The sequence below is a fragment of the Eupeodes corollae genome, chromosome 3 (genome assembly GCF_945859685.1).
Source record: "Eupeodes corollae chromosome 3, idEupCoro1.1, whole genome shotgun sequence".
Classification (NCBI taxonomy): domain Eukaryota; kingdom Metazoa; phylum Arthropoda; class Insecta; order Diptera; family Syrphidae; genus Eupeodes; species Eupeodes corollae.
The window spans coordinates 78,502,378-78,563,325 of NC_079149.1; the positions used below are offsets into that span (position 1 = coordinate 78,502,378).

The window sequence follows — 60,948 nt, forward strand, 5'->3', positions numbered from 1 at the left end:
TTACTGGAAAAAACATAAAATCTGTATTTAAAATCTTACAAATTCTTAAACTTGATTCATGTACATAATATTAATACCTTATTTCTCACCTACCGGGGGAGCAACCAAGGGTGGAATGTACGGGGACTTTATCATCCCCCCACCTGCCACCTTCGGCCGCTCCCCTTGGATCTTTACATCAACTTATTTTGTACATCGATTTATTTAAGATACCAGCCGAAAGCCTTGTTACTGTGCTAGTGTTGTTTAGTTTTAAGTATTAGTTTGTATCATGTATGTGGAAATTAATAAATAATAATAATAATAATTCGCAGCTTTCTACGAAGAATTGAGTGGTTAACAGAATCAAAAGCCTTTGAATAATCTAAGGCCCGGTGCACACATGCGTTTTTTGACGCCGCCGCGATGACGCAGCGGCACCGCTTTTGCGTCATACTGTAAATGGAGTAGTGCACACACACGTGCGATGACGCTGCGTCTCTGCGCGTCATTCTTGCGGGAAAAAATACTCGCAGGTTTTCGCGAGGCCGCTGCGTCACCGCAGACGCTTTTGCGTCTTTCAGTCTATTGTTTGTTATTGATCGGTGCACACATGCGTCATTTTGCCGAAAATTAAATTTGTTAGAAAGATTTAAAAGATGGAAGAATTTGATATCGAATTATTTATTGATGAGATAAAAAAGTGTCCAGGAATATGGAAAATTGTTTCCGAGGAATACCATGACCGGCAAAAGAAAAGAGCGGCGTGGGTAAATGTTTGCCTAATATTTTGCGAAGATTTCGAGGAAAAATTCGATAAATCCAAAAACGAAATATGTAAGTACCTGTTTTTATTTTATTTTTAATCAAAATTTATACAAATAGTATGTAACATACGTGTTTAAATTCAAGTTAAGTGAAAAAAGTGTTTCCTAATATTCAAATAAAGTTGTTTTGCCATGGTACACTACCAACATCAGATATAAAATAATCTGCCAACTGATTTCTTGCTCCAATTGATTGATTAGATGCTCTTGAGGGCCCTTAAGAGTTATGTTGTTGTTCAGTAAATCCTTCTATCGTCAATACATCTTCTATATTAAACCCATTAATAGCTCTTACATAATTATGGAGTGCACAGCAGGTTTAAACCAAAAGTATTGATAAATCCAAATTTGCATTAATGGGTTTATGAAATATTTTCCATATATTTAAAAAAAAAAAGTATTTCAAATGTGCACTATACATATCTCCTGGCACGACACAACCTGTAATTAAATATACGTTTCTTGTCCGACAAAACTTTACCGCTGAAAGGCCTCATTATGTTTTTTGAAAGTGCAAAAGCTTCATCACCAATGAACATGTAGGGCATACTTGGATTTACAGTACCTGGAAGAGTCTGCTCCGTGGGAATGTATAATTCATTTTTTATAAGCTTTTCATGAAAATCAGTCCTTTCGAATACAGTGCTATCTGATTCCTTTCCAAACGCTCCAACGTCAATGTAAACAAAGTTATATTTTGAATCTACAACCGCAAGCAATACTATGGAGAAAAAATTCTTATAGTTGTAAAACAGCGACGCCCTCATCTTTGGTTTCCGTATTCGCACGTGCTTTCCGTCAATAGCACCTAGGCAATTAGGAAACTGGCTATATTTATGAAAATTTTCCGCAATTTCTTTCCAACGTTGTTCTGTCAACTCTGGAAAAGATTCTTCCAATAAACATTCCCAAATAGTTTTGCAAACTATTCTTATTTATATGTATCAAGTGCAGATGTCGCTATTCAACCAAGGTGGAGCCGAAACGAGAAGGGTTTTAATAAGAACATGCCTCTCCAAAAGCTGATTGACGTTTTGCCATAAAAACCTGACTTGATCGTTCAAATTTTGCATAACGTACGGTGAGTTCCAATCTACGCAGTCAAAGTCACGCACTAAGTCAGATGTGTTTAAGTTTTTGAAGTCTCGGCATTGAAAAAATTGTTGATCAACCTGAAAAACTAAATCCAAACATACAAAAAGTAAATCGTGCTTGAAAAAACCAGGTTCTTAAAGCTGGCTGTAAAGCATAACCTTACCAAACATCGCTTGCAAAATACAGATCTAGTAGCGAACTAGACTCTTTGGTGAAGTGGGTAGCAGTGGAGCAGTTAACGGCCTCAGATTCAGCGCCTTGAATACATTAAGGAAATTTGCAGCTAACCGCTTATTCCACAGATTACATTGAAAATCACCACACAGTTATAAGTAAAGCAAGAAGAAATTGTCTCTAACGTCGTAACCAATGGTGTTAGGCTATGGTCTGTAAACTGATCCAACTAAAACATTTTCAGTGTTGCAGACGATACTGACAAAGACATATTCAAAAGGACAGTCGTCATCAGATTTGCATATTAATTTATTTGCAATGACTATCAATAAGTCTCAAGGCCACAATGGCGGATCCAGGGGGGGATCGTAGGGGTCATGACCCCCCCCCCCCTGGGAGATAATTTGTTTGCTTTTTCGTAGGAATTCTCTTCAATTCAAAACTAATCGTATTGCGTTAATGGATATGACCCCCATTATATTTTAAATTATTTATTTTTTGTATATGAAAACAACATTTGTATTTTACTTCCTTAAACTTTGTTGCTAAAAGTTCTACTTTTGACTGAAGATTGGACAAGGAACATAATATGCATCGGATATTCAGCCCTATTCCAAAAACACAGCACAAATTCATCAACTTTTGACCAATTGGCGATCCAAGGGGGGGTCATATGAGCCAAAAAGCTTATACAGTTAAGTTGTAAACGGTGATTTTTTAAGAGCTTGAGAACTTAAAAAAAAAAAAAACGCATAAAATTTGCAAAATCTCATCGATTCTTTATTTGAAACGTTAGATTGGTTCATGACATTTACTCTTTGAAGATAATTTCATTTAAATGTTGACCGCGGATGCGTCTTAGGTGGTCCATTCGGAAAGTCCAATTTTTGGTAACTTTTTCGAGCATTTCGGCCGGAATAGCCCGAATTTCTTCGGAAATGTTGTCTTCCAAAGCTGGAATAGTTGCTGGCTTATTTGTGTAGACTTTAGACTTGACGTAGCCCCACAAAAAATAGTATAAAGGCGTCAAATCGCATGATCTTGGTGGCCAACTTACCGGTCCATTCCTTGAGATGAATTGTTCTCCGAAGTTTTCCCTCAAAATGGCCATAGAATCGCGAGCTGTATGGCATGTAGCGCCATCTTGTTGAAACCACATGTCAACCAAGTTCAGTTCTTCAATTTTTGGCAACAAAAAGTTTGTTAGCATTGAACGATAGCGATCGCCATTCACCGTAACGTTGCGTCCAACAGCATCTTTGAAAAAATACGGTCCAATGATTTCACCAGCGTACAAACCACACCAAACAGTTCATTTTTCGGGATGCATGGGCAGTTCTTGAACGGTTTCTGGTTGCTCTTCACTCCAAATGCGGCAATTTTGCTTATTTACGTAGCCATTCAACCAGAAATGAGCCTCATCGCTGAACAAAATTTGTCGATAAAAAAGCGGATTATCTGCCAACTTTTCTAGGGCCCATTCACTGAAAATTCGACGTTGTGGCAGATCGTTCGGCTTCTGTTCTTGCACGAGCTGTATTTTATACGGTTTTACACCAAGATCTTTGCGTAAAATCTTCCATGTGGTCGAATAACACAAACCCAATTGCTGCGAACGGCGACGAATCGACATTTCACGGTCTTCAGCAACACTCTCAGAAACAGACGCAATATTCTCTTCTGTACGCACTGTACGCATTCGTGTGGTTGGTTTAATGTCCAATAAAGTATACTGAGTGCGAAACTTGGTCACAATCGCATTAATTGTTTGCTCACTTGGTCGATTATGTAGACCATAAATCGGACGTAAAGCGCGAAACACATTTCGAACCGAACACTGATTTTGGTAATAAAATTCAATGATTTGCAAGCGTTGCTCGTTAATAAGTCTATTCATGATAAAATATCAAAGCATACTGAGCATCTTTCTCTTTGACACCATGTCTGAAATCCCGCGTGATCTGTCAAATACTAATGCATGAAAATCCTAACCTCAAAAAAATCACCCTTTATAAGTAAAGATTTCATTTAAAGATTTATTAGTAATTTAACGACATTCACCAAAAAGTGGTTATCTGTCAAAAACAACTCAAATTTTGATTTTCGCTCAATTTAGAACTTGAAAAAACTTCAGTCATGCTTTAAATTATTTTCAAAGAAAAAGAGCATATATTTAGGTTCTTCAGAAGAAACTTTGAATAAGAGATCATCAATTTTATATCAAGTTGCCTTTGAATTCCTTAAACTGGCCTTCAATTTTATTATAAAATATTTTTGACACAAAGAAATAATGATTATTGAAGTGATTTTTACTGCGACATATAGGAACAGCAAGTTTTGCATTAGTAAACAATTTCAAACTAGAGTTTTTAATCAAATATTATATTACGACGGTAGCGAAGTCGAAAAATGTGGGTACCTCGATTCATTCCGTCTGTCTGTCTTTCCTTGCCCCTACAGTCCAAACAATTGTTCTGATTGAAATTAAGATTTTCAGCTGATTAGTTTAGGGAGTTTTTATCATTCTTCGTTCGTTCTTCGCATTAATGGAAATGAAAACAAGAAAAGTGTGTTTTGTTTTTGGAAAAAAGCAATCGTTTCAAAACAATTTCGTACATTTCTGCGCGAAATGCCCCGAAAACCCTCTAAGCTATTGTAGTTTAGCTCTTAAATATGGCATATTTAGACCAAAACTTGCTGGACAAGAGGGTTCTAAATAATTTGATAACTAAGGTTGCCATTTTAGCAATTATTAAATTTTGTTAGCATCCTTTACAAAACATTAGAGAGAATTTTTAAGCGGTGAGTAAAAACCCATCTAAGTGTGTGACCCCCCCCCCCCCCTCTAATGAAAATTCTGGATCCGCCCTTGCAAGGCTAAACAATGTCTGTGTGTTTGGTGATTTGTTATTTTAATATTTTGTCACCGTTTACAGTGCTCTATACCTCTCCCACTTATATACTAATCTTTACACACTTACAATAAATTATTTATTTCTAGCAAAAGATTCTCTAGAAATTATTTATATGACAAAACAACGTTCGCCGGGTCAGCTAGTTTTCAAATATAAAATGTATAGTAATTTGAAGTTGTGTGTTTTTGTAATAATTGCTATTATTTAAAGAATCTTTTGCTGACATAGGCAAGTAAATAATGAATTGTTATAAACATTTTTGCGCATGTACTTACACATTAGTATCCAGTATCCATTGGAAACTATTATTTGTTGTGGTTTCTGAATACAAATTTTCTATATGGGTTTCCATTTGAGTTATCTTTTTATGTATATAAAGTTTTAAAAAAGGTAGTGATTTCATTTAATTAAATTTATATCAAAATCTTAAGTAAACAGAACAAAATTTTAAAAAATTGGTGTTTCATTCAGACCGACAGTCTATAACTCAAGTTTTAACAAAGAAAAACAGTAGTATGACTCTATTTTCATCAGCTCGGCAGCATCGTAGTCCAAGACTTGTGCCCCCATTTTCGATACAATCCCTGCAAAAGAATACCATTGTTCTTGATAAAGGCAAATTAAATACAAGGACCAAGCAGAGTAGGTATTCTTTAGTAAAGCTTTAAAAAAGGAAGTGGAAAAAATGCATGCCAAATAATGACAGAACTTTGCAATTGTTTGGTTAACTTTGGGAAACGCGTTTAATATGCATTCTGTACCACAGTTACCAATACAGGAGAAAACCATAGGTTCCTTAGGTCAGGTAAAGTCATTTTTGTCCTCCTTTGCTGTAAATGCCAAACTTCAAAGACGAATCTTGCAGTTTTAAGTTTGTTTTCTTTTAAAAGAATCTTTTCTGTAAAAGAATCAGTAATAGGAGAAACACATTGACACAGCAACTTTAACAGCACCGAACACTTCGACTTCAAAAGTCACGTGAAGTAAATTACAACGCCAATAGCTCTTTCGACAGCATACAAAAAATAAACAAAATAGTTGACAAATTTGGAAATGCGAAATAGTGACATTTTTATCGAACTGCAATGTTCTCTATGTGATAGCGGAAAAGCAAAAGAAGAAACTTACGGACTTTTTAAAATGTTCTTCAATTGTAATAACCAAAATGAAACTTAAAGACGGTTGTCAAATTTGTCACCTTAAAAGTTGTCAGCAATTGCATATCGAATTCGAATTTGTGATTAAGGTCTAACGTCGATGTCACTGTTGGTGTGTTAATGTATTCAAAGCAATTTAAAACCAGTGGCTCTACAAAGAGCGAAGTAGATGTGTCAATCCATTTCAGGACCAAAAATTATGTAGACAATTTGAGTCAAAAAAAGAAATTAAAAGCTACCTTCTAAAATGTTTACGTAAAATGACATACAAAACTAGTGGTTTTCTTTATTGAAAGTAAATGTGGAAACCCTATAATAGACACTTAATATCGGATATGTTTTATAGACATCATTAAATGGCATACATCTTTTTTCGCTTTAATGAGAAAGAATGAATACTCATATTGTATCTCATGCTCCTAGCATCACGGACCAGAACAACATCAACCTCTTTTCGAATGTATTATAACCGTGGAGACCTGCCCATTAAAATGGAGTACCTTACCGGAGGAGATAAAATTGCTTGGACGGTAAAATTTTAATGTCATATTTTTGATTTTTCCTTGAGTTACGCACAATTTTATTCTAAGAAATACAAGAGACTAATTCAAAGAAGTTCATTTCAATCATATAGAAATATTTATGACATTAATTTATTGTATTCTAAATCTACAAACTATTATTGTTAAATTATGATTCGAATGGTCTTGACTTATTTTTTTTATTTATTTACTCCTTCCAAAGTTAGTAAAAAGTAATGTTATATATTTTTTTGCTAATTCAACACTATTATAACAACTCAAAAACTTTCTTAGTCTGAATAAATAGCGGTTAGCAAGAGAAATTAATTTTGCCTTAATTAACCACTGTGCTCTTACAAAATGCCTTGAACAGACTAATACTTTGGGCGGATCGGTGTTGACTGGGTGTTAACCCACACAAAACTGATCTGGTCTTATTTTCGAGGATATACAAAATTCCATTTGTCAACCCTCCCTATATTAAAGGAATCCAATTAAAATTCTCAGACGAGGCTAAATACCTGGGTCTTGTCTTAGACAAAAAACTAAATTGGAAACGCAACGTACAGAGAAGAGTCAAAAAGCTACTGTAGCTCTCTTTTCTTGGAAAAAAGGGATTGGTAATAAATGGGGTTTTCAACCCAGAATCACGCATTGGCTATACACATCGGTAATCAGACCGATTTTAACGTACGGTGGGGCAGTATGGTGGACTGCTTTAGAGAAAGCTATAAACAGGGATAAGTTAAATAAAGTCCAACGTTCAGCCTGCCTATGTATAAGCGGATCGCTTCGCACGACCCCGTCTGCGGCACTGGACACCTTGCTCTACCTTACACCTCTTGACATATTTAGCAAACAAATAGCTGCCAGCTCTGCTATTCGCCTCAATGCCTCGTCGCAGTGGACTAACAACAACATTGGCCACTCCTTAATTCTAAGGTACTTAGAATCAATTCCAAAGCACACAGACTACACCATCCCCCAATTACAATTCGAAAGAAATTTCCAGATTTATATACCTAAAAAATCTTTTTGGGAGGATAGGACATTCTTGGAGGATGAGTCAATCCATTTTTACACAGATGGGTCAAAAACCAAAGAAGGGGTTGGTGGAGCTCTGAACGACTGAAATTAAGTCTCTCATTCCGCCTTCCCAATCATTGCAGCGTGTTCCAGGCGGAACTTTTGACGATTAAAGAAGTCTTGTCGTGGCTCAAAGAAAACATCAACATCTGATATCCGTATTTTCTCTGACAGCCAGGCCGCTATCAAATGTCTGGACTCTGTCTCTACAAACTCTATAACAGTCCATAACTGTCGATCATCTCTAATGGAGATGGCGCAACAGTTTAATATTCACCTTTGCTGGGTGCCGGGCCATAGAGACATTCCAGGTAACTGTAAGGCAGATGAACTCGCCAGGAACGGTACAGTACAGCCCATCCTACCACGTTTGGCAAGTACTGGCATACCAATCGCTACTTGTAAACTGCTGCTAATGCAAGACGCTGTCAGGAGGGCAGGCACCAGGTGGAACAACATCACCACGTGTTAAGCCACAAAAAACATCTGGCCAACACTGGATTTAAAACGGTCAAGGTGCTTGCTCTCCCTAAGCAGATCGTATATAAGTTCGATAATAGGTGTCATAACCGGACACTGTCTAATAGGAAAGCACGCCACGAGACTAGGCGTATTCTCAAATGACTTTTGCAGAAGCTGTATGGACGAGGAAGAGGAAGAAACGGTTCTTCATCTTCTCTGCACATGCCCTGCTCTAGCTCGAAAACGCAAGAATTACCTAGGAGAATTCTTCTTTAACGATCTAAACGATCTAAATCATATCGGTATAATCAGCCTATCACGTTTCGTTAGGGACTCAAGCTGGTTCCATTGAGCTTAGGAGGAAGCCTCAAGATTCATGTGGTATCACAATGGGCCATTAAACTGGCCTAAGTGTGTCCGTTTCCATCTTGGACAGCCACTGTAACCTAACCTAACCTAACCAATGTGCTTATTTTTTCAATATCGGATAATGAGATTCTATTCATCGCCCATGCTTTCTTTTGACCAAATTTTAAAGGTAAGCAGATTCATACTTTTAACAAAATCATTTGGAATCCGAGTAGTACCCGTGGCATGATGGTTAGTGTTTTGTACTGTCATGCGAAAGGGTTCGATCCCTGCCTGTGCCACCTAAAGTTTTATTCACGGGTACTGCCTCTTCCGAGGAATTGGAAAATTCTGTGTCGTTCGGATTCGGCATATAAACGGTAGGTCCCCGAGTAATTGTAGGTGTGCGAGTAATTGCAGTAGCACACAGAAATGGTTGAGAGTTGTAAGTCACTATGCCCTGGTTTAATACGGACCACCTAATTTAATTTAATTTATTTTTAAAAATTAACTTTCGAACCTCATTTCTGCTTTTGAACTTATCCACATCTCCGATCGCTAACTTCCTTTTTTCTTTCTGAGAAGGAGGGCTGAAATGTCCTTAAAAATTACGTTATGTGCGGTATTATCATATTCTGTTCTACATTTACAGTAAGATAGTTGGTCGGGTCACATAATCCTTTCCTTCTACCAAGTTATAGTTATTCATATTTTGAGATAAGGTACCTGAAAAGTGAATGTTTAGCAATTGTGTTGGCCTTTGCTCCTTCTATTGTTTTCTATATCTGTTAAACTTTCGGCGTTTTTTTAACTTCCCATAGGAAGTTATTGTAATGGGTCCGATTTGTCAAATTGAAAATTTTGACATTTCTCGACGTTTCAAGGTCAATATAGTCGTACGTTCATACGTTCCAGACGTTTTTTCGTTGTCCATAGCTCAAGAACCAGTTGATATTCGACTTCAAATAAATTTTGTTATACAATTTAAAAAAAGGTAAACATTTTGAGGCTTGAATTAAATTGTATATAATGTAACGTGATACCAGACCAATATACATACATTTTTTGAAAAAAAATCCAATTAATGTTTTTTTTGATAAATTAAAAAAAAAAACTAAAAAAAAAAAAGTGTCACATCGAAAATTTTTGAGATTCAAAACGATTTTATCTCCAAAACAATTTTGTACAACGAAAAATAACGTTTTTAACTTCTGGTAATATTTTGAGAAAAATCGAATCAAACAGTTTAAAAAAAGGTAAACATTTTGAGGCTTGAATTAAATTGTATATAATGTAACGTGATACCAGACCAATATACATACATTTTTTGAAAAAAAATCCAATTAATGTTTTTTTTGATAAATTAAAAAAAAACTAAAAAAAAAAAGTGTCACATCGAAAATTTTTGAGATTCAAAACGATTTTATCTCCAAAACAATTTTGTACAACGAAAAATAACGTTTTTAACTTCTGGTAATATTTTGAGAAAAATCGAATCGACAGTTTTTTTTATAAAAAATAAAAATTAATTTTGACTCAAATATCTTTTTAAAACTTTGAGTTATCAGCTTTAAACTTCTATTGTCTCCAACATTCAGTAAAAATTTGAGAAAAATCGAATTGACAGTTTTTTTACAAAAAATAAAAACTTAAAAAAAAATTTAACTTTTAAAAAATATTGTGTTCAACATTTGGAAACATTTTGAGAGAACTTGACTTACAAAAAAATAAAACACTTAACACAGAAATTATTAAAAGTTGGTAAAAATTGATTTTAGACTCACAAAACTTTGAGATATTTACTTTTATCTTTTAAAAAATATTGCTGTTGAACTGAAACTGATTCATCCAATTTGTAAAAATTTAAGAAATGCTACTAAAATTGGTAAAAAATTGTTTTCGACTAATAATCTATTTAACAAAACTTCATTTTCAAACTAAACTGTTTCTTGATATAAAAAATATTGTTGGTAATTTAAAAATTTTTAAAAATAATTCAACTGACAACTTTAACCCAACACGAAAACCTACAAACTTTTAGGCCAGACAAATCGACAGACGGGATGGGATATTTTTAAGTGCGGGTCGCATCCCAGCCTCGTTTTCTTTTTTTGCTCTGAGTATAGAGCACGAAGCTGGCTTAGCCTCAGAACTTGAACAATTTACTAACCGAAGCCATTTCCCTTATTACTTATGGCAAGTTTGCATCAAAAAAAATCAAACTCTAGATTTTAATCGAACATGACATTGGATCCCAATCCCAACGAAAATGAAAAGTCGGTGCTCAATTGTGTTACATAACTATATCAGAGGACTCTGTATAATCTGCTCAGAGCCTTGCTCTGATTGCTCAGAGTTTTCCTCAGAGGCAAAAAAGAAAAGCTACTTGTTGCTGGGTTGAGTGGTGGTAAGGAAATCAAGGTCGGGAGGTCGTTTTTTTTTATTTTTCCAGCTCATAAATACTTCTTGAAGCATTTGTTTTACTAAGGCTAGTGATATTCACTTTTAGCTGACTTGGGATCAATGCTTACGCTGAGCGCTAACAGTTCCCTTTTGCCTTCCGCTCTAACACTCAAAACACAGTATGTGCTGGCCGATGCTTCTTGAAAAGTACGGTGTGTATCACATGTTCTCTTTCAATAAATTCATTCAAAAAGTTTTCTATGGTGTGAAGCTGAGATCACACGATTGGTGAAATGTGTCGATTTCGGCCGAAATTTGTCTGTACACATTTGGTGACAGAAATATTGTGTACCGAAAATATTTTTAGGTGTTCAAACGATTTGTGTATTTTAGCCAAATATTTTCTGCGCTTATTTGTGCACTGCAAGAATATGACCGATATCTGTACAACCCTGTTACACGATCTTGCATTTTTTCAACAGCTGATTAATTGTATATATGTTTTATAATATATAATAATTGAATTTAATTAAAAACAAAATACAATAAAATTAAAATGATGCCCATACGGAAAAAAAAGAAAATAGCTGCCATAATGTGCATTTGTGTATGTTTCATTGAAAAAAAAGAAAGGCACGGAAGCCGGGAAGTCCGGATTGGATCCTGAGAAGGAGTACTGACGGCGCTTGTGTAAAAACTTTGGCTGAGTTCTGAGAAATCGAAAATAAGAAATTTGTATTTAAAAATTTCTTGCGAATGAATGAAGCCACTTTTAATGATCTGCTTAAATTAGTTTCTCCACAAATCAAAAAAAAAAAGAGGCTGGGATGCGACCCACACTGCTAACTTCCCATCCCGTCTGTCGATTTGTCTTGCTTAAAAGTTTGTATGTAATCGTATCAATTTTTACAAATTTGCGTACTATTTTTTGTAGATTTTATTTTTTATGAAAAAACGGACTGTTGGATTTTTATATAAAAATTACTGAATATTGAAAACAATATTTTCTGTGAAATAAAATAAGTTTGAAGCCAATATTTAAAATTTTTGAAAAGATATTTGAGTCGAAAATCAATTTTTACCAACTTTTATACATTTTGTTTAGGTTTTTATTTTTTGTAAAAAAAAACTGTCAATTCGATTTTTCTCAAAATTTGTCCTAACGTTGAAAACAATATTTCTTATAAAAACAAATTAGTAAAAAGCTATTATCTCAAAGTGTTTAAAAGATATTTGAGTCGAAAATCATTTTTACCAACTTTTGTTAATTTTTTTTTTCGGTTTTTATTTTTTTTACAAAAACTGTCAATTCGTTTTTTTTCAAAATTTTACTGAATGTTGACAACAATAGTTTTTAAAAGATAAAAGTAAATTAAAGCCAATATCTCAGAGTTTTGAAAAGATATTTGAGTCGAAAATCAATTTTTACCAACTTTTATACATTTTTTTTAGGTTTTTATTTTTTGTAAAAAAAAACTGTCAATTCGATTTTTCTCAAAATTTTATCAGATGTCAAAAACATTGTTCGTCGTTGCACAAAATTGTTTTAGAGATGAAATCATATTTCAGTCGTAAAATTTTGGAGGTTACAAATTTTTTTTTTTAGTTTTTTTGATTTATAAAAAAAACCGTTATATAGATTTTTTTCAAAAAATATACGTGTTTTGTATCACGTTACAATATATTATATAAAATTTAATTCAAGTCTCTAGCGTTTTTGGTTCGTAAGATATTTAGGGTTAACCAAAATTTTCACCTTTTTTTTTAAACTGCTATGGTAAAAAAACCACCCACGCAATTTTCTTGAGAGCCCTTTCTGCATCTTTCTGCCTTATTATCTGTATAACAAAATGTATTTGAAGTCGATATCTCTTCTGTTTCTTGAGCTATGGACGACGAAAAAAACGTCGCGAACGTACGGACGTACGAACGTACGTACACACGCACGCACAGACATCTTTCTAAAAATCTTTTATTTCGACTCTAGGGACCTTGAAACGTCGAGAAATGTCAAAATTTTCAATTTGGCAAATCGGACCCATTACAATAACTTCCTATGGGAAGTTAATAACACCAAAACATGCGCCAAGCTATCTCAAAATTGGGAGCTCATCAAAACAAGCAACATTTCGTTAAAAAGTAATTAGTTAGTTTTAGCGGCCGACATTGTTTCCAAAAAAATCCAGCACTTTCAGCAAAAAATGTGTCAGCGCTCCTAAATTTTTGCAGAGAACACAAAAATTGGACCGTAGATGACTGGAAAAGGGTTATTTGGTCTTATGAAACCAAAATTAGCCGTTTCCAGTTATCTGCGGTCCAAGTTTTGTGTTGTGTTCAAAACTTTAGGCGATTTTGTCATTAATTTTTGTTTGTGTTGTTGAAGGCTGTTTTCACATTTGCTCATTGGGCTTTACATTTATCTACGTCATGGCCAGGACATTTAGTAGTAACATCTCGCCATGCATTTTCTCTCTTTTGGTCCTTGTAATCTGCAGAAGAGTGTTCCCAAATGCATGAATTGCTTTCAATTATTGTTATTAAATTAATGACGTCTTCACAAAAGGTCGCTTTTGTTTATATTTTTCTGACGCTGGTGTTGTTTCCTTTGTCTGGTCGCCTAAATTTGTGTAAACGGAATTGGCCAAATTCATCAACTCTTCTTCATCTTTTCCCATGATCTTTAAAATTAAAGCAATATGTATCAAGTATTTATATATAAAATAAATGCAAATATAATTACCAAAAATTGAATGAATAATCCAGATGCAAGAAGCAGTGGTGTAGGTATATTTTTTTTGATCAAATCAGTGCTGCCAAATTTCAAAATTAAAAAACTTCTTTCACTCATCGCAATTTCATGTTTTGACTTGATTTTTGATTTTGAATTAACTAAAATATGTCTTCTAAAGCATCTTGCACATGAGCTACGAACTGCGAACTGTGGATGTTCGCATATTTTGACTTTTATTTCACATGATCTTTATTTCTATTCGCAGACAGCAACGAATTGTCAATTTATAATTACCCTTTCAACAAACAAAACAAGAGTGGTATAATTTTGAGGTTAAGTTGAGCGCGAACAATTTATTCGTTGCAGTGTGGATGGTATGTGGAATGCGAATAGAGTTTGACAGTTCGTAGCAACCGAATTGTTTTTACAAAATTGTCTTATTATAGAGAACAAATTGCAAATTTTATTATCATAACATAAGTGTGAATTGGTTTCTTATAATTTAAATGTGTTTTTGTTTGAAATTGACTTTTTGAAATATGTAAAATCACGTTTGTTCGTCCATTCGTTCATTCATTGTTCGCTCTCATGTGCCATGATGATTAAGCAGTATTCACATGATCGCGACCAATGAACGACGAATGAATTACAAAATGTGAGCTTATATACGTTTGAAGACATATTTCCACACAAATTCTTAACAAAACGATAGCAATATAGTTTCTATTTGGTTTATAATGCATACTTTTACTTTTTAATATCATGTATTAATAAATTTAAGAAAACAAATTTATTCGTTGCGAAAAAATTGTAGTTGATACGAACTGTCAAACTTTATACGCGTTCCACATTATCCACACTCGCAACGAATAAAATAACCGAACCTTTTTGGTTTCGGTGGTGAATGGTGTTAGTCTGTGGCTCCTTGAAAAAATATGGATAAAAAGGTAAAGGCTTAAATGAATGCACATGAAATCTTTTTCTTGTTTTGTTTATTAACAAGGACACCTATAACTTTTTTTTAAACAAATATAGCTTCAACCGCATTTTCTCAATCGTTTGTTTTCAAAACAAAACACAATAACGATAAACGCAAAAAAAAACAATTTTCACAGTCAAACTTCATTCGCGATGAATTACAAAACTCTCATGTGAAAGAAATGTCAAATTTTACGAATATTCGTTCATTCGTTGGTCGTGCTCATGTGAATAGTGCTTTTAGGTGATCTTATCATTTATAAATACAAAACGATAAACAAAAAAATGGGTCACTTCGGTCTGTCTATTGAACAAATCTTCACTTAATGGTTTTTTGTTGTTTAGGTACGAGCAGAGCTAGTTCTGTACCTCCTCAATGCAACGATTCTAATAATTTAACAACCATGGCTAGAAAAATGATTCATTTCAGGATTTGAAATTATTTTAATTTAATTTAATTTTATATTATTTGCTTTTGTATTTTGAATTTTTAAGTTAAGTCATAGGCTCTCACAAATTTATAAGATATCTAGCTTTACAAATAAATAAACTGAAAGTATCTCACATTAATTCGTAAAATATTTTAACCAATTCTCTATCAACCATTAAAACACCCGATTGTGTCTTTCAAAAGTGACGTAAGAAAATGATCAGTCAATCGTCGTCAAATTTTCAATTGTCTGACTTTTTGCAATCGTTTGTACTCGTCTAAACGTCTAAGTTTTTGTATTTTCAAATAATTTTTAACTGGCAGAAAGTTTTTGAGCAGGAAACAACAACAAAAGTTTACAAGACTTAAAAAAAAATTGAAAACTATAAACAAATTTTACACTATATACATACATACATATACTAAGTTTTATAAATGATTTTGCACTTCTAAAATCAATTTTCATATTCTCTGTCATCTAAATCTAATTTTAGTTTGGAGCATTTTTAACTTCGATTTTCGGAGGGAATCAAATGTCAATTTTGTCATTTCTTCTACCCATAATATAAATGTCAATAAATCACTTTGAATCCATCTCTAATTCTTTAATTGTGTTATGCAATCGGCATAAATATTGATTTAATTTGTCTCTGTTTAAATATCCAACTAATATCAAAGATTTAATTTTGGTTTGTATTCTATTCTAAGGTTGATATCGAAAAGTTGGACTACAGCCTTTATTTGCCTCTATTCTTCGACGGGCTCTCCGAAACGAAGCATCCCTACAAAACATATGCCCGTCAAGGAGTATTGGACCTTTTAGCCCATGGTGGGGATAAAATTCACCCAGTTATTCCACAACTTATTTTACCGATAAAAAGTAAGTATCTTGAAAATGTTCGTTATTTTAAAGATAATACATTGCAAATCTCCATAGATGCATTTAACGCTAACAACTTAGAGGTAATGTGTACAACATTAAAAGTCCTTCAACAACTTGTCGTTTCATCAGATTTGGTTGGACCTGCACTAGTACCTTTTTATCGCCAATTACTGGCGACTTTCAACTCCTTTAAAGTGAAAAATCGTATGGTTGTATTGAATGCTTGTTAAAATTTATTAATCCAAACCTCTTTATTTAGTTAACTGTGGGGATGAAATTGACTACAGCCAAAAGAACAACATGAATCTCGGAGATTTGATCGATGAAACTCTTCAGGTTCTGGAAATGCATGGTGGGGAAGACGCTTTTATAAATATTAAGTATATGGTTCCAACTTATGAGTCCTGTTTCTTAAACTAGGCTACTTTGATTTTTCTTTGAATGTGAGCTAGCTCACAAATAATTATTGTTGTTTGTGATTATACCTAATTTCTTTATTTCACTTGTTAGAATTGTTAAAAGTATTATCCAAAAAATATAATGTTCTTCGTTCACATAAAAATTTCAAGTTTTTGTTAAAATCATTTTAGAATAGTTAAGAAAGAACCTGTAAACGGCTGTAAATAAACCACTTTTACATTTAAAACTTGCAAGCAACAATTGTTTTAAGTCCCTCTTACACTGATTATTTTAAATTGAAATCTCAATATGTTCCACTCTCATTCAATTTTTTACAGAAAAAATGAAATTGAAATTGAAGCTAGTATTAACTCGTGTGTATGACGCTAAATCCTGATTCAATTCTACGTGTAAACTGACAAGAACCAAATGTCATTGCTCGATCCACTGACGACGTATACCAGGATCAAAATCTTAATTTAATTTCGATTCACTTCCTCTTGTAACCAGGGGCCCTACTCTGTAAAGCGTTTCGAAAGCAAATATTTTCGAAAACGAATATCTAGTACCTACGGAATGAAAAATCCGTATTCGGATTTTTTTACTTGGCAATGCGTTTCCGAATGTCATTAGCGTTCGAAAACGAAAATTTTGTTTCTACATCAAGAGAGGTAATGAATTCCAATTCGAAGATCGTTTTAAAAGGACCCAAAAGGAAAATTGGGTTAAGTTGTGTGAAATAGATAAAACATAAGTAAGGAACTAATAATTTTATTCAGAATTTAAGCAAATAAATTCCATTACAGGGAATAATTTGAAATTATGGTGGAATTCGTATGACTTGAAGGAAAAAAGTACGAGTATACCTTGGCAAAAGACAGATTTCAATACAAAAAACGAAATGACTATGAAAAATCAGCTTAAACTTTCTAAGCTTAAATTAAAAAGAGAGATGTGGCAATTGCAAAGCAGTGAAGTGTAAAAAAAGTCATTACGATAATCCTCATTGACTGAATTTTAATTTTTTCCTCGTCTTCTGTGTAATTTGTTTTATTTTTGCTTTGACAGGTTAGGTTAGGTTATAGTGGCTGTCCAAGATGGAAACGGACACACTTAGGCCAGTTTAATGGCCCATTGTGATACCACATGAATCTTGAGGCTTCCTCCTAAGCTCAGTGGAACCAGCTTGAGTCCCTTATGAAACGTGAGAGGCTGATTATACCGATATAATTTAGATCGTTAAAGAAGAATTCTCCTAGGTAATTCTTACGTTTTCGAGCTAGAGAAGGGCATGTGCAGAGAAGATGAAGAACCGTTTCTTCCTCATCCTCGTCTATACAGCTTCTGCAAAAGTCATTTGAGAATATGCCTAGTCTCGTGGCGTGCTTTCCTATAAGACAGCGTTCGGTTATGAAACATATTATGGAGCTTATATGCGATCTGCTTAGGGAGAGCAAGCACCTTGAACGTTTTAAATCAAGTATTGGCCAGATGTTTTTGTGACTTGACACGTGGTGATGTTGTTCCATCTGGTGCCTGCCCTCCTCACAGCGCCAGCGCCTTGTATTAGCAACAATTTACAAGTAGCGATCGGTATGCCAGTATGTGCCAAACGTGGTAGGATGGGCTGTACTGTACCGTTCCAGGCGAGTTCATCTGCCTTACAGTTACCTGTTATAAAGTTTGCAGAGACAGAGTCCAGAGATTTGGTAGCGGCCTGGCTATCAGAGAAAATACGGATATCAGATGTTAATATCAAGTTTTCTTTGAGCCAAGGCAAGACTTCTTTTATCGCCAAAAGTTCCGCCTGGAACACGCTACAATGATTAGGAAGGCGGAATGAGAGACTTAATTTCAGTCGTTCAGAGCTCCACCAACCCCTTCTTTGGTTTTTGACCCATCTGTGTAAAAGAGGATTGACTCATCCTCCAAGAATGTCCTACCCTCCCAAAAAGATCTGGTAGGTATAGAAATCTGGAAATTCCTGTCGAATTGTAGTTGGGAGATGGTGTAGTCTGTGTGCTTTGGAATTGATTCTAAGTACCTTAGAATTACGGAGTAGCCAATGTTGTTGTTAGTCCACTGCGACGAAGCATTGAGGCGAATAGCAGAGCTTGCAGCTATTTGTTTGCTAAATATGTCAAGAGGTGTAAGGTAGAGCAAGGTGTCCAGTGCTGCAGACGGGGTCGTGCGAAGCGATCCGCTTATACATAGGCAGGCTGAACGTTGGACTTTATTTAACTTATCCCTGTTTATACCTTTCTCTAAAGCAGTCCACCATACTGCCACATCGTACGTTAAAATCGGTCTGATTACCGATGTATATAGCCAATGGGTGATTCTGGGTTGTAAACCCCATTTATTTTGCAAGAAAAGAGAGCTACAGTAGCTTTTTTGACTCTTTCCTGTACGTTGCGTTTCCAATTTAGTTTTTTGTCTAAGACAAGACCTAGGTATTTAGCCTCGTCTGAGAATTTTAATTGGATTCCTTTAATATAAGGAGGGTTGACAAATGGAATTATGTATCTCCTCGAAAATAAGACCAAATCGGTTTTGTGTGGGTTAACACCCAGTCCACACCGATCCGCCCAAAGTATTAGTCTGCCCAAGGAATTTTGTAAGAGTTCTTTTAGGATGTTAAGATTCTTTGAAACTGCTATATCAACGTCGTCCGCATAGGCTATCACTCTGAAACCCTCAACATCCAGACTAGTTAGGATTTCATTCACCACTAGGTTCCAGAGAAGAGGGGATAGAACACCACCTTGCGGTGTCCCTCTACTAACGAATTGTCTGCTAGAAGAGTTGCCCAGTTTTGAGTTAATTATTCTGCTAGTAAGCATTAAATGAATTAACTCCCGAAGCGAACTCTCTACATTTAGAGATGCCAGTGCAGATGTGATTGCAGATGTGTCCACGTTGTTAAAGGCATCTTCGATGTCAAGGAAAGCAACCATAATGAACTCTTTATGATGGAGGGAATATTCGATGGTGCGTACTAAAGTGTGTAACGCTGTTTCCACCGATTTACCTTTAAAGTAGGCATGTTGAGACGAAGATAGAAGTCTTGTATCGATACGCGCCCTTAAATGGATATCAATCAATCTTTCCAGGGTCTTAAGAAGGAATTATGATAGACTTATGGGTCGTAGATCTTTAGGATTGACTTGGGAGCATTTACCTGCTTTAGGTATAAAAACAACTTTAACGTCTCTCCATGCCGAGGGAACATGGACCAGGTAAAGACAGCTGGTAAAAATTGCCTCAAGGATTGGTGCAATTATATCAGAAGCCTTTTGTAATTTGGCTGGTATTATTCCATCTGGTCCTGCAGCTATAAATGGTTTGAAGCTGTTGAGAGCCCATTGTAGCTTATCCTTTGTGATCAGACCTTGTGGATATGTTGTATTTGAACTTAAACGTATAACACTGTTAGAGGCTTCAGAAGTTTCTTCTATCATGCCACAGAAGGATCGCCAAGAAGATCGTTTAGATTTCCTTAGTGCCTTCTTGTAGATTTTTTGGAATTCTTTGTAGGAGTCCCAATGAGAGGCTAGTCTTGCAGCTTTGGCCTGGTTGAAAAGCTTCCTGCATTCCTTCCTGAGCGAGTCAAGATCTGAGGCCCACCATTGTGGTTTCCTCTTTCCTCTTATGTGTATAAGTGGACAAGCAATTTATAGCGATCTGTTCATACCTGAGGTAAGGTCATTGACTTTGTTGTCAAGTTCGTTAGCGTTAGAGGAAGGACTAGATAGTCCAGGTTCTAGTAAACTCTGTAATGAGTTCCTGTATGAAGCCCAGTCAGTTTTCCGATAGTTTCAAAAAGTCAATGGACTCGGGTTATCATCCACATTTATATTGAACTGGATATATCTATGATCAGAGAACGAGTGTTCTTTGGATACTTTCCAGTCCAAGATCATATGGTGTATAGTATCTGAGACAAGCGTTATATCTAAGACTTCTTGTCGAGTTTTAAATATGAAGGTTGGTTCATTTTCAACATTACTTACTAAGACGTTAGTACCAAGAATATAATCAAAAAGAGACTCACCCCTGTCGTTGATATTCATACTGCCCCATACAGTATGATGAGCGTTAGCATCGCTTCCATTAGGCGGATCCTTTGCCTTTCCGCTTCCAGGAAGAGGTGGTCATGCCCAAGATAGGCCGATACCAGCCAGAAACTTCCTTTGGTTGTTTCCAGCCTAGCTACGGTAGTATCTCTGTCACTGAAATGATGGAGTAAAAATACATTAATGCTACGTTTCACTAGTATGCAAGATCTAGGTTCACCTTTATCTGTCACACAAAGTGTGTAGTATCCAGGAGTCCTGAGTCCTAGAACAACGGATCCTACAATCCATGGCTCTTGGATCAGGACAATGTCTTCCCCGTTACTCGCCAGACGGAGAAGAAGTGAGGCCGAGGCCTTTATGGAGTGTTGGAGATTAATCTGTACTAACTGCAGCATTTTGGCTACATTTAGGCAGATCAACCTCCACCACGGTTTTGTTCTGATCCTCTGAGTCTGACGATGAACCCAAGAGTTCGTCCTCGCTCAGAAGGATCATGTTAAGGTCGTCCTCAGTCTCCATTAAGAATGGACTGTCTACGACTTTTGTAGAGGGTGCAGTCACGATTGGAGAGGACAAGGGTGCATCGTCACCCTCTGTTAGGAGAGAAGACGACGTCCCAGGTTCACCAACCTCTAGTTCACCTTCGATAGTTTTTGAAGGCCCGCTTTCCGCGTTAACCTCATCTTTTTTATAAATTCGAATTTTAATGGATTCGAAGCCATAGTTTATGGAGCCCTCGTTTAGGGCTAGATGGGACAAGGATTCTTTATTGAGTACCACAATGGCGCTCCTATAAAGACCCTTCACTTCCTCTAGCTTGGCTATTTTCCAGTTATGCGTCGGATAGGTTTATTAAAATAAAAGAAAGCATTTCCTTACATCCTTGATAACTTACTATTGTAGATATATTATAATAAATACGATGAGAACTTAAGTAAAACTGTCTCCCAATTTGTCCTTGAAACACTTTTTTGACCGGTGCTTTATATACTCAACTATTTATATTAATTTTTAAAACAAAATATTTTAAAAGTTCCTCACCCCATTTAAAAAAAAATCACTACCATTAAAAAACGTCCAAGCTATAATTTCCTTAAATTATGCGATAATAGGTAGGTATGTTAACTATCTTTTTATATGTGTACAAATTTAACGTGCATCAAAATATTTTATTTCACTATACATAAGTTGTCAATAATTGCGTTGCCAGCTTTTCAATATCAATCAACAAATTTATTTATTAAAAAAAAACATCGTTCTAAGACTTTGAAGATTTAAACTTCCTTATGCTCGATTTAAAAACAAACTGTAACTGAAAGGTTTAGGCGATCTAATTTAAAAAAAAATATTTATTATTAGTTATTTTATAACAACACAATATTTACATCTTTACTTGCCTATAATAGTTCAAGTTATAATTCCCTAATAAATTGCAAAAATACAACCAAACCACAAACACAAGGAAACAAATGTGTATTCCTCTCGCACTAAGACTTTCGTTAATTCACTATAGTCTTTCTCTATTGCAAATTATAACATTTATAATTCTCCCGACTACAATCGATTTCTCCATTAATGTCTTCGCTAGACATTCCACAAAAAATTTAGATGCCGCCCTATTCGACTTCCACCATGAGAGTACTATGGTTTTCATATACAAAGATTCTACGTGTAAACTGGGTTAAAACGAGGTGTATCGAATATGAAATTGTTTTGTAAGCCAGAATCGGGGAATCGAGTTATTGCTGTGTGGGGTTTTGCTTGTGTGCGGGTATCTTGTTTATTTTGGTGCGCGTTTTAGTGTTTTAAGCATTATTTTATTTGAATTTTTAAACTACTGATTTGTTTATTTTTGTATGTATAAAGATAGAAGTTACTCACAACACAGTACGCATACAAATAAGAACCAATTGTAATTGCTCGATCCACTGACGATTTATACCAGGATCAAAATCTTAATTTCATTTCAATTCGATTCCTCGTCCTCCTCTAGTAACAAGGGGCCCTACTCTGTAATGCGTTTCGAAAGCAAATATTTTCGATAACGAATATTTTGTACTCTCTTTTTCAATTTTTTTTTTGTTTTTTCTATCCGATGGAAATCTTTAAAAGACACTCGGTAAGAATCGGTACCGAGTAGTGTGGGACTCTTACCGCACTAAAACCACCGGTGAATCAGGACCAATCTATGAAAGATCGACAAATGATTTTTATTTCTTAATTTTTAAATCGCATTGGGGGAAGTTTAAGGTTATAACACTTTCCCGTAGCTTTTAGCCCATCAGCTCATGAGGCTTGGTTCTTCTTAATCTCCGAACGTTGTCTCGTACATTTAATACGGTCCCCATTTCAGAGTTAGTAAGACTTTGCAGTCGCTGATTGTGTGATACAGCGTGTTTCTTAACCACTTCTGTAACCATTTCAATTTGAAGGTCACGATGTAGATCGCTATTTCTTATATTCCAAGGGGCATTTATTATTCCACGAAGGGCCTTGCTTTGGAATTTTTGGATGGGTTCAGCATTTGTTTTCTTTGTCAAGCCCCATATTTGGATGCCATATGTCCAAACGGGTTTCAATACTTGCTTATATAACATTAGTTTGTTCTGGATAGATAGGTCAGAGTTCTTTCCTATTAACCAGTACATTTTTCTGTACTTCAAGTTTAGTTCTTCTCTTTTCTTTTTGATGTGTTCTTTCCATTTAAGCTTTGCATCCAAATTCATTCCAAGGTATTTGGCGGTATTGGAGTAAGGTACTTCTGTACTGTTTATAAAAATTGGAACATTGTTTATGTTTTTGTTGTAAAGTTTATATGCGTCGATTTTGTTTCGTTTAATTTGATACGCCATTTGTGCGTCCAATCACTAACTTTATCTACTGCATTTTGCAATTTTTGTGTAGCCTTCGTAAAGGATTTATCTGGCACCAATATTGCAGTATCATCAGCAAAGGTGGCCATGATAGCGTTGATGTCCACTGGAATATCCCTTGTATATAACAGATACAGGGTTGGTCCTAGGACACTTCCTTGTGGTACACCGGCTTCAATTTTCTTAAGTTCCAAATAATTTTGGTCGTACCGTACTCTTAAGAGTCGGTTCGTAACGTAGGATTTCAGTATTTCGTAGTACTGCCTGGGGAAGTCCCTATGCAGTTTGTACTCAAGTCCCAAGTGTCAAACCTTGTCAAAAGCTTGAGCAACATCTAAGAATACAGACGAGCATACTTGTTTTTCTTCAAGTGCCTTTTCCACAACATCCGTGATTCGATGCACTTGGTCTATCGTGGAATGTTTATTTCTAAATCCAAACTGATGGCTCGGAATTAGTCTTCTTTCTTCAATTATTTTGCTAAGCCTTTTCAGTAGCAGTTTTTCAAAAACTTTTGCCATGATTGGTATAAGCGATATTGGTCTGTAAGATGTAACTTCTGTTGGTGGCCTACTTGTTTAGGTATAACAATGACTTCTGCAATTGTCCAATGAAGGCATGCGTTTATTAAAAATTGGAGTTTCTTAAATGCAATAAGAGGCATTTCTTTCAGAACCTGAGCAGTTATAAGATCGTACCCTGGTGATTTTTTGTTTGACAACTTATGTTGACACATGCTTCTTACTTATTTGAGCGTGACAAAAGGTATTTCACATTCGTCGTTTCTGTCCACAAACTGTAAGGGATCTGTAGCTGTGCTTGCTGGGAATGGCTTGAAAACATTCGCGAGATGTTCAGCGAAGAGATCAGCCTTTTGTTTCGGGTTTCCGATCCATTTACCATCTTGAGATTTTATCGGCGGGTTTTGTGTCTGAGGTCTTTTTAGGCGCTTAGCTGCTTTCCATAAGGAGTATTCTGTAGAAGCATCCGTCGTCAGACTTTTCAGGAATCTACTTAGTGAATCATTTTTAAACTCACAGATTCTTTTTTTTAATTCGTACTACTACTACTACCTTAGGTTTATAAAATTTTCAAGTTTGTCTCTGAATTCGTTCCAGTTTGTTCTGTTATTCACTAGCTTGGGATTACTTTTTTCTATTATTTCTGTTTCACTCAGTGATAAAATTACTGGAGTATGATCTGATGATAAATTGTAATTACCTTCGACTATTATATGATTTCGTTTAATACCTTTAACTACGAAAAAGTCTATAAGGTCTGGTATTTTGTTAGTATCAGATGGCCAATATGTTGGCAAACCAGAAGAATAAAATTCGCAGTTGTATTTTCGGCCTGCTTGGTATAGCCGTTTACCTTTTGTTGTTATGAGCCTAGATCCCCATTGGGTGTGTTTAGCATTGAAGTCGCCACCAACAAGGAAGTTATGTCCTAACAAATGTAGTAGTTCTGCATAGTCTTCTTCAGTTGGAGAGCGCCTCGGAGGGCAGTATATAGCTGCTATTTTGAATTCTTTCTTTTTTATACCAATACTAATTGTTGTTACTTGCATGTTTTCTTTAGTAAACTTTGGCTCTTCATAGTGTGTTAAGCACTTTTTTATAAGTATTACTGATTCTCCCCTATATTATAGTTTGGTAATTTATTATCAAGACTTTGTTCAATAGCGAGGTGGGTTTCGGACACCAAACAAATGTCTATATGCTCTATGTCTAAAAAGATGTTTAGTTCTGATACATGCTGTAAAAGACCGTTTGCATTCCATGTTGCGATTTTGAGTGTTCTGTCCATCATTGTTTTTTAAGAGCAACTTCTTCGCTTAGCTGTTTTATGTTTAAATCTTGTTGGTCAATCCTTTTCAAGATGAGTTCAGCATTTCTTTTATAGTAGTTTCCTCATTCTTCCGCACATTTTTTACAATCTGGGAATAGGATTTATTTTCATCGCTTTTGTGCAATTGCTTTTCCCGGTTGATTTTTAGTAATGTTATCGACCGTTACTTTTTTGCTTTCAACTACTGGTTTTGTGTTGGTTGAGTTTCTAAACTTGTTCCCAGTTTTGTTTTTTCTTTTTGTGTCTTGGAACTTTTTTGCTACTGGACATCCTCTGTAACTTGCAGGATGATTGCCTTTACAATTAACAAGGCAATTGTTAATGTTCTCTGCCCATGGGACAGTTTTTAGTTGCATGTCTGCCTTCGCATTTAACACAAGCGAACTCGCGATTGCAGTATTTTTGTGTATGCCCAAAGGCTTGACAGCGCTTACATTGTGGAACAGTTTTCGACTTTCGCAGTGGTTCAATTTTGACAACTTTGCCCATAACTGATTTAATACTGTAAATCTTATCGAGACTTTCTTTATTTTCAAACGTGAGCATAGATAAAGGTAGAGATCTCTTTTTTGTCGTTGATACCCCAGTGGAGTCTTTTACTATCTCATTTTTAATAAGATTATTGGCATCGAGAGCTTGAAAGCCTTATTGTATAAGGTCTTCGACAATTTCTTTGGCAACACATGAAGAGTGAAGGCCTCTTGCTACTACTTTTATCGATCTTGTAGCTTTATTTTCGTACGAGTGCCACTAAATTTTCTTTTTGTTCAATTCTTCAGTGACAGATCTATACGCATCGGCGTTTTCAACAATGACTTTCCAATTGTCTTTATTGTATGATGTATATTTACATGCCTTATTCGTGCATTTTTCTACTATGCTCTTTAGCTCGCCAAGCATTGCCAATCTGGAGATCATAATTGGAGGGGGGGCAGTTTGCTTGGTACCTTTAACGTGAGACTTATTTTGGGGTAAATCTCTTATTTCTTTATTGGATGCTCTCATTATTGTAGCAGTATCTGATTTTGAACATGTTTGCTGACATTTTATAACAGCCTCTGGGCTACTCTCTGCTTTTCGTTTCTTTGACTTACGTTTATTTCGGTTTCCTTCAGTTTCAAGGAGGAGCTCTTCCTCATCAGATAAGAAAAAGAGAGTCCGTTGAATTCGAAAATTGAAAAAAATCGATCTAAAAAGAAATAAATTCTCTTAAATGTTTTAAAAAAAAAATAATTGAATGTTTTGTTTTAGAAATTAAAATTGTGGAACTGTCATTTTTGACAAAAAATTAATCTGACATTTTGCCTTTCGAACATTTTGCCATTCGAGCAACTTTTTATTTTGTGTTTTGACACAAAATAAACGATCACCTCGAATTAATTCCTTAGTTTGTGTCACAAGGAATTATAGGTAACTGCGCGGACATTCCACTAAATCGTTGAATAATTTTCTGTAGAGAACAAAATTTAGTCAAGGTTTATTTCGTTGATTACTTTCGGAGTTGCTTATGTGCACGATGTTTGGGCAACTAGGCATCGAACTATTTGGTTTTGAAAAAGATGCATGAGCGCCTTACCGTTGTGAATTCGACCCTAAATCGCAAGTAAAAACGACTGGAAAATTGAAGCAGCTACTAACTTCATAAAGAATTTAATGAAAACTAAAGAAATATATAATGAAACATTTTCCGAATCAAATGTTTAGTTTTTTTTACAAAGATAAGAGAGAAATCAACCATAAACATTGGTAAGGTATTTTAATGCTAGTGGGAGCAGAGTCCTATGTATTGGATCTCATGGTAATGTAGTGTTTTGTTTTAAACTGCTCGCGTGACAGTTAATAAATGAAGAATTTTCTTTAAAATGAACGAAAATGAATTTTATACGGCAAAAGCGAATTAACAAACGTCAAATCAAAAATCTGTACGAATGTGAATGTGTAGTAAATTTTATTTATGTTATTAAATTGAATTGCAGTGTTGTTATTTTCACAAATTTTAAAAACACCAAGGTAAGAAAAGTATTAGTGATTTAAAATATAAGTTTATCATAGTCACTTATTTCAAAGATAAGTCTATATAATAGTGCGAAGTACAAATAAGCAACCAGCTGTGCTTGTCTGACATTTGATCAGTTGTTGTTTAGTTCTAAAATATGCGTTGTTCGCCTTCTTCGTATCATTCAAGTTTCAAGTTCACGGAAACTGAAAGTTATTTTATTAAATTCAAAATAAAAAATTGAATTGTATATTCGCCTCCTTCTTCAAAACATCTGATTGATTAATATTGTAAATCCAGGTGAGATTAGAAATGAAAAGTTATTTTTTTACTCTCAAAGCGTTTTGGCAGTTTTTCAATAAATTTTCCTCTTTTGTGAAGCCAAAAATCGACAACTCGCACGTTGTTTTCATAGCGCTGTTGATGAAGCACTCTGAAGGCAGAATGCAGTTTTGAAAATAGAGACAAATTGTATTGATATGTTTCCATCTGTAAATTTGTTCTTCAGACAGTATATTAATACGTAAAAAAATAGAATACAACCAGAGGTTGTTTTCCTTTTTTTCAGCTTCTGTTGCATTCTAGGTACCTAACATTACGTTTGCCGGTCTTCTCTTTTTCATAAGGATTAAATAGTTTATCTAAATGAGGTACCTTGCTCTCGATTACTAGCACTTGTAAATTGATCTGTAGTTACCTATTTGGCCTTCAAAACTATGTAGGTAGATATAAAGTTTATGTACAATGCCTGCATTTTTGTTTCATTGAATGTGGGTAGGTATAAACATTATAACAACTTCCAATGTCAAAAGTCGGCAGTCCCGCATTCATAATATCCATCCTTTTTCAATATTTTGTCATTTTTAAAAAGGTATGGGTCCTTTGAAAAATCATATTTAATACATTTAATTCATCTATTATTATTATTTAACTGTTTAATCATCTCTCCACTCAATCAAAATTAAAAGTATATTAGTATAAATTTAGTTCGAGAAATTATGCCTACAAAATTGTACAACCACTGCCAAAAAACAAAATTACTTATCAATCAAAGAATTATTTTGGGGCAAACTTTTGTAATTGTTGTAAATATAACAACTTATATAAAACAACCAGCTTTCAAAATCTTTGAAGAATACACTCTTCCACTTCAGATTTTTAATATAGACACTTGATTCTTGTTTTATATGGCAAATGAAACATATTCTAAACTTCATTAGCTTAATAGGTACGATTTAAAATACAATTTCGGTAGTAATTATTTTTTTTTGAGTTATTAATCTCTAAAATTGTGTCTATAAATTTGGTTTTTTGAATACTAATTGCAATAGAACATGGATTTAGGAATTCAAACTGCCTCAACTAAAGAGAGTGAAAAAAACAATGCATTAAATAATAAACATCTCATTAAAAACTATTTTTCAACAGCTTTGCAAACAATTATCTGAGCCTCATACTTGAATGATTCTGTTGTCAATAAAATTGATCAATTTCAACATCAGACAAAATGAGCTGCCCCCGTGCTGATCCTGTTGCTCTAAGCTTTAATGATACTCTCCTCCGAGTATCCGACATACAGCTCTTACAAGGCCCACACTGGTTAAATGACCAAATCCTCTCATTCTACTACGAATATCTTGAAAGATTAAAATACAAAACCAATAGTGATCTGCTATTTGTTTCGCCAGAAGTCACACAGTGTATGAAGATGATGGACGACACGGAACTTGAATCTCTTCTCGAACAACTTAATGCTGATAAAAAGCCTTTTATATTCTTTGCTCTCAACGATAACGAATCACATCGTGCTGGTGGAACACATTGGAGCTTATTAGTATTCTCAAGACCCGAACGAACATTCTTCCATTTTGATTCATTGGGAAATTCAAATCAAAGCACCATGCAACAATTTGTAAATCGCATCAAAGATGCTTTGAATTGTAGAAATTGTCACATGAAACCAATCCGTTGTCTCCAACAGTCGAATAGTTATGACTGTGGTATTCATGTTCTCTGTATGACGGATAATATTGCCGACTACGTTAATCGATTCGAATGCATTGATGGAGTAGGGCCATTGCACCATGACACGATTAGTGCGAAGCGCGGTGAGCTCCTAAAGTTGATTGCATCTTTAGGCGGAAAAGTTTAGGAGTTTAATTTTAAGTTATCTGAAATATGAAATGTCGTTAAACGACTCCATTACTTGAAGAAGACATTAATTTAATTTGAATTAATATTTTAAAAACATTAATTACATATGTATGAGTTTAAATATTGTCATTATTTTTTAATGTTTTTGAATTATCAGATATACGAGTATATGTAAGGTTTTTCTTTTGGTCAGCTAAATTCTAAATATATATTGATACATAAACAAGAAAAACTTCAGTTCCTTTCACTTAAATTATTCTTTTTATACTCCAAAAGGTTGTGTTACTTTGCTTTCTTACTATCAGAAAACCAAATAAAATAAATCTGATAAGATTATCCTTAAAAACATTAAATATTTTCGAATATAAGAATGAAACAACAACAACTTGTGTGTGCTACCACCAAGTTCATAGGCTGGAGTTATAGCTATTTCACGGGGGCCAACCCGATCATCAGACTCCTTTAGTGGTGCTTAATCGCTTTTTGTTCAATTTAATTTTTGAAGAACTTTTGCCCGAGCTGGGCTTGAACAAGCGATCTAGCGTGTGAGGAGCTAGTGCACTACGCACTACGCCACCGCACCCACATGAAAGTTGTAAGCCAATTACAGGTTTTTTCGTTCTATCGTACTATACTGAACCGATTAGCATTTTTCTAAGCACACACAAGTAATTGTTGTTGTTTTATTCAGTTTCTTTCTATTATCTCCTCTCTTTTTCATAAGCCAACGATTTCGATTGGATTCGTATGAGGAGGGAGATGGGGCGAAAGAGTTGACACGGGTCAAGATTTTTTAATTTTTACAATTTTAAGGAGGTTTTTGTATGAAATTTTATACTCACAGTTTTAAGGCAGCTGCTTGCCGAATTTATAATTATTGAATATAAGAATGAAACAACAACAACTTGTGTGTGCTACCACCAAGTTCATAGGCTGGAGTTATAGCTATTTCACGGGGGCCAACCCGATCATCAGACTCCTTTAGTGGTGCTTAATCGCTTTTTGTTCAATTTAATTTTTGAAGAACTTTTGCCCGAGCTGGGCTTGAACAAGCGATCTAGCGTGTGAGGAGCTAGTGCACTACGCACTACGCCACCGCACCCACATGAAAGTTGTAAGCCAATTACAGGTTTTTTCGTTCTATCGTACTATACTGAACCGATTAGCATTTTTCTAAATATTTTCAAATTTAACAATTGGTCATATTGATTTAGAGTTTTGTTATTGTTATGTATTTGAAGTATACATAAATCGTCGAATGAGAAATAAGTTTTGGTTTTGAATTCACTCGTTGGGGTGTACAAATTTATTTTAATTCTAAAGTTAAGTTTTTCACTCAAATTACTACTTTGGTAAAAAATATATCAAGGCTTATAGAGTACAAATATTTCTTTAATGATTGATTTGGTATTTTTTCAATGGAAAAATTAATTTGAATGAATTATTTGACAAGCAATGTTATGTTTTATTAAATACTTTCATCACAGGAAGTTGTAAATTATTATTATTAATTTCAAAAGACGATTGGAAAACCTGGATGTTTTGAAAATCCAAGACTGTTTTGTTTTATTTAAATAATTCAAACAAATGATTTTATACAATGCAATTCTACAAAACCATAAGCAAACATTTTAGTGTACGGATTTATTTTATCACTTGCGTTCAGGATCATTATATAAATTATTAAGTGGCGCAACGGTTCGTAGAGAACCGGGGCCTAGTGAAAAGTCTCAATCAAAATCTGTATCTCGGTAATATCAGCGATGGACGAAACGGAAACCGAACGGGTTAAGTTAGGCAAATAATTAAAACGATATTTCGACGACTGAAAATGCTATGTGAACAAATTTTAACTTAAGCGATTAGCTTAAGGTAATATTGGTTGTCTAGTAGTGCTGTTTGCAAAAGATTAAGAACATTTTAAAAATATTTAAACTTGAAGGAGCAGATAATTTTGTTTGTATTTAGTTCATATTCGAAGGATTTTCTCTGTCTTTGTGTTGATTTTGAATTCTTCAACATTGCAGTCATAGGGAAAGATAGAGCAAGGTAAAGCATTCCCTATTCGCGTAGTGCGAATAAGGAAAGAAGCTATGTTCTTCCCCAGTATGCAAATATTACGGTTAATGTTTTTGAAAAGAGGGATTCAATTGGCTATTTTACTAGAGTATGATCCGTTCAAATAACGGTAAAACATTACAAATATGCTCTAGTAACGTTAATGAGTAGAGCTCTTGGTAATCAAAGAAGGTATACCTTTGTTATTTGTTATCTACTACCGATACACGCATCTTCTTATAGTGCCAAATGACCATAACATGAATAGCCATAAATTCACAAACAGCCTTAAATTATCGTTCGTCTCTTGGGAGCTGACAAAAAAGTTCTATATCCCCCTTTATTCGCTGCCGCCAAACAAACTAACAGGTCAAAGTTTCAAGTTAAATGCTCAAAACAACTCATCTCCAGTATATTACACATTAGCTTCCTTGTAGTTGTACTTACTGAGCACTTTTTTCGTCTTCGAGGTCCTGCAAATGGCAGCCTAATGTAACCTTGCCTATAAAATAATACAATACAAAAATCAGTAAAAATAGGCTGAGTTCGTAATTATAAACCTTCCAAACTGCCAAAATTGCGTTCATTAAGCGTTCGTTGAGCGTAGCAAAAGTGGTGTTCACATCGACAGTCATTATGCGGTCAAGTAGGCATTTATTTTTATTATGTTGCTGAATTGGCACGGAAAAGGCAGAGTAGCAAATCTGAATATATTTTTTAATACAAATTAATTATTATAATTAATTCACAGGACTGTGTTTGAGTCCAAACTGTTTTCTTTGTACAAAAGGGATAACTTCAAATGTAGTCTTTGTCAACTGAAAAATTTTTTAAACATGTTATTGGTCGTTTTAAGAAAATTTGTAGTTCTTTCAATATACGTACATACTTTATTAACACCGTTCTAAAGGCTTTTGTATCAAAAAAAAAAAAAAACATTTTCCCTTTAGTTTTTTTAAATTTTATTATATGTATCTATCATTCAATGTTTCCAGAAGTGGTTTTTCTGCTAAGCTTAGATAATAAGTTTTATAATATTGTTGGTGATAGCCAATTTTTAAATGTTTGTACTACAAATCAAATTCAAAAACTTCCACAAAATAAAACTGAGTATAATGGCTGCTCGCTTGAAGTTGTAACTGTGTTCATAAACGTATCTGAACATATTTTAGGTACGGCATGGGCAACAAAACCTGCAATTATGAACTTAGAACAACAAGGGGAAATAATTCCTTTTTTGTGGTACACTTATTAGACAGTCCTGCCTCCTGCAGAAATTTTATTTATGATTTTTCCAAACGAAATACAGACATTCAAATATTCATGTACATATGTACAATGTACATACATAACAAAAAAAAATCCAAAAAATTTGAATTGCAAATTCAGCAATTTTAATATGCGCTGTTTTATATATCCGAAACTATTCGCACTGAAAAGAAGACATTCATCCTGTCAGTATTTTTATTTTGCCAGTTTATATTTCTAAGATCTCAGAAATAAATTTCTCACTTTTGTTGTCAGAAAACTAACGTGGACTAACGCTTAAAACGTAAGCGATTTAGGAATAGTTTGCTTATACAGAATGTCACGAACAAATATGAGAGCTTATATTTTAAGTACTGATATTGAACTTAAGTATATATAAAGAGCAAATACAGTCACTCCAAAGATAGATAGGTTAGGTTAAAGTGGCTGTCCATGATGGAAACGGACACACTTAGGCCAGACATGATCATGAAACTGATCAAAACAAGTAATCCGGACCTGCCTACTCACGACTGGAAAGTACCAAAGGTTGAGAAGGAGACAGTGGGTCACTATAGATCGGCTCTCGTGCTGATCAATAGGGAATCACTGGCTCCACTGGCCGCGACCAAAGGTGTGATTAGGTATGGTTTCGATGAAATCATGATGCGTATTTATAAAAAAGATGAAGATACGCTAAACACGCCCCCCACAGAAGCCTCTTCAGCGGAGGGAAGCGATTCATTGGCAACGAAAATGGAGGTCGATGCAACACCAAAAGTGGAACCATCGACATCCACTGCCCCAAATAAGCCATCCGACGTGGAGGCTAAAACTAAAGTCGACAGTAACTCCGACATGGAGACTGAAGACGCCACCTTAGGCATCACCCAGAGTGAGGAAGACCTGCTTAGGTCCTCCTCAGACGAGGAAAACGCCGACAAAACAGTGGTGGAGGTTGATCTGACTAATAGTAGCAATGCTGCGATTAGTACAGATTAATCTCCATCACGCCATCATGGCCACAAACAACCTGATACTCCGACTGCATATGAACAAGGAAGACATCGTCTTAATACAGGAGCCGTGGGTCTCAAACTCCATCATCAGAGGTCTCAGGACTCCTGGCTATAAAATATTATATGCATCGGAGAAAGGTGAACCAAGGTCATGCATGTTAGTAAAAAATGACTTAAACATATTTTTACTCCCCAATTACAGCGACAAGGACACCACCACCGCTGTCCTAACAACAGATAAAGCCACCTACTGGCTCATATCCTCCTACCTTGGCCACGACAGCCCAATTCCAGGAAACACCTTGAGGAAGGCAATTGCGGACGCGCAATCGAAAAAAGTTGGTCTCCTAATTGGTTCAGAAGCTAACGCCCATCACACGGTATGGGGTAGCTCTGATATAAATGAGAGAGGTGAGTACTTATTTGATTATTTACCAAGCACTAACCTACTCATAAGTAATATTGGTAATGAACCCACATTTGTAACCAAGAATAGGAAAGAGGTACTTGATATTACACTTACCTCTGACTCGATCCACAATATGATTTCAAACTGGCATGTCTCAAAAGAGAATTCCTTCTCTGACCACAAATACATTCAGTTTGAGCTCAAAGATGTAGCAAATACATCTACGGGATTTCGAAATCACCGGAATACCAACTGGGAGCGTTATAGGGAGGTACTAACACAACTGCTTAATCATAACCTTCTTAAAAGCTCCTCCAGTAAAGATGAACTAGACCTTTCTGTAAATCATCTCACCGAAGCCTTAAATGAATCAATGAGATCTTCATGCCCTGTAACCATTTTAAAGGGTAAAAAGAAACCTCATTGGTGGCATAAAGAATTAGAACCATTCAGAAAGAGCTGTCGTAAACTCTTCAACAGATCTAAGTACACTAGATCTCCTTCTGACTGGGACTTATACAAACAAGCTCTAAAGCAATATAAAAAAGAATTAAGAAAGAGTAAGAGGTCTTCTTGGAGAAATTTTTGTGGTAAAATAGAAAATACTTCAGAAGCCTCAAGACTCAGGAAAATTCTCTCAAAAAGTCCAACAATACCTAGTGCTTTAAAGACAGAAACAGGCACATGGACTATCACAGATGAAGAATCTCTTAACCTGTTATTAGACACCCACTTTCCAGGTAGTTCTAACATACTCAACGACTTAACATCAGAGTCTCAAGCTTCTACAAGCGATTTAGTTGGTCTAATAACGCGGGAAAAACTGCAATGGGCCATAGACAGCTTTGATCCATATAAATCTCCAGGACCAGATGGAATCATTCCGGCCGAACTACAAAAATGCTCAGACATGATTATTCCACCATTGGAAATCATTCTGACAAGCTGTGTAAGGTTGAGATATATTCCCAAAGCCTGGAGAATGGCAAAAGTAGTCTTCATTCCCAAAGCAGGGAAACCCTCACACGTTAACCCTAAAGATCTACGACCAATCAGCCTATCATCCTTCCTTCTTAAAACCTTGGAAAGATTGATTGAAATTTATATCAGACATAATTTAAAACCATGTCTCATTTCCACAGCTCAACATGCTTACTCTAAGGGAAAATCATTAGAATCAGCACTTCACTCACTGGTACGTACTATTGAACATTCCCTCGAATACAAAAAATATAACCTGGTAGCGTTCCTAGATATTGAAGGAGCTTTCAACAACGTCAGTTACCAGGCGATCACAACAGCAATGGATAAGCTGAAATTAGAGAAGTCACTCATAGATCTTATAAGTCTCATGCTCAAAAGCAGGACAATAATTTCTAACATGAGAAGTTTTACTACCACCAGATCGGTGAATCGAGGCACTCCCCAAGGTGGAGTCCTTTCGCCTCTTTTATGGAACATGGTAGTAAACGACTTACTTACAACATTGGAAACAGAAGGTTTCAAGGTGATTGCCTACGCTGATGACGTTGCGATATCCGTATCTGGGAAGCACCCCCAAGTTCTCTCGGAACTCCTACAAAATGCCCTAAACAGGCTAACTAAATGGGCTAATCAATGTGGATTGGACGTCAACCCACACAAAACAGAATTAATACTCTTCTCGAGAAGATATAAAATTCCTCAGATTAGCCCACCAAAGATTAAAGGAATACCATTAAGCTTTTCCGACCAAGCTAAATATTTGGGCCTCATTTTAGACAAAAAACTAAATTGGAAGGCAAATATTGATGAAAGAGTCAAAAAGGCTACTGTAGCGCTTTTTACTTGTAAAAAGGCCATAGGATCAAAATGGGGCTTCTCCCCAAAAATAACCCACTGGCTATACACTTCGGTAATCAGGCCGATACTCATTTATGGAGCCGTCGTATGGTGGACCGCACTGGATAAGATGGTAAATCTAAATAAACTCATTAAAGTCCAGCGGTCAGCAGGTATGTGCATCACAGGAGCACTTCGCACAACACCAACCGCAGCACTGGAAGTGCTTTTAAACCTAACACCACTTGACATCTTCTCTAAAAAGGTGGCTGCCAACTCATGTGTAAGGCTTAGAGCCACCTCTCAATGGACCAGTAACAATACTGGACATACAACCATTCTAGACAATTTCAGATCTATCCCAGATCGCTTAGACTATACCACCCCAAAAATGGTACTTGGTAAAAGATTCCATGTGTCCATCCCTTCAAGATCCTCCTGGGAAGAAGAGGGACCCCTGGAAGACGATGCGGTACACTTCTACACTGACGGTTCAAAGACCGATCACGGAGTTGGAAGTGGTATCTTTTCAGAACAACTGAATCTCAGTCTATCCTATAGACTTCCCAATCAATGTAGTGTATTCCAGGCAGAAGTAATGGCGATTAAAGAAGCACTATCCTGGCTCAAAGAAAACGTTATATCTTGTAAGGATATACGAATCTTCTCGGACAGCCAAGCCGCTCTTAAATCTCTCGCGTCTGTCTCCACAAACTCTCGAACAGTCCACGATTGTCAATCATCTTTGAAGGAGATGACGGAACAGTTTAACATTCACCTCATTTGGGTGCCGGGCCACAGAGACATTCCGGGAAATTGCAAAGCCGATGAGCTCGCCAAAAACGGAACACTTCTGCCTTATGTTAGACAAAAACATAACATAGGAACACCACTTGCTACATGCAAATATCTTTTCAAGCAATATGCTTTAGAAACAACAAATACTAGATGGTCACAAAGTACCACCTGCCTGGCAACCAAGCAAATATGGCCAAGTATTGACTTAAAACGGTCAAAAGGCTTGATATCACTAAGCAGACAAAGTATAAGCTCTACAATTGGAGTAATAACGGGACACTGCCTCATAGGTAGACATGCTCTGAGGCTAGGGGTCTACACAAATGACTTCTGTAGAAGCTGCATGGACGAGGAGGAAGAGGAAACAGTCCAACACCTTCTATGAACATGTCCAGCACTCTCCATTAGAAGGAATTACTTTCTCGGTAATCCCTTCTTCGATAATACCAGTGAACTGGCAAATATTGACACAAAACGTCTCTCTAACTTTATTAAAAGCACAAAATGGTTTGTTTAAATTCATTACTCTCCCATGAGTAACCTCATTAGTGGTATCACAATGGACCTTTGAGGTCTACGTGTGTCAATGATATCTAGACAGCCACTCTAACCTAACCTAACCTAGGCCAGTTTAATGGCCCATTATGATATCACATGAATCTTGAGGCTTCCTCCTAAGTCCAATGGAACCAGTTTGAGTCCCTTACGAAACGTGACATTCTGATTGTACCGATATGATTTAGATCGTTGAAGAAGAATTCTCCTAGGTATTGCGTTTGAGCTAAAGCAGGGCATGTACAGAGAAGGTGAAGAACTGTTTACTCTCTTCCTCCTCCATACAGCTTCTGCAAGTCAATATTATAGTAATGACACCTACTATCGAGCTTATATGCGATCTGCATAATGCATTTAATCCAGTGTTGGCCAGATGTTTTTTGTGACCTGACACGTGGTGACGTTGTTCCACCTGGTGCCTGCCCTCCTTACAGCGTCTTGTATTAGCAACAATTTACAAATAGCGATTGGTATGCCAGTATGTGCCAAACGTGGTAGGATGCACTGTACAGTTCCTGGCGAGTTCATCTGGGGTGGAATCGGCTAAGGTGATAGTTGGCTATCATTTTTTGATGGTCAAATTGACTATCATTTTCATTCCGTCTGTGTAGGATGATTCAACTCAATTCAATTCGATTGAACAATTTCAGATTCAAATTGTCAAAATTCGTTGTTGCCTTATTGGAATTTTAAATTGATTCTTATAAAATATCTAAATAAAAGTATCAAATTGGCTGATTTTAAATAAAATTCTTACTTAATTTTTTTCGTATGTCGTAAGCTTTGTCGGTCACAAGGATATGTTTTTTACCTAAAAAAGGGAACTGCAAATATTTTCCATTCGTTTTTTGTAAGCGTCTGGTAACTCTATTCAGAAACGACATATTTGTACGAAAACCACTTTTAGGTATCAATTTGACTATCACCTTTCATAGATCAAATTCGATTATTTTGACTGTCATTTATCAACAATCACCTTAGCCGATTCCACCCCTGCCTTGCAGTTACCTGGAATGTCTCTTTGTCCGGCACCCAGCAAATGTGAATATTAAACTGCTGTGCCATCTCCATTAGAGATGATCGACAGTTATAGACTGTTACAGAGTTTGTAGAGACAGAGTCCAGAGATTTTATAGCGGCCTGACTATCTGAGAAAATACGGATATCAGATGTTTTCTTTAAGCCAGGACAAGACTTCTTTTATCGTCAATAGTTCCGCCTAGAACACGCTACAATGATTGGGAAGGCAGAATGAGAGACTTAATTTCAGTCGTTTAGAGTACACTTCATTTTTAATGAACCCCTCACATGAACTAACCTCATAACTTTTTATTTTATTGGAGTTGTTTTCTTTGAGCTTAAATGAATTTTGTGCCAAATTTTATTTAAAAATTCTATACTTAATACTATCACGAACTCTGAAAAAAAAGTAAAAAACAACTATTCATGTTTTGCACTTTATTACTAAGTGTAAATATTATGTATGTTTGTTTCTTTCATAACAAGAAAGTTTCACTAAATTTACATTATATGAAAATAATCACGAACATTTTTGGTATATAAATTCAAAGGATGTTCACATATAAAAAATATGGTTTTTATAATATAGCCTTGTTGTTTTCTTCCAAATTATACAATATAGGATGTGTTGTTTTAGATTTAAGTAATGAAATCCACCACTATTGCAGTACAACGATTTCACTATGAAAAATGTATCTAACATTTTATACCTGGACGCACCCAACCACCAAATGCTTTTTCTAGCTCCTCAGCTACAGCCAAACACAGTCGATCGTTATTAAAATTTGCAACCACTTGTACCCCAAGTGGAACGCCTTCACTGCCCAAACCCAAAGGAACTGCTGTAGCAGGAAAACCTAAAACATTTATTATTCCAGTGTAGGAAAAGTTGAGTGGACGCACCAAAGGCTCATTGTGATATGGTGCTACGGTGGGATGAGTTGGGTAGATAAAAACTCCATCATCTCCAAGTAAATTCTGCATTTCCTTTCTTAAATTATCTCGTTTTTTAACCAGGTGATGGTATTTTGGTGATCCAAATGGTATCTGGGCATTATCTACTAAAGCTGTGACCACACCAATGAAGGTATGTTGTGAAAGCCCCACACAAAGTTTTAAAAGTTCTGTTATGGGGTTTATTTCCCCATTGAAATTTGCCAACTGATGACCAAATCCATGACCCGAGTCGTCTTTCATATTGGCAAACCAAATCGAAGGTGATTGTTTAAATTTTTCGTTTTGAATTTTCGATGCGGTCGTTCCAGTTGACGTTTGCAAATAATCAATTACTTTGCGCAGTGAGTTTTTCAAGTCTTCATCCACAGGAGAGACCAATCTACTTCCTCCGTCGCTTTCTTGATAGTAATATTTCAGTTTTTTTAAGTCAACCGGTTCATCTAAGTTGAGGAGCGAGGATTTTTGACCGGATATAATTTTCAAGACTGGTTTTAAATCGACAGCATGTCGACACATGGGGCCAATGCCAAGGAATGAATCTTGCTCCAATGAAAAAGGCATTGGAAATTGACCTTTATTCGAAACAATATTTTTGGATGGTTTGTGCCCAAATGTACCAGTGAAAAACGAAGGCATTCGTATAGAACCTCCAATATCGGAGCCTAGACCGAACGGAGATGCAGCTAAAGCTTGAATACAACCTTCACCCCCACTTGAACCTCCAACAATTCGATTGGTGTCGTATGGATTGCGTGTACGTCCATGTAGCGTATTAAAACTTTCCCACCTAAAAGCAAAATAAAAATCAAATATATTTAAAGATCAAAACAACGTTTTGCCTGCCTACCACATGCACATCTCTGAAACATTTGTTAGACAGAAAGGTATCGCACCCGCTTTCCTCATTAATCCCATAGCATCTGAATCTTCATTTGAGCGTACACCTTTTCGAGCATAAAGCCCAGCAGTGTTAAGGAAATCTTTAAATAATTATAATATTTTAATTTCTCGATTTTTTAGTGTAGTGGTAATTATGAAATAAGAACTTACCTTTTACAGCTATGCAATCCTTAGTAGAAATGGGAACTCCTAAAAATGGTTTTATTTTCAAAAGTTCTTCGGGTGTATATGTCCCAGAAGCTATTAGGGCATCTGCATCTGCTGCATCCTTTAGTGCTTCTTTAAAGCGTTTGTCAACGACACAGTTAAATGTTGGATTTACTTCTTCCACTCGCCTTATAAAAGCCTCCAAAACAGCTACACTGGTTATCTATTCAAAATAATCATAATCTTAATGAAAATGAGTCTTAAAAATAACATTTTAAAATTATAAAAACCTGTTTTGTTCGAATTTTGCTTGCCAATGAAGTTGCTGATTCTAATAGTAATGGATCTGTTATTGCTGGCATTACTTTACCTTTTTTTCCATAGATTACAGTAAAAATTAATCTCGCAATTTTTGTGATTAATGTGAAAAAGAAATGCTCTAAGTATAGCACAAAAGACGAACGTTTTTTGTGTCGATTGGATACATCGGTGGAAAATTCGCTTGTTTCACCCATATTGTTAGAAATATTTTAATTTGTATCTATGTTTGTACTTTTATAAATGGATTTCCAGATTGGAATGATTTTAAATGCTTAGCTTCGTTCGAGGAATACTTTTAATTAATACTTTCTTTGTATACCATATTCCACTATTGTGTTTATATTTTAACTCTGAAAAAATAATACAAAAAATTAGTTAAATTAAATTAAGAGTTTGAATAAAGAAATGCATAGTTAATAATCTAAAAAGAAATGTTTTACTGGTGTACTTCTACATAAATTCTTTAAAAATTGTATATATATTTACATCGTGACCACAAGACAATTTTTGAAGCTTCCATTTGGTACTATTATCACAAAATAATAAACACGAAATAAAAAGTTAGGTATGTTGAGTCACTTTTATGAACAGAAGATATGAACTTTATGATAAGCCTATTCGTAAAAAAAATACAATAATATTTCTGACGAATTAAGATATCAACTTAAAGATAACACAAGTAAGGTATATTTATATTGAAGTTTACAATCGATAGATTCATAATAAGTTCAATACATTTTTGTTTGTTGTAAATTTCACTAAATTTCTATGATAAAATGTATTCTCATGTCAAATATCTAACTGTAATGCAGTGAAGCACTTGCGAAAAATGGATTTTGTTTTTTTCGACCTTTTTACACTTTTGTCATGAATTTTTGGCGTTAAAAATAATTTTCACTCAACGTTTTCAACCAGCAAGTTTATAAGTGTGACCTGAACTATGACAAGATATCTATAATGGGAAAAACAATTATTTCAAAATTATTTTAGAGCAAATTCAGCACTCTTTTAAATAAAACAAACGAGACATTTTGTAATTTAATTAAGGAGCTTCTATCTCCAAAACTTGTTTTCGGACAATAGGTTCAGCTTTTTCTTTGCAATATTTTGTGAAAGTACATAATTGGTAAGAGTATGAAAACAAAATATTTAAATAGTAAATCTTCATCTTTTATTGATTAATTAAATTTATTATAATCACTAAATTATTGATAATTGTAAACTTAAAAAATAATATTGGAATTATGTCTGTTAGTGTTTTTAAGAAAGAAATTATTTAACGACTAAAATTGATTAAAATTTTCTTCTTTTGATAACGCTCTCGAATCTTGGCATACTATAAAATCAACCAACTTTGAACACGTCTTTGAAGCAAAAAGTACCTGTTCGACTTATTTTGAATTTTTGTCAATGAGAAAGCCTTGTTTTAGGGACTGGACTCCTGATCTCTCATTAAAGTTCACTTCAACAATGCTATATTCTGTTTGTTTTATAGTTTTATAGTTCTTCTAACGGTCTTTCGTTTTCATGTTAGAGACTTTTAGCTTGAAGTTATTCTCTACATTTTCCGTTGAACACACATTATTTGAAACTCTCTGAATGTAAAGTGTTCATAAAAATAGCAGCACTTTTGACTTTATAATTAAAAAGTGTTAAAAATTAAATTTTTTTATTTTTCGGTAATTAAACATTTTAATATTTAAAGTTTTAAGTATTTGTAACATACACTATATAAAAAAAAAAATGTTAGCTCTAAAATAAACAATGGGACGGTCAAGACACTGCACCAAAGAAATTCGAAAACTTATTAGAAAACTGCGTTTGGAGGGAAAAACCTACCAAAATATTCATCCATGGCTGTTCATCTAAAATGGTCAGTAACGCTTCCATAGGCTCTAGGAAAATAAGAAATGGACTTCAACTGTCTGTTAACGCTGTCACAATTCGAAGACGGCTTTTATAAGCGAAGTTACCAGCCCGAAGTCCACGCAAGGTACCATTCTTGACGAAAAGGCATGTGGCAAAGAGAATGGATTTTGTTAAAGCGTATAGAAATTGGGCAAAAGAGAAATGGAGGAATGTTCTGTGGAGCGATGAAAGCAAAGTAGTCCTTTTTGGGTCCAAGGGTCGTCGAGAATATGTGAGAAGAGCCTAAAATGCAGCAATCGATCCAGGGTACACTATAAAAACAGTAAAGCATGGTGGAGGAAAAATTATGATATGGGCTTGCTTTACATATTACGGGGTCAGACCTATTTATCCTATCGGGGGTATAAGGGATGCAACCGACTATGTGAAAATTCTCGAGGAAGTTATGTTACCCTATGCTGAAGACGAAATGACGTTGGTTTGGGTATACCAACAGGACTATGATCCAAAGAATACGTCAAAAAATGCAAAATCATGGTTATGGAGTGTCCCGCTCAATCCCCCGACCTTAACCCCATCCAAAATTTGTAAGGGAGATGTTAAGAACGCAGTTCAAAAAGCAAAACCCAAGAATTCGAAAGAATTGTGGGAAGCAGTGCCTGATTCATGAAACACAATACCAGTCGAAAGGTGTCAGGTTTTAGTGGACTCGATGCCACGTAGATGCGAAGTGATAGTTTCCAAAAATAAACCTATTTTGAATATATTGCTTGATAAGATGTCGAATTATTCTTGGATTTCTACCTAAATCGCACTTTTAATATATCAAAACAGAGCAATGTTTTTATTCGTTTTTTATTCTTTCTCGTCGTAAACATGTTAAATATAGATTGAAAAATAAATTTTCCCAATTGCATGTTTTATAAAATACCATGAAAATTATGTATTTTGTATTAAATTAAAAAAAACCTTATCTCCAAAAGACCACTTTTTTCTGTTATTGTTATAAGCAATTTTCTCATATTTTTCCTCAAGTCCAGACAATAAACTCAAATCTGCGATAGTTCTGAAAAACCAGGTACTTGACAGTTGACAGTACATATAGATTAACTGCAAGTCAAGACATGCATACAGAACCGTCTTTCGTGGCCAGTTGTACAACTTTCTCTATGGCATATTAGATGCAATCTTTTTCACAGCACTGTATGCAAACAAATATTCTAGAAGCTAGGTTTTTCACTTGAATTATTTCTTTTTGCTATGAATACTTAGTTACGCAACATATATGAACATAATTTATAAAATACGTACGACCTACACATAATGCACCTAATTGATAGCCTCTGAGCTGGGTATATTATTTTTTAACGAATCAATTAGAGCGAGCTCAATTTTATTAACAACCTTAAAATTCAAATTTAATTCCTCTTGAAATTATGGTGAAGGTATTGGCATTTTTATTATTTCAAAAAAAAAAATGTATAGATAATATTGATTTCAGACTATTATAAATTTTAATAGTCTGACCGAGGGACGAACCAATGGATGATATCATAACTTATAAATAAACGTAAAAAGACGATACCTAGTTCTTTGTTAAAATATTACTTTACTCAATCAATCAAAAACAGATTTTCCCTAACGTAGGTATGTGATACAAATTTAATTCTATACCTATTGCACATCAAAACCAACCCTTTGTTTAACTTAAGAACCTTTGTTATTAATTAAAACAATGAAGTTAATGCATACCAATATACATTATTCATTTTTACACAGTGTTTAGGTATATGCAATTATTATTAAATCAAATTTTTAATAAATATACTAGCTTAAAACACACATCCACTGCCACAAAATATTTTGCTTACCAAGAAATAGTTTTATTTTACCGAACAAAACTTAAATAATTGCCAGAAAATAGATTATGTTCTTTTCTTTTGTTTTCTGTGACGAATTTGTTTGTTATTGAAAGATAATTTAACAAAAGTATAATGAATGTTATGTTCGAATACAGTTATCGAAAATAAAATAGTTTTGTTTGTGCCTGCTCCCGTTCTCCGTTCTGTTTAGTAACTTTTAACTTAACTTTTCTATAAACTGTTTCTGTAATGCCTTGTTGGAAAAAATCTTTCAACCCTGCAAAACGCATTTGTTTACTTTACTATCAGAAATTATCAATTATAATGAAGTTGAAGTATATTTGATTATATTTTCAGTGTGAGTTGGTTGATGACATGATGACTCCACGAGCAATATTTTATAGCATGCCATAGAAATTATTGGTTAACATTAATTGCAGGCTTTATATAGCATGTTATGAAATTTTAACATGGAACTGCTTAAAGCATTCTTTAAAAAGTTATATTAGATTGTATAAAGATTTGCTTGAATGAAATTAGATATTCGTATTCATATAGACCTCGGCAGTATGTTAATTGTGATTTTGGCTTTGAGGTGGTTTTAATTGAAAAATTCTTAATATGGAGAGAAGTTTGTATTTGCAGTCTTTTTTCTTCTCATTAATAAAATGCTTTGTGTAATGCGTTAATATTTTCGAAGAATTAATACGGAATATTTCTTTCAAATCGTTCGTTTTTCAAAAATAGAATACAAAATGATTATTTTTATTTTCTTGTAAATTAAATAGACAAGCATACGCAAACTGTCTACTCGTTATACTTAGGATTGTTGTTGAAAAAATATAAAATTATGGAATTATTATTTGAACAACAAGTAAAATTGATATTTGGTTAAATTTGTCTACCCTAATTCTTAATTTTGCATATTTTTCTAAATATTAATTGAATTGATTTAATCTTATGTTTTTAATAATCATTTTAAAATCAGCTCACAGCAAACAATAATAAGCCTGATACCATCTTGAACTGGACATCAAAAATTCATCGTGCTAGAAAATTTAACAACGCTGATGCAATTTACACTAGCTCTTACAATTGAACTGCATACAAAACAACCTCGTCAAACCAAACTGTCGGTAAGGCAGTTTGTTCATGTGAAAAGTTAATATGCCGATACAGTAGTTAAATATCTCCAAACAGAAGAAGTATGCCGACTTTATATATAATGAAGCAGCTTTCAACGTTACCATGTAGCCGTATTAAAATAAACAAAGCTACAACGTTTTCTTTAGTAGTATTCACATCAGCAGAACTAAATTAGTTTTTTCTCTCTGACATGAGCGCGACCAACAAACGACGAATGAATTACAAAATGTGAGTTATATTTTCCAAGACATATTTTCACACAAATTCTTCTTAATTTCTATTTGATTTATGATGCATACTTTTACTTTTCAATATCATGTATTAATAATTTTAAGAAAACAAATTTATTCGTCGCGAAAAATTTTAGTTCATACGAACTGTCAAACTTTGTTCGCGTCCACATTATCCACACTCGAAACGAATAAAATTATCGTGAGTACTTAACCTAAAAAAAATCATTTTTGTTTCGGTTTCGATGGTAAATGGTGTTTGGCTGTGGCTCGAACTAAAAACTCTCATGTGAAAGAAATGTCAAAATCGACGAATTCGTTGGTCGTTGGTTGTGCTCATGTGAATAGTGATTTAGGGCTGGCGGCTACTGAGCATCTAAGATTTGTTGTTCTCTTGTGTACGGTTTAATAAGAAGCAACTAAGTTTCTCGCAACTTTGAATAAGTTTTTTGTTTACCCGCGCTCACCAAGCAAATTTTAATGCAGTCCGATGACATCCGTATAATGAAACACAGAAAAACTATTTTATTTTTCAACGAAAGAAAAAGTTATTTTAAAATTTCAAGGAGGGAAAGAAAATAGAAATCCAATAAAAGCTATAAATAATTAATAAAAAAAAATTACTTTTCTTGAACAACTTCATCACTTGACAGGCTTTGACATAACTTCTATGTCAACACATTGGTATATGTAAATACTAATGCTATATCGAAGTTGAAACAGTGTGAGGTTTATATGACAGAAACTATTCAATATAATATATTAATAGGCGGTTTTTTAGGTCACTCATTTTGACGTTTCATCATTTTGTCTCAGTTCCCAACTACCGTATCCGTAGCCTTCTTCATAAAGTCACATCGATATGATATAACCTATCTTGTCTAGGTTAAGATAAAGGGATTCGCTATACAAAATTAATTTAAAATTATTTTCTCATGCAAGCATCCACTTGTAGAATGTATTTCTAATGAAAACAACTGAAAGTGTCAAAAAAGGTATTTGACTTTGAAATAATTCGCATATCAATGAAAATTGTTACAGACTGGGCGATCATTTGACTTTTTTGTGGAAACTCAAAAGAAACGTTATTTAAAAAATATCAGTTAAGAAAACGTTGCACAAGCCTGTGCTGTTTGTTTCTGTAGTGGCCAAATATAAACTCTCCGGTGTTATGATTGGCGTTGCCAAATTTTGAAAAACCCTAACATATGTTGACATAGTATAAAATGTTAATGTTACGAGTAGATGATTTTTTACAACAGCTTAAAGACTTAAGGTTATATTGTTAAACAAACAAAACTTTGATTTGATTTCAGATACACACAATTCATGTTTTTAAGGCGTATTCTCAGTAACTGGGCCCGGATCCTCTAGAATGCGACCACAAATTTTGTAATCGTTTACGTTTACTACCAGAGAGCATCAGTTACAAATTTATAAAATTAACGTTTAAATTGAAAACGAGCTTTAGCATTCCCCAAGATCAAAAATTCACTAATTAAAAAATGGTATAAACAAGTGTGTCAGGACAATTCTACATGTAAAATTTAGAACAAACGAAAAAATTAATGAAATGTTCACATTTTATAGTTTCACAACATTTATTTAAAATGTTTTTTTTTGTGCATAAATAATGAGTATGTCAGCCATTTTTGGACACAACCTCTATAAGACGGCTTGGAGTAGAATCAAAGTTTTTTTTTAAAAAATAAACATAGGAAATTTGGGACCAGGCATGATGAATAGCTTCGATTAAGATGTCCCTGTCTTCAAATTGTCTGCCACCTTCATAAACTTCACGAGAAATCCATGACCAAGCTTTTTCAATTATGTTAAAGTCCAGTGGCCATCACAGGCCACGGCAAATGTTGAAAACCCAAGTCAGAGGTCCAAAATTGTTTTTCGTTTTTGGAAATGACCGTTCCAGCAAATATGTATAATTGTTCCCATTCATTGTTGCCGAAAAAATCTCAAAGACGTGCCATAGTAGGCTACAACTTCCCACACCATTATGTTGTATGGCTATGATACTTACTTACTTACTTACTTACTTACTTAAGGTGGCGCTACAGTCCGGGGCGGACCTGGGCCTCAACCAACAAGCGTCTCCAGCCAGCTCGGTCCCTAGCTAACTGTCTCCAGTTTCGCACGCCAAGTTGGTTGAGGTCCTCTCCCACCTGGGTGCGCCACCTGAGTCGCGGTCTTCCTCTACTGCGCCGTCCCTCGGGATTGGATTCGAAGACCTTCCGGGCTGGAGCGTTGATGTCCATCCGCTCTACATGACCTAGCCATCTAAGCCGTTGGACTTTGATTCTGCTAACTAGGTCAGTGTCGCTGTACAGCCCGTACAGCTCGTCGTTATATCTTCTCCTCCATTCTCCATCTATGCGTACGGGACCAAAAATCGCCCGAAGAATTTTTCTCTCGAAGCATCCTAAGACGCTCTCATCTTTCTTTGACAGGGTCCAGGCCTCAGCGCCATAAATGAGAACCGGGATGATGAGTGTCTTATAGATGGTGATTTTACATGCTCGAGAGAGGACTTTACTTCTCAATTGCCTTCTAAGTCCAAAGAAGCAGCGATTTGCAAGAGTTATTCTTCGTTTGATTTCAGCGCTGGTGTCGTTGTCTGCATTAATAGCGGTGCCTAGGTAGACAAAGTCCTTAACTACCTCAAAGTTATAGCTGTCCATGGTGACGTTTTGCCCAAGACGTCGTCGTTCAGTGTCCTTTTTTGATGACAGCATATACTTGGTCTTGCCCTCATTGACCACTAAACCCATCTTCTTCGCTTCCTTCGCAATGCTCAAAAACGCTCCACTGACATCACGCTTTGATCTTCCAATTATGTCAATATCATCTGCGTATCCGAGTAATTGGATGGATCTTTGGAAGATTGTGCCTCTAGTGTTTACGGTTGAGTTTTGCACAATTCTTTCCAGAACGATGTTGAAGAAGTCGCATGACAGTGCATCGCCTTGTCTAAAACCTTTTTTGACATCAAATGCATCGGTAAGATCTTTTCCGACCTTGATAGAGCAGCGTGCATTCTCCATCGTCATTCTGCACAAACGGATAAGTTTGACAGGGATGCCAAAACTAGACATTGCTCGGTAGAGCTCTTCCCTATAGATGCTGTCATACGCGGCTTTAAAATCGATAAAGAGATGGTGGGTATCGATTTGAAGCTCCTGGGTTTTTTCCAAGATCTGCCGTAGTGTGAATATTTGGTCGATAGTGGACTTTCCTGGTCTGAAGCCACACTGATAAGGACCAATCAGATTGTTGACGAATGGCTTCAGACGTTCACATAATACGGCAGAGAGGATCTTATACGCAATGTTAAGGAGACTGATGCCTCTGTAGTTGGCGCAGTTTAGAGGGTCTCCTTTCTTATGTATCGGGCACACTATGCTGAGATTCCACTCATCGGGCATGCTTTCTTCCGACCAAATTTTGCAAATGAGTTGGTGCATGCTCCCTACCAAGTCATCGCCTGCTGCTTTGAATAGTTCGGCGGTGATGCCGTCAGCTCCAGCAGCTTTGTTTGACTTAACTTTAGATATAGCTATCTTCACTTCGTCAAGGTCGGGTAGGCGGAATTGTTGATCTGCGTCGCCGAGGTTGAGTGGTTCTATCTCCCTTACAGCGGAGTTCGGTTCGTCATCGCCGTTATATAATTTGGAGAAGTGATCTTTCCATATTCTCAGCATCGACTGTGGTTCTACTACGATGTTCCCTTGATCGTCTTTACAGGCTTCGGTTCGTGGCTGGTACCCTTGGGAGGTTTTTTTTACCTTTTGGTAAAATTTACGAACCTCATTCCTGTTGTGACATCCCTCTATCTCCTCGATCGCGCGCTTCTCATGCTCTCTTTTTTTCCGTCTAAGAAGCCGGTGTTCCTCTCTCCTCTTCTGCTCGTAGAGCTCGCGAGCAGCTCTAGTCCTTTTCCTGTAGTCCTGTATGGCTATGATGCATTGTCAAAATAAGTTCATCCTTTCGCACATCATGGAAATACAAATTGTAACCATATAACCGTAACTGTCAAGGTTAAACTTGTTTTAATCCGAAAAGACAACGCGTAGTAATGGATACTACTCCGGGCCACATGATCTCTTGGAAAAATAATTTGATGCACCTTGTGTCTGGGTTTCTTTTTTAGTTTTTTTCTCTGATTAGTATCACTTTTTGTATTATACTTCGAACTACCTGATACTGTGCGTAGAATTAACATTTTTTTCTTGATGTTGTTGCCTCTGCCGTGCACTCTTTGATTTCTACCATATTTTTGTAGGTCAACAAGATAATTGCTTACAACTAATGTTTTCCTTCTGTTAAGTCTCCTTGTTGTTCCACTCTTTGATCCTTAATCTTAAATCCTTGGAACCATATATAGCTGTGAAACCTATGTGTATTTCGAAACCTTTCAACACTCTTAGATATTCTATACAAATGTTTTTAAAAGATTAAACATGAAAACTTGCACTAAAATATTCGTAATGACCTCAAGTGAATCATCTTTTTATACGCTTTTTTAGGAATTCATAAATGATCTTTGGAAATTCCAACGCTCGTTTCTAATTTTCCCTATAATTTTATACAGGTAGTAAACATTTCCATTTTTAGCAGTGGTTAGTACTGCACATATAAAACATAATCCATCCACAAAAAGAATATTTTGACATTTTTGTGAAAAGGTATTGTTTTTTGAAGTTTCTATATTTTTACCAACCTTTTTTAAAGTCTATTGGGGTTTTCCATTTGTAAAATAAATCAATTTATTTTTGATCTAGTTTCGTTAAAACACAAATTTCACACAGTTTTTGCATTATGTGGGGCAAAATAAATTGATTTATTTTTGATTTAAGATCAAATCTGTAGATCTGGAATTTTCGGGAGATTAACCCCTCTTTGCACTTATGTATATGTACACACGAGTATGTTTAGCTGGAAGTTTGAAATGTACCCATGGAACACCGCATATAAAATATAGAAACCAGATCTTAAAATTTAAATTCAAATTGATTGGGTTTTAGATTTGTTGCATTACGCGAGTACAAAAGACATTATTACTAAAAATTAAGTTTTGTTCCTATTATTTTGGCTTTAGATGTGCATGTAACTATGAGATAATAAGATTATTAAATGAAGTGTTTACAGTTGAATATTCTTGGCTCGCTACAATGTCGGAGCCAAAAAGTACCACCTTGAGTTTACCTTCCTCAACTTCCTTGAAACTACCACCTCCAGTCCAAAAACAAAGCTCAGGATCTGCAACAGGTAAATACATAAAACTTTGTTTACGAAATAAAAAACGAAAATAATTTTAAAATAATGTGTGTGTATATAAATTATAAAGGAAATCCAAGGAATAAATGCGCTCTCAAGCCCGGCCATTCACTCATGGATTGGATAAGACTAGGAAACTCAGGATACGATTTGTCAGGAACGAATGGAGCAATTATTCCAGTGAGTAGTAAAGAGTTAAGTAAACATTGTAGTAAAGAAGATGCGTGGATGGCGATAAGAGGAAATGTATATAATGTAACCCGATACATGGATTTTCATCCGGGAGGTAAGAGTAATTCAATTTTGTAATTTGCAAGATTAAGTCTAAAAATGTTCATTACAATTGTTACATTGGAATGAATTCACATTTTTTTCGACGATGGCAATTTCAATCGTTTTAATGTAGGGCTTACATACATGGTGTCCCTTAATTTGATATTAATATTTAAGAATATGCTCGTACATATAAATCATTTCATTTTAAAATTTAAAACTATTTTAGCATCACATTCACATTCAATATAATATGTAAATACCAAAAATGCATATTTAATTAAATACATGCATATCAATTAAACAAGCACATAAAAATAATAATATTTAAAATTATTTTTTATTGTTTGTCTTGTTTGTTTTTAAAATCATCAGTTTTTATTCTATTTCTTTTATTAACACTATAGAAAAATGGGCATTTTTGTATAGATAATGGTCCCCGTTCCAATTAAAATTTCCGTTCCAAAAGTGATGAGTCGCATATAATTAGAACGGCATTTTGACGTACATTCACTCTTACTATGGCTCTTGTCTCAGTTAGCTGTATTTAAGGGGTGTGCAATTCCCCCTCATAACTTACATACTGAAGCCGCCGAACGGACAATATACATATGTAGGTTAGGTTAGGTTAGGTTGAGGGGCTGACAGTTGATGTCTTTACCGTCACACTTAGATCAATACAGATCCATTTGTGAGGGATCGTAACGAAATCCCGCAAAACAAAATCCCGCGTAACGAAATCCCGCCGATTAAATTTGATATTTTTTGTGTGACACACGCACAGAAAATGGTCGGAGTAACGAAATCCCGCCGATCGCCGCGGGATTTTTCTACTCCTTTTTGGCAGGACTTCTAGTACGGCATAAAAAAGTACACTGGAAAAAATATTTTATGGAAAAGTATTGAAAAATATTTTGTCTGAAAATATATTTTTTCTTCTCGCTTATCGCTTGTTATTTTCTTTGAAAATTTATTTTGATGGATTGTTAGGCTATTCGTATGTAAAATTTGATTTTGAAACTTATTCCGGCTAAGTTAGCTTCTTCAGGGTATTTGTGAAAAAATTGATTTTTAGCACGCTTAAAGTCGTATTTAAGCTAAAATCGATTTTTTTTTTGGAAAAAACGCTAAAAAAGTAGAAATCTTATTTTCATCTCTTTGAATATTTTTTGAAGCTCTCAAAACGCTTAAACACCGTTTTAAGCTAGTAAATTTTCAAGCGCTTAAGAACATTCCCAGAATGTACGTTCTAAAACGCTTATTAATAAAGCAGCGAACTCAACACGCTTAAAATGCTTTTTAAGCGTAATGCGAGATTCAAATATCGAATCAACCAAAACGCGAAAAAGCACTTCGAGCGCTGTCGCCACTCTACATAGAGCGCTGGTTGAACTTCAAGTTCATATCTCTATTTGAGTTGTTCACCTCACGGAGTTCTAAGAAGAACTGAAAATAATGCGAAATGAGCACTACTTTTATACTCTTTTCAAAGGATGCATCTGCATGGCAGTTTTTTCAATTGGGTTTGGATACGCCTCCTTCGTACTTGTTGATTCTCATAATTGAGAGTGAAATAGGAAATTTTGCGAAAGCAATCATACAGGATTACAGTCAATTACTTTTGTCTAAAAAAGTTGTTGACATAGGCGCCTGCCTGGCGACTTTACATACCCTAAGCGGAGCAACGGAGTTGCGTGAGCGGGTGCGAAAACCGAAAAGTGGAGTTTAAATCCTGAGATCCCGCGAAGCGGACCACCCACAGGTGCTTTTATTAAAAAAAGTTGTTGATATAGGCGCCTGCCTGGCGACATTACATACCCTAATTGCGTGAGCGGGTGCGAACCCCGAAAAGTGGAGTTTAAATCCTGAGATCCCGCGAAGCGGTCCACCCACAGGTGCTTTTATTAAAAAAAAGTTGTTGATATAGGCGCCTGCCTGGCGACTTTACATACCCTAAGCGGAGCAACGGAGTTGCGTGAGCGGGTGTGAACCCCGAAAAGTGGAGTTTAAATCCTGAGATCCCGCGAAGCGGGCCACCCACAGGTGCTTTTATTAAAAAAAAGTTGTTGATATAGTTGTTGATCGCCACAAAACGCTTAAAATGATATCGAAGCGAAAACGAGAATTCCATCCCACGGAACTCTTAAACGCTTGAACACCATTTTAAGCGTTGTCAACCCCAAACACAATCGCCACAAAACGCTTAAAATGATATTGAAGCGAAAAAGAGAATTCCATCCGACGGAACTCTAAAACGCTTAAACACCATTTTAAGCGTTCTCAACCCCAAACGCATAAAATGAAATCGAAGCGAAAATGATAATTCCATCCCACGGAACTCTTAAACGCTTAAACACCATTTTTTTTTTGACCCATCCCCTAAGCATGCTAAAAATGTCCTTTACGCATTCAAGGAATCTTGCTATTCCTGAATGCTAAGAACATTCCAAGCAATGCTTTACTTACAATAAACCCCTCACTCCATGTCCATACCTACCTGTTCAGGAGCATTCATTCCCAACCACCTTTGCATAAATCCCGCCGTCTACTGAAGAATTTCCAAAAATATTCTTGGTTAAGTACAATTTTGAAACGACAAATTTTTTTCCTTCGTTCCACAGATTCTCACGATTTGATACACCAAAACCAATACAGTGCTGTCTTTCAAACAATCTAAAAAGTAAAAACACTCTATATAAAGATATAAATCCGCGGTAGACATCTTGGTTTGCCTGCAAGCTAAACCGGAAATCAGCCTCATAAACGTTTTCATAGTATGCGTGTAATTTCTCCTCTAATTTATTAAATTTCCCCAAAAAACTCAGTAAGTGTGTCTATGTATGGGTGAAAACACGTCAATTTTTCTCGTTGAATTCGTCCACATTACAAATACAACAATGTAAACAAATGGGTTTTGGAGGGTGATACGTACGAAGGATTTATATCTTTACTAGAGTGTTTTTGCTTAAAAGTATCCATGATTCTTATCGAAGAGTGTCTCCTTTCATATGAAAACAGCGGTGTCGAAATAATTTGAAAAGGGAGCGAAACGGCGGGATTTCGTTAGGCGGGATTTTGTTATGCGGGATTCTGTTCTGCAGGATTTCGTTTTGCGGGATTTCGTTTTGCGGGATTTCGTTACGCGGGATATCGTTACGCGGGATATCGTTACGCGGGATTTCGTGATGCGGGATTTCGTAGCCAACCCCCATTGTGATACCCGTGAGTATTGCTACTCAAGCTAATAAGAAAAACTATGTGTTCAGTTAGTCAAGCCATTTAGATGCTTTGACGAAGTTCAGAATGTTCGTACCTGGCGTACTAGAGAGTTCTTTTAAATCCCCGAAGAAATAGTTGGCAAGCAGTTTCTTCCTTTGATGGGAGAGTGCGGGATGGTGACATAGAAAGTGCGGAGTGTCTTCATGCACCTCCTCGTCATCGCATCCTCTGAACTGATTCTCATCTTTTTCATATGATAACCTACAGATAATGTCCGGTGATTATGCTCACAAGAGATCGAAGTGATCCCTTGTTTAGCTGCACAATTCTTTCCGTTCTTTGTTTGTTAAAACAGGCCAGATCTTTTTTGTAGTGCCGCAGGTGTGAAGAAGGATCCACCTTTTATCGGCCTGGATAGTTATTCTCTTTGAGATTTCCTGTTTTAAATGACAGGTAGGGGTGCTAACTAGCTCAGTTTGGCTTACGTCAAGCATTGACCCTAATCTTGCTAATTCATCGGCTTTCTCGTTGCCTAGTATATCGCTGTGGCCTGGGACCCAGCAGAATCTAATGTTGTGCTGTGCGCCAAAAACCTTAAGCTCTTCGCGGCAGCATGAAACAAGCTTTGATTTTACCTCAGTTGCAGTAATCGCTTTTATTGCCGCTTGGCTATCAATGTAAAAGGTGATATCAGCTCGTGGTATCACCATCATTGATACCTTTTTAGCAGCTGTTGTCACTGCCAGGACCTCCGCTTGGAAGACTCTGCTGTAGTTTGGAAGCCTAAGCGAGGCGGTTAACTTGAGAGCTTCAAAATAGAAGCCTGCCCCTACACCAGTGTACATTTTAGGGCCATCAATATAGATAGCTATTGACAACTCACTGAAGTATGGTATATTATCTATCCATTCGTCTCTGCTTGGGATGGCAGCCTGGAATGGTTTATGAAAATCAAGTTCGGGTATTTTATAGTCTGTTGTAGTACTATGACCCATAACTTTATGAAGGATCTGGGCATGTCCTATGGAACTGTTTATCCAGATTTTAGTTTGAATAAGCCTCAGGGCACTTTTGGCTGCAGATTCTTGGACAAGGAGGTCTAAGGGAATTAGATTGAGCATAACTTCTAGTCCCGCAGTTGGGGTGGATCTCATTGCTCCCGTAATGCCAGTGCACGCAAGTCTTTGAATTTTTGTCAAAGTTTTCAGGTTCGTGCTCTTTTCTAAAGCTTTCCATCATACCAAATTACCATCAGGTATTTTACACTTGTTAGTTAATAGCACTAGTTCCGTTCTAGCTGGATTTACTGTCAGCCCAAAGTTCCTAGTCCATTTGCTTACCAACGAGAGGACGTATTCGGTTTGTTCACTGATAGTGGGTAGGGACTTGCCAGTCGCTAGTAATGCAAGATCATCAGAGTAGGCTTTAATCCTTACTCCACTTGATTTCAATTTAGAGAGTGTGTCGTTCATGACAAGAACCCAAAGTAGCGGTGAGAGAACTCCACCCTGAGGGATGCCCCTGCATGTGGTTACTCTCAACCTTTCTTCTGCTAGCTCAGAGTTAATTTGTCTCTTTCTGAGCATACACATTATCCACTGTGTTATTGCCTTTTCTACTTTGTGGTCGTGCATGGCTTGCTTCACTGTTTCGTTCTTCACGTTATTGAAGGCTCCATCAATATCCAAGAACGTTGCAAGGGTGTATTCCTTGTCATTCAGTGATTTTTCTATGGGGCTGAAAACACTGTGCAATGCTGTTCCAACGCTTTTTCCTTTAATGTAAGCATGTTGAAATTCCGATATACAGTCCGGCTTCAGGGTGCTTCGGATGTGTATATCAATTAGTTTCAAAAGTTTTCAAAATAAACGATGTTAGACTAATGAGTCTATAGTCTTTGGCCTCCGTATGGCTGGGTTTATCAGCCTTACGGATGAAAACTATCTTTACCTCACGCCACGATAAGGGAACGAGACTCTGTTTCTGGACTGCGGATATCAGCTACGCAGCCAGGAAAATGAGTAATCACAAGGAGCTCAAGCGTTTCGCCACCGGATTCAGTCCAGCTGCCTGTAGGTTTTTTGAGAAATCCTAGAGTGACTGAATCCTTGGTCAGAATTTTCCTGAGTCTTGCTGATACATTTGTACTTTCTATTTCGTCGCAGAAGGCCATCCATGAGCTACGTTTTGCTCCTCCAGGTAGGGTTTTTTCCTACCTTTTCCCATATGATTGATGGGACAACTTTTTTCTAAAGCGTGATTGAGAACAACTCTGAGTTTTTCTGACAGAACATCTATGTCATAGGGTTCTTGAATTAGAAGTGTGTCCGGGTTTTGAATCCCCTGTCCTACCTCCCTACGGGATACATTTCAGTTTGTTATCCTGAAATTCCTAAACGTTTTTGTTGCTGCTTTATTTTGTATGAAGAAGCCTATCAGCTTATTGTCTGAGAATGATTCCCGTTAAGAACATTTCATTGATCTATTACTATTGTGCTTGAGTTATTATAACGTTAACCTCATCCAGGATTCTCATTTCCAATAATAATTGCCATCTTCTGAGAGTTTTCTTGAGGGATTTCCAAAATCCGCAATGGCGAACTTGAGCGCCTCCAACGTTTCTTCTGTAGCCAAAGCCTTTTTTCTTTCCTGCAGGGGTGATCTTTTCGTGGCCGAAAGTGTGTCATCCTGCCTTGTTCTCTTGGACGTTTTTGCCACTGAATCAGGGTCCATTGGAGGCAAATGGCCCACCATCTCCTTCTCCTTCATCAGGTTCTTAGTCCCTATATTTTTGTTTTTATTCGTTGCTGTCAGTGTCTTAAGGTTGCGTGTAGCGTTTTAGAGCACTATCTTATCCCTTGCCGTTAAGGAGTTCGAATCTTTGTTGGATAGGTGTCGAATTGTCCGTTCAGTATTTCGTATTCTCCTCTGAAGTATTCTGTCTTTGGTGAGAGATTTGGTAGTCCTTTTCTCGATCACCGTTTTTGTCGTCCAAGTACCTACTGTAGTAACGTCCATGTCACTGCTGCAAGACGAAGGTGAAGAGGTTATGCTAGAGCTGCATTCGGGGACATGGCTCCTTGTACTGCTTTCACAAGCACACTCCAGATTCGTCTCCTTCGAGACCGTCTTACCATCCTCCAAGCCCGTTGTTGCACATGGCCCCGTACTGGATTTGGCGGGTGTAGATGGCTTCGAAGTTTGCAACGGTGTCTGTTCCCTAATCGGGGGTGCAACTGAAGGGGTCGTTCCTTTCTTGGATTGAATTATATCAATTGGCGGATTGGGTTGTTTCATCAGCGCCCACGCCATTGTTTCGTTTGGAATCCGCCTTTTCTGATGTTTGGAAACATGCCCCCCCCCCGCATCATAAGAGGCTCGTTCTTTAGGAAAGCACGAGTGTTGAAAAGTCGTATCTGCTCGTTTGCTGTCAATTCCTCTCATTTCCTTTTTCCAAGTCGTTTGATTGTCTTCTTACAATTGGAGATTCTACTCCGAACTGAAGTGGTCGACAATCGTGAGAGGGTGACTTCTGTCGACTTTTCAGCGTATATCCCCGCTGGTGTTTCATTCTTTTGTTGTGTTCTATCCATGGTTTTTCGTTTTTTTTTGGGTTCCTCTTAGTTTGCCTAAAATCTCAGCTGATCAAGTGACGACTTAAGAAATAAAAATCTACAGCTGATCAGCTAAAAATTCAAGTGTTAGCCTCCCCACCACTACAAGGTGGAAACCCCAGGGGATGACAAAAGTACTAAGATATCAGATTGGTCGCCAGAGTACAAAAACATTTTTAAATTATACAACAATTAGGCCTATTGAAGCGGGGACCAAAATGGCTATTGTCCTTTCTTACTATAACCAAAAACAGATATGTATGTATATATGAGCGGTTGCTTATTCATTGCAAACATATGATAAAAAAAGTTAATTATTTTTTTGTGAGTTATAACAGTTTATTAAAAAAAAAAAAAACAATTCTTATAGGTCCCGAAGAGTTGATGCGTGGAGTTGGGACAGATGCAACCAAAATTTTCGACGAGGTGCATGCTTGGGTAAACTATGAACAACTTTTAAAAAAATGCCTTATTGGACCTCTGCGGAATGTAGTTAAAATTGATACAGATTTGTTTAAACTACCAAAAATGAATCTTGCACCACCTGAGCCTGTCATACCTCTTCAAAAAATACCACCTAAAGTTAAACCACGTTTCGATTGGATTCAAAAACAATCAGATCTCACTCTGTATTTTTATACAAAAGAATTTAGTAATCCTGGCTTGTTACTTAAAAGAAACAGTCTTAAAAATATTGAAGTCAAAATTGGCATTGACAACTGTTGGAATGTGCATAGCTTTGAATTACACGATGAAGTACTTTGGCCTCCAACAAATACGAACATTTCAAGTGAATCCGGGAAGATTGAGATACATTTCACAAAAACTAAAACTACGATCTGGCCGAAATATGGAACGTGTAATGAATCGATTGATCAACAATTAGAAGATACTTATGAATCTGAAATATTACAAAATCAAAATTTCAATAATAATTCATTTGTGTTAGTTTTGGGAGTGAAAAATGATATAATTGTATTACCTCCCGTTGGATACCATTTTGCTTTTAATTGTGATATTGAAGGTGAGTTGGAATGAATTTTGTATGCATTTTTATTATTTCATATTTATAATTAATAGGAAAACAAGTAATTCGAAGTTACACCCCTGTGCCAAAAAAGTATTCACCCATAAACAGTAAAAATTTAATGGATTTACATTTCTTAATAAAATCCTATGAAAGCGGTTTACTCTCTAATTATTTGAAAAACTTGAAACACAACTCAAACATATTTATATCGAAACCAAGAGGCAATCTTAGGCTTCATTCGTTTCTAGGACATACTAACATCGCTCTTTTTGCAGCTGGAACTGGAATTACTCCAATGTTGAGTATAATCGATCATCTGCTAGCAAGAAAAAAGCTAAGAATGTAAGTAGTTATTGTTTAAATACATAGCTATGCTTCATGGTATAATGGTTACCGTTTTAGTGAAAAACTTATGCTATGGTTTTTCAATAAGACTGAAGAAGACATGTGGTGCAGAAATATTCTTGAAGAAATGATGAAAAACGATGACAGGTAATTTGGTCATAAGACAGAAAGTTAAATAAATTTAAACTAATAGTCATTTTAATTCATTGTTTTTAAGACTAAAAATTGTGTATGTATATTCACAATTAACCGAAAAATCAAATCCTGAAGACGGACATATCTCAAAAGAGCTTCTGAAAAACATCAAAAATCCATTGTCAGAAATGTATTCCACATTCATATGCACGTGTGGACCACCAGCTTTTAACGCCCTAGCGGAAAATATACTGAAGACCCTAGATTTCTCTTCAAAAGATATGCACTTTTTTAGCAGTTGAAATTGAAACAAATATGGAAAAATCATTTTCAGATTTCTATTATTATTTTTATGCCAAATGAAGCAATTTTTTATTAGGAGACCATATTGTAATTATGTTAAATGTTTTTAAATAAAGCTTGTATAATTTTTATTTAAAACTTACATCTACTTTGCACTAATTTCAGAATAATAAAATTTTAACTCACTTCGTAAGGTCACCTTTACTAGGTAAGCGTTTGGAACATGTATTAGGTAAAACAAAATAAGCAACATTTCATTTTTCATTAATGTGGTTTTGCATAAGTAAAATTAATCAATTTATTCTTAATCTAGACCTGTCAAAACACAAATTTCCTTTTTTTTTGCATTCCATGGTCGAAAATAAATTGATTTATTGTTGATTTTAGTGTAAATCTGCAAATATAGATTAACCCCTCTTGAACTAATAACAATACAAATATGATAAGATGGGCGCATTCACAAAGCTAGTAGCTACGTAGTCAAAATTCAACTAGCTTTTTGAATGCAAAATTGCACTACAAAGCTAGTCGATCCAGGACTGTCATATTAATGACAATAGAAGACATAATATGATTGATTTGTATTTGTATTTAAATACCGAAAGACTCATTTCATTTTGAATTCTTGTGTCCTTACCGAGCAGCTGATTGTGAAACGTCAAAAGCAGTGTGCACTAACTTTGTAGTCAAAAATTTTACAATACGTCGAAGGGGAAATTTCAACTACTTTTGTAATTAGATTTAGCCAATCAGAATCCCTTGACTACGTAGCCACTAGCTTTGTGAATGCGACCAATGTTTAGCTGCAAATTTGACACTCAGTAACACGTACAAGAAGTTAGCAGGTGCAGACGACATAAGGGACTAGAAAGTAAGGCAAGCTTCTAATATCTGATGGGCTAGCTGCCAAAAAATTGCCTTCCAATTAAGGTAAGAAAAATCTCCCTGACTATCAAGTCAAGTTTACTTCTATCAAAATGACAGTTTATAATGTTTTTTCATTCAATTGAAAGCTGAACTTTATTATTTTATGATTTAT

General features: G+C 35.6%; 3 protein-coding genes across 11 annotated transcripts; 2 read left to right on the plus strand and 1 right to left on the minus strand.

Moving 5' to 3' along the window:
• Nucleotides 1-5,342: 5,342 nt before the first annotated feature.
• Nucleotides 5,343-16,649, plus strand: LOC129952478 (parkin coregulated gene protein). Its single transcript, XM_056065070.1, has 5 exons — nucleotides 5,343-5,632; nucleotides 6,571-6,677; nucleotides 15,815-15,986; nucleotides 16,044-16,193; nucleotides 16,249-16,649. Exons 1-5 carry the CDS (start codon nucleotides 5,506-5,508, stop codon nucleotides 16,407-16,409), a joined length of 717 nt encoding a protein of 238 aa, XP_055921045.1. The 5' UTR covers nucleotides 5,343-5,505; the 3' UTR covers nucleotides 16,410-16,649.
• A 10,448-nt stretch (nucleotides 16,650-27,097) lies between these two features.
• LOC129952643 (sentrin-specific protease 8) lies at nucleotides 27,098-60,051 on the plus strand. 8 transcript variants are annotated; one of them, XM_056065384.1, is made up of 7 exons: nucleotides 27,098-27,201; nucleotides 50,853-50,981; nucleotides 51,061-51,276; nucleotides 58,467-59,120; nucleotides 59,177-59,468; nucleotides 59,529-59,618; nucleotides 59,689-60,051. In XM_056065384.1, exons 2-7 carry the CDS (start codon nucleotides 50,885-50,887, stop codon nucleotides 59,906-59,908), a joined length of 1,569 nt encoding a protein of 522 aa, XP_055921359.1. In that variant the 5' UTR covers nucleotides 27,098-27,201; nucleotides 50,853-50,884; the 3' UTR covers nucleotides 59,909-60,051. The 8 variants fall into 8 exon arrangements, with proteins under 8 accessions (XP_055921359.1, XP_055921358.1, XP_055921364.1 ...); XM_056065383.1 differs by having other exon boundaries at nucleotides 50,862-50,981; XM_056065381.1 differs by having other exon boundaries at nucleotides 27,124-27,201; nucleotides 50,812-50,981.
• Nucleotides 38,693-44,624, minus strand: LOC129952642 (fatty-acid amide hydrolase 2). Of its 2 annotated transcripts, none has more exons than XM_056065379.1 (5): nucleotides 44,335-44,624; nucleotides 40,564-40,944; nucleotides 40,277-40,496; nucleotides 40,074-40,206; nucleotides 38,693-40,013 (listed from the first exon to the last, which is right to left on the minus strand). In XM_056065379.1, the coding sequence occupies exons 2-5, from the start codon at nucleotides 40,786-40,788 to the stop codon at nucleotides 38,966-38,968; spliced, it is 1,626 nt and encodes a 541-aa protein (XP_055921354.1). In that variant the 5' UTR covers nucleotides 40,789-40,944; nucleotides 44,335-44,624; the 3' UTR covers nucleotides 38,693-38,965. The 2 variants fall into 2 exon arrangements, with proteins under 2 accessions (XP_055921354.1, XP_055921355.1); XM_056065380.1 differs by lacking the exon at nucleotides 44,335-44,624 and adding an exon at nucleotides 41,081-41,100.
• Nucleotides 60,052-60,948: the final 897 nt, after the last annotated feature.

Excerpts from the sequence above, each read along its gene's own strand:
- LOC129952478 (XM_056065070.1), top strand. The coding sequence starts at position 5,506 with ATGACTCTATTTTCATCAGCTCGGCAGCATCGTAGTCCAAGACTTGTG. Across the intron at positions 5,633-6,570 it reads AAATACAAGGACCAAGCAGA|CATCACGGACCAGAACAACA; the intron begins GTAGGTATTCTT and ends TCATGCTCCTAG. Across the intron at positions 15,987-16,043 it reads ACTTATTTTACCGATAAAAA|ATGCATTTAACGCTAACAAC; the intron begins GTAAGTATCTTG and ends AAATCTCCATAG.
- LOC129952642 (XM_056065379.1), bottom strand. The coding sequence starts at position 40,788 with ATGGGTGAAACAAGCGAATTTTCCACCGATGTATCCAATCGACACAAA. Across the intron at positions 40,497-40,563 it reads GCAAAATTCGAACAAAACAG|ATAACCAGTGTAGCTGTTTT; the intron begins GTTTTTATAATT and ends TATTTTGAATAG. Across the intron at positions 40,207-40,276 it reads GGATTGCATAGCTGTAAAAG|ATTTCCTTAACACTGCTGGG; the intron begins GTAAGTTCTTAT and ends AATTATTTAAAG.
- LOC129952643 (XM_056065384.1), top strand. The coding sequence starts at position 50,885 with ATGTCGGAGCCAAAAAGTACCACCTTGAGTTTACCTTCCTCAACTTCC. Across the intron at positions 50,982-51,060 it reads AAGCTCAGGATCTGCAACAG|GAAATCCAAGGAATAAATGC; the intron begins GTAAATACATAA and ends TAAATTATAAAG. Across the intron at positions 59,469-59,528 it reads GCAAGAAAAAAGCTAAGAAT|TGAAAAACTTATGCTATGGT; the intron begins GTAAGTAGTTAT and ends TTACCGTTTTAG.